The 65,763-nt window shown below is 30.7% G+C and overlaps 5 protein-coding genes across 8 annotated transcripts; 2 read left to right on the forward strand and 3 right to left on the reverse strand.

Annotated features, from left to right (window-relative positions):
• The first annotated feature begins 8,703 nt into the window (after positions 1-8,703).
• On the forward strand, positions 8,704-22,142 carry LOC129947996 (myb-like protein AA). The gene is made up of 4 exons (XM_056058794.1): positions 8,704-8,852; positions 9,059-11,333; positions 18,205-18,412; positions 21,959-22,142. Exons 2-4 carry the CDS (start codon positions 9,798-9,800, stop codon positions 22,000-22,002), a joined length of 1,788 nt encoding a protein of 595 aa, XP_055914769.1. The 5' UTR covers positions 8,704-8,852; positions 9,059-9,797; the 3' UTR covers positions 22,003-22,142.
• Positions 22,143-23,040: 898 nt separating this feature from the next.
• Positions 23,041-25,190, reverse strand: LOC129947998 (esterase 6-like). The gene is made up of 3 exons (XM_056058795.1): positions 23,818-25,190; positions 23,626-23,758; positions 23,041-23,570 (listed from the first exon to the last, which is right to left on the reverse strand). Exons 1-3 carry the CDS (start codon positions 25,172-25,174, stop codon positions 23,411-23,413), a joined length of 1,650 nt encoding a protein of 549 aa, XP_055914770.1. The 5' UTR covers positions 25,175-25,190; the 3' UTR covers positions 23,041-23,410.
• A 4,804-nt stretch (positions 25,191-29,994) lies between these two features.
• On the reverse strand, positions 29,995-31,945 carry LOC129945534 (partner of Y14 and mago). The gene is made up of 2 exons (XM_056055340.1): positions 31,704-31,945; positions 29,995-31,536 (listed from the first exon to the last, which is right to left on the reverse strand). Exons 1-2 carry the CDS (start codon positions 31,729-31,731, stop codon positions 30,932-30,934), a joined length of 633 nt encoding a protein of 210 aa, XP_055911315.1. The 5' UTR covers positions 31,732-31,945; the 3' UTR covers positions 29,995-30,931.
• A 2,086-nt stretch (positions 31,946-34,031) lies between these two features.
• Positions 34,032-46,383, reverse strand: LOC129947825 (uncharacterized). 3 transcript variants are annotated; one of them, XM_056058544.1, is made up of 6 exons: positions 45,865-46,376; positions 36,388-36,613; positions 36,117-36,321; positions 35,607-35,621; positions 35,193-35,207; positions 34,032-34,648 (listed from the first exon to the last, which is right to left on the reverse strand). In XM_056058544.1, exons 2-6 carry the CDS (start codon positions 36,559-36,561, stop codon positions 34,578-34,580), a joined length of 480 nt encoding a protein of 159 aa, XP_055914519.1. In that variant the 5' UTR covers positions 36,562-36,613; positions 45,865-46,376; the 3' UTR covers positions 34,032-34,577. The 3 variants fall into 3 exon arrangements, with proteins under 3 accessions (XP_055914519.1, XP_055914518.1, XP_055914520.1); XM_056058543.1 differs by having other exon boundaries at positions 36,388-36,619; XM_056058545.1 differs by lacking the exon at positions 35,193-35,207 and having other exon boundaries at positions 36,388-36,619; positions 45,865-46,383.
• An 11,404-nt stretch (positions 46,384-57,787) lies between these two features.
• Positions 57,788-59,989, forward strand: LOC129946709 (CUE domain-containing protein 1). Of its 2 annotated transcripts, none has more exons than XM_056056992.1 (2): positions 57,788-58,378; positions 58,437-59,989. In XM_056056992.1, exons 1-2 carry the CDS (start codon positions 58,208-58,210, stop codon positions 59,094-59,096), a joined length of 831 nt encoding a protein of 276 aa, XP_055912967.1. In that variant the 5' UTR covers positions 57,788-58,207; the 3' UTR covers positions 59,097-59,989. The 2 variants fall into 2 exon arrangements, with proteins under 2 accessions (XP_055912967.1, XP_055912968.1); XM_056056993.1 differs by having other exon boundaries at positions 57,788-58,369.
• Positions 59,990-65,763: the final 5,774 nt, after the last annotated feature.

Here is a 65,763-nt window from a genome sequence, read left to right on the forward strand (position 1 = left end):
ACTTAGCCTTACTGGCATTAATCCTTAAGCCAGCCACCTCCCCATTTTGTTGAAGAGAGTGGCACATTTGGCTGAGGTCTCCATTTTTGTTTGCCACTAAGCATATGTCGTCAGCATAGTAAAAATGGCTTAATGTTTCCTTCCGTAACATCATCAATAGAAAGCACAAGCAGAATAGGTGACAATACATCACCCTGTCTCAAAACTTGTCGCAGTTGTTGCTGTTGTTGTTGTTGTTGTAAGACTCTTTTATTACAGCAACAATTTTTTCAGGAATGCCCCTAGCAACAAGCGATCTTCAGATAACATCACGACTAACGCGATCGAAGGCCTTTTCAAAATCGACGAACATGAGGTAAAACAGCGATTGGTACTATAACGATTTTTCAAGAATAATTCGAAATGTGGTAGACACATGATCGACCACTGTGAAATCCCGCTTGATGCCTTTTGAGAGTAGACTCGAACTTAGATCTTATCCTCTCGAGAATGACGGTTGTCATTAACTTTGGAAATATGGACAGAATGGTGATTCCACGCCAGTTATTGCAGTTTCTTAAGATCACCTTTTTGTTGGAAGCTTGACGATTACCCCGTCCTTCTATTCCCTGGTAAAGGTTTCGTTTTCCTAAACAGACTTAACAAGTGGCAACAAAATACCGGCAGCCAAGTCGGTGCCTGCTTTGAGGAATTCGGCAGGTATACCATCCAGCCCAGCTGCTTTATTGTTCTTTAAAAGATGTGACGTATGTCCAGCAGTTGATGATTTACACTAGCTTTTGCATTTGCATTCTGGTCATCGTTCAGCAATGTACAAAAGATGTAAAAGACTACCGTCCGTATCACGAACAGGATGGTTGACAATATTTTGTTGGCCTACAAGATCTTTAGTGATTTTGTATAGCATCCTCGCGTTAATATTTGATGATCAAAAATGTCATTGTTTTTATTTTTTATTTTCCTTGAAATTGGGTCATAAATGGTTTTGAAATAAAAATTTTAAAAAATAGTTTTTTTGAGAAATTAAATGACAATGTTGACAAACATTTTTTTCAGGTTCATTTTTTATTTCTTAAAGCACAGGAAAATTTTTAAGAACTCTCGATAGATGTGTGTTGTTTTTCGACTAAAATTGTCCGAAAAAGTCAGATATTGAAATCAAACTAATTTTATCATATGCAAAACATTGTGGCTCATTTTTATTACATTAAAAAAAAAACAATTTAACTCACAACTTTTTTAACAAAACATCAAAAACTGATAAAAAAAATGGTTTTCGAACGCAGTATTATGAGAATAACAAATTGTTGAATTCATCCCTGCGTGTGCTATTTAAAGTTTTTTACGGATACCGCCTTTTGAGAGGAATCGGCCAAACCTCCCAAGAGTTATTCTTGTCATGAAAAGTACTTTCTCAAATTAGGCGTTCGGATTCGGATCTGTAGGTCCCCTTCATCCCTGTTAACATTACTCGCACACAGGAATGGTTGAGAGCTGTACGTCACTAGACCCTAGTTTTCAACAGACTGTTGCGTCACCTAATTCTGTTTTTTACTTTATTATAGAAAATCGACGGACTGGCACTGGTGGGAATTAATAAGTGTTTGTCGCATCCCAACCTCTTTTTTGTAGTGAAATTAAATGGTTTCAATGCGTTTTCAAAAGGTGTATAGTTTAAATTATAGTAAAAGTGTAGTTATTACCTCTCAAATGGCAAAAGATGAAAGCTGCAAGAGTCACAGCTGCTCATATAGCGGAATGATCAAAATAAAACCTCTTATTGCAAAATCCTTTAGCTTGACTTACTAGTCCTTGATCCGGAATTTTTGTTTTTGACTGTTGTTTGAATTATCCGAAAGCAGTCTATAGCTAATTTTAAGAGTCTAGGTTTCCAAAGATCATTCTTACTTCGAAACGAAATTCAATAAATTGAAAAGTTTCATGAAAATTAAATCGATTTAAAAACAATTTTCTTAATGTAAATTAGTAGTCTATAGTGGCAGGCCTTAAATCCATATTTGTTCTGGTTTTCACCTTTGTAGCTGCTTTTAGGAATTCTTGACAATCAATTCTAGTTTTCTTGTCACTGCAGTCTTCAACTTGGGTCTACAAAACTTTTAACCTAAATATAAAAGAAAGTGAAATTTAAAAAAAAAGCAAAAGAATTATTTATTCGATTAGATTTGGATAGATTCATTGATATGATCTTTATATACCACACCTGACTTACAGCTCAGTTCCAGCTCCGAGTCTTGTTGCACTAGATTATATTCTAGTTTTGTTTTCTTCGTGCACTATAGCAATTCGGTTCGGTCATAGTTATAAAAAAGAAATAATAATTATTTTTAATTGAACTTCATTCAAAGAAAATAATTTATAGTATTTTTAATTTACTGATGTAAATTTTAATTTTGTATAATAACACATCTCTATGTTTCTATAAGAACTTTCACTATAATTTTTAAAAAGATGAATCTATGCAACTGTTGAAGCTAAGTTTATTGTAAAGATCAACGTGTGCTATAGATACTGTTTATTAAGCTCATTATCTCTTGATCATGTATATAAAACTGTATATCCGCACAATAAAATAAATATTATTTTCAATTTTCAAACAAAAGCTTAAAGACCTATTTCATGCTTCTTATACGCTACTGTTAGAAGATTCAAATCATTAAATTCTATTTGAATAAGTAACGAATGGTGGTGATGCTGATGATGATGATGAAAACTTTAAGAACAGGTTCCAATAAATCCTACCATAATATTGACCTTCTGTGGAATTTTTCAGTTCACCTTGGAAAAGAATCTTTCTTTTTTCTTTGTATCTATATTCTGGTATCATTAAGGGAAAGAGGAAAAAATTAATCCATAAAGAATGCACTTTACCAGATTTTAAATTGTTATTTTTAAGGTTATGGTGTAACAAAGTTATGTGAATAAAAAAGCTGAACTTTTTGACCGCACAGTTAGTTAACGAGTTTTTATTTTTTAACTTTTTATATTTTATGTCTTTCAAAGTGTGACTCTTTGTATACTTTTGCTTTCTTTAATGCTTAAATTTGAGAATCTTTGTAGAGGTATGGTTCCTAATTAAATTAATGAAAGTGAATTAAAGAAAAACAACTTTATGGAACTCGTCAAATATTTTATTTACATTACATGAGCTTATTTTTATTTTCCTTTATATTCTTTTTGTATTTTTTGTTGTATTTTTTTTATTAAAAAAATGCAGGAATTTTTGTGAGAAAAGTATTAAATTTCACTTTTAATGAACGTGTGTTATATTGTTGTTTTTGTATTGATATAGATAGGCTTCTTTTCTTATTTAATGTTTGAATAATTAACAAAAAGAACAAAATATTTTTTTAATGAAGCTGAAAGTTTTGCGGTTTGCTTCAACGTATACTGTTTGCCGGTGGCTTAATGAATGCTTTATGGATGATGAGTGATGGATGATGGTAACATATCACACGCGAGAGAGATTAACACCCTGTCCAAGCATACATATATGCGTACCATAATTCTGGACAACACTTCATAATGATTCAACTAATTAAATTGTTAATATCAGCTTTAAAAAAAAGTAGGAAAATCGGAAATGCTTCTGTTGGAAGGTATATGTAATGTATGTTATAGGCAAGCTTTTAGGAAGGAATTGAATTCTTAGCAGCATTCTTCGAAGCTGAATTCAAGAGATTAGGGTCTTGTAAAAGCGGAAAGTAGTTTTGGAACCTAGCAAATCAGCTGAACGGAAAAAAGTTTTTAATTCATTTTAGTAAAGGTTCTGATCAGCTGGCAGATCACTTTCAGAGTTTGCTGAATACAACAGAAGAGAAACTTGTTTTTAAATACGCTAATTCGGGTTTAAAAAATGAAACTCTTGATGCTGCTCTAAGACACCAAGAAGTGATTTCAGCTGTAATAGAACTTAAAGATGGTAAAGCATGCGGACTGAATGGCATACCAGCAGAATTTTATAAGTATGGCACAGCGAAGCTAATCAACAGACGGACAACTATATATAAAAATGTCATGGAAACAGGAATGATACCACTAGAATTTAAGGAGTATATCATTTTCCCGATTCATAAGAAAGGGAGCCTGGCCGAGGTGTCTTAGTATAGAGGAATATCCTTTCTAAATGCTTCATATAAAATATTCACGCTGATTATGCAAAAACGTTTTAATAAATGGATAGAAGACAACAAGCTCTAAAGGAGTTTTAAGCAGGCTTTGGACGGTTGACCACATTTTACCCTTTAAAGTATCGCAGAAACATTCTTGAATAAGGACAAGAAGCTATATACGTTTTTCGTTGACTTTAAATCTGCATTTGATATGATCGATAGACATGCGCTTATCTACAAGCTGTATATTAACAGAACGTCATGCAAGTTCGGAAGAGTTATACAGAATCTATATGCAGATACAATTACAATACAATTACATACAATAAAGTATGGAATGGAGAAGAGTTGTCGAGAGGCTTTAAAATCAAATCGTTAGTCAGACAAGGTTCAACATTGATTCCGAGTCTGTTCGCCTTGTTTATTGAAGATTCTACAGACCTCTTACCAGGTGGCATAGACTTCGCCGGACAAATAATAAAAACATTGCTTTTTGCGGACGACATTGTTCTTTTGGCAGCATCAGCTAAATCATTGCAATTAATGATAAACCAACTGTATCAATATTGTCAGCTTTGGAGTTTGATGGTGAATCCTAATAAGTCAAGAATTTTAATTTTTAAACGAGGAGGAGGCCGCAATTCAGCGAAAGAAAAAAAATAGTTCTATAATGGAGAGGTCATTGAAGTTGACAAGGAATTTAACTAATACCTTGGAGTTCCCTTAACGAAAAATTTGAGCATGGAAATTTATTTAAGAGAGAAACTAGTTAGGGTTGCAATTATTGCAAGTTGAAAAAAATGTTTTTCCAGGAAGTTTAAGATATTTGAAATAGCATCTGAATCTATCATATTTTACGTGGCACAAACTTGGGGAAAGAAACAATACAAAACAGTTGAGAAACTTCTCCGATACTTAATTAAGCGAATTTTTAGACTGCCATCAAATACACCGAACTATGTTATTATGTTGGAATCAGGATTATCACCTATGTTCATACGAACCCTAAAAATGCAAGTCGATTACATCGTGAGATGTATGAAGATGAGCAATAATAGGCTTCAGAACGAACTTCCTACGAACTTAAACAAGTTGGTGTGATGTTTGGATAAATTTGGCAAGCGAATGTGGAATTTAACTTAACCTTTTGTGTAATAATCAGGATGATTTAAAAGCTTCTTTATACCTGCTCATTTTCGCAGTGGACATAAAACAACGATAGAAATACTTGAATGACGCCACAGGATCTATATACAGACAGTACTTCTGTCAACTAAATCACAACTTGGAAGAAAGAAATTATTTTAGAGACTATGATAGCATTGTCGAAATTTCAATTGTGGTTAAATTGAGAGGAAAAGTTATGCAGCTGAATTTTATACCTCATAGAGATGAATTACCAATTATATGCTCATGCAGTTTAAAGGAAAGGAGGATGTTTTACACATTTTTGGAAGATGTCCAGTTCTTAAAGAAATAAGAATAAAAAACATTACTTAATTTATTTTCGACTCAAATATCTTTTCAAGAAATTGATATATTGAAAACACTGTGTTCGAGATTCAATAAAATTTCAGTTTTTTCATAAAACATACATATCTACAAAAAATATTAAGCCAAATTGGTAAGTAATGTTTGCTCGGTTCTCGATACCTCGTGCGTAATAGAAGAGATTGACTTCAGATTAATATCATTAATCCAATTTGTATTTGTTTGTATAAGAAATAAAAACTTTTAAGAAAAATCTCATCAATGGATTTTGAAATCAAACTATATCATGATATGCAAATGATTGTTGGTAATTTTCAAACTTTTTGGAATAATTCAACTTACAACTTTTTTAACAAAATACGTAAACCTACAAAACCTTTTAAGCAAGACAAATCGACAAACGGGATTAGAAGTTATCATTGTGGGTCGCATCCCAAACTCTTTTTAGCTTCCCATAGGAAGTTATTGTAAAATTGGTTCGAATTGTCAAATTCGTCCGTACGTTCACGACGTTTTTTTCGTTATCCATAGCTCAAGAACTAGAATAGATATCGATTTCAAATAAATGTTGTTATACAGATAATAAGGCAGAAAGATGCAGAAAGGGCTCTCAAGAAAGTTGCGTGGGTGGTTTTTTTACCATAGCAGTTTGAAAAAAGGTGAAAATTTTGGTTAACCCTTAATATCTTACGCAGTGGCGAGGCGTGACTTATTTCTAAAGGTAAGTCGGAGAAAAATGAGGGACTAGAAAAAATATCAGAAATGTACTTACTGAAATGTACTTGCTGAAAAAGATGTTATTGTAATGGGTCCAATTTGTCAAATTGAAAATGTTGACATTTCTCGACTTTTCAAGGTCCCTAGAGTCGAAATAAAAGATTTTTAAAAAGATGTCTGTGCCTTCGTGTGATCGTACGGTCGTTCGTCCGTACGTCCGCGACGTTTTTTTTTTCGTCGTCAATAGGTCATGAACCAGAAGTGATATCAACTTCAACTGAATTTTGTAATGCAGATAATAATGCAGAAAGGACTCTCAAGAAAATTGTGTGGTTGGTTTTTTTACCATAGCAGTTTGAAAAAAAGGTGAACATTTTGGTTAACCCTAAATATCTTACGAACCAAAAACGCTAGAGACTTGAATTAAATTTTATATAATAGATTGTAACGTAATACCAAACAGGAATATTTTTTGAAAAAAATCAATGTAACAGTTTTTTTTAAAAATCAATAAAACTGAAAAAAAAATGTGTCACCTCCAAAAGTTTACGACTGAAATATGATTTCATCTCTAAAACAATTGTGTGCAACGAAGAATAATGTTTTTGACATCTGATAAAATTTTGAGAAAAATTGAATTGACAGTTTTTATTACAAAAAATAAAAACCTAAACAAAAATTTATAAAAGTTATTAAAAATTGATTTTCGACTCAAAATAGTACGCAAATTTGGTAAAAACTAATACGAGTACATATAGACAAACTTTTAAGTAAGACAAATCGACAGACGGGATGGGAAGTTATCAGTGTGGGTCGCATCCCACCCTCTTTTTTATTTTATATATGGCTTCCAATTAATTTCAACTTATAGGAAATATTGTTTTCAACATTCAGAACAATTTGAAAAGAATCGAATTGACAGATTTTTATAAAAAATAAAAACCTGAACAAACAAATTAATATAAGTTTTAAAAAAATTATTTTCGACTCGTCTTAAAACTTTGGGATATTAGTTTTTAACTAATTTTATCTTTTAAAAAATATTGTTTTCAACATTCAGTAAAATTTTGAGAAAAATCAAATTGACAATTTTCTTAGAAAAAAATAAAAACTTAAAACAAAATTTAACATAAGTTAGAAAAAATTATTTTCGATTCAAATATCTTTTCAAAAATTTGAGATTATGGCTTTAAATTATAAAAAAAATGTTTTTTTTTTCAACATTCAAAACAATTTTTAGAGAAATCGAAAAATTTTACCAAATGTTAAAAACGTTATTTTTCGTTTTGGATATGAAATCATTTTTTATTCGCAAAATTTTCGAGATGTAACATTTTTTTTTCATTTTTTTTATTTATAAAAAAACCGTTAATTGTACTTTTTTTTAAAAATATACTGGTTCAGTATCACGTTACAATATAAAATTTAATTCAAGCCTCTAGCGTCATTGGTTCGTGAGATATTTAGGGTTAACCAAAATTGTCATCTTTTTTAAACTGCTATGGTAAAAAAAAACACCCACGCAGTTTTCTTGAGAGCCCTTTATTATCTGTGTAACAACATTTACTTCAAGTCTATATCTCTTCTGAATCTTGAGCTATGGAATACAAAAAAACGTCGCGAACGTACGGACGCGACGTACAAACGTATATGTACGGACATCTTTCTAAAAATGTAAATGTAAAAATCTTTTATTCCGAATCCAGGTACCTTGAAACGTCGAGAAATGTCAACATTTTCAATTTGACAAATCGGACCCATAACAATAACTTCCTATGGGAAGTTAATAAAACAAAAATATTATTTAATTTATGTTAATAATAAATAATTTCGTCAAAATCTTAAACTTTAACGTTGTTTTCGTCTTCGAGATGTTATAAAAATATGGTGAATAAATGTAGCAACAAATATTCTGGGAAATATTAAGACCTCTCAATACTTGTCAAACGAGTTTCGAACAATAATCTCAAAATGCCGAACCAGACATTTAACATTTAACTCTTTTCATTCGAGACGACTTATTTTGACGTTTCATCATTAGATCTCGATCCAGATCAGTTTTAAAATTTTAACCTTACCTGTCAATTTTCCTTTTTTTGTATTTATCAATGTGTCAGGTTAAAAAATAGGACATCAAACTAGTCCCCTAAAAAGCCTTCAAAGTAGACATCATCATAAATACTAAACATATCAAACTGTAAGCTTATTCTATATATTAATAAGGATCTACAAAACTAATTTGAGATCCTTAAAAAAAATTATTTGTTTGTGCTGTCAACTAAAAGGCAAACATTTTCTTCAAATGAATATTTGAATCAAAAAAGTTGACTAAAAAAGTTTACTAAATTTTGTTCTTAGAATTTTCTATTTCTATTTTGCTTACAAATGTGAAAATCACAAAAATTGAGTGATATGAAACAAAACCAACTTCAATTTTCAATCAAAATAAACTTGTCAAATTTCTTCTTAAAAAAAAGAATATCTTTCAATCGAGGACACAGCCATTGAAAAAAAGTAAATATATACAAAACATAAATTAACTCCGCCAAAAATAACAAAACGAAAAAGAAAACCACCATATAAATTAAATTCACCCAAAAAATACAGTTATCGATCATCTTCATAACCATTTTATATATTCTTTTGATATATGTTTGCATAAAATTTTCTTGTTTTGCAAAATTTAAGTAAATTTAAAATAAAAAATCTTCTTCCATCAGCAGCCCAGAGCCGGTCCACAACATCTCAGCTAAAAGAATCTCCAAGAAGAAAAAAAAAAGTGGTCATCATCAACAAAAAATCGAAACCAAACTCACTTCTTTTTTAAACGAACTCACTGAAGCCTCTTTTGCCTCTTACAACCTAACCAAAATAAATACATCCATGAAAATGTAACCACAGATATATGAATGTATCTTTTTTTCAACAGAGGAGCGTTCAAAAAATTCTATACCGTTACTGTTTGTCGATTGATCTAACCGAATAAAATGTCTTGGTTGGGTTTTCGTTAGTTTATCTTTTTTCCCAATTCTTGTAAGCTGTCCACTGCATGCATCTGTTGTATGCTTCGCGATGGCTATCCCAACCAAAGAATCCAAGAAGAAAATGAAAAGAAAGTTGTGTTGATGTTGATGCTGACTCCGTCCGACCAGAAGCATATACAGCACTCTTCCACGCTTCCACCACTACTTGGTTTCGTTCTATGAAAAAAGGCTTAAACAGAGTATCTTTCAGATGGAAGTTAAACTAACTAAAGACACTTGGCCATCAGTTTAAGCCGAACAGTCGTCGAAGAAGATTCACTCTTTCATGCCATCGATAGGCAAAAAAAGAAAAACTATACAAAAAACGGTCCTCACTATTTTAAGTCCTCGAAGAAAGTGCATATTTTTATAAATAAATTCGTTAGTTAGTTAATTTTTTTAACCAAACAAAATAAATAAATTTAATCGCTTTGCAATGTCAAGAACATTTAGTGTTCTACTTTTTCTCACATTCACGACCTATTCGTGTGTCGTAGCTGAAAGTGAACAGAACTTAAATTTGAATTCCACTCGAGTTGCTCGACAATGGGACATGCCGCGAGACTTACGATTCATGAGTAGGTTATTCCACGATCAACAACAACAGCACCAACAACAACAGCATACGCGAAGGCCGCAACCAGCACAAATTTTGGCCAGAAGTGACAATTTCCCCCAAAGAACTGGTCCAGCTGGTGCAGTTCCGGGTCCATTCGGACGGCCTCCTTTTGGCAGGCCACCACCACCTCACATGAGACGTAGGGTTTACTCAGGACCTCCTGGTGCACCACCTCCGGGTGTGTTCCTTCGTCCAAACGGTGGCCCTCCATATCAATCGTTCAAAAACACACGGTACTCGCTTGCAAAAGACCCCTACGTTCTTAAGGGCTCTCCGGTCAATTTTCGCACAGGCCCGGGCCAGAATCCAAATTCGATACAGGAAATGCACAGTTTCAAGCCGTCCCCAGCCTACAATGGTGAAGTGATTGTCCGTCGTCCATCAGCTGCACCGCTGTCAGGAACTCAAAAGTCCGAAGACAGAGTTGAAGCCCTTCGACGCTTCAAACAACATCCCATACCTCAAGATCCCAATCGCAGTATGTATTCCGTGCATGAGGATACCGATAGTGAAGCTGATAGCTCATATGGTTACCAGAACATCGGAGAGAACGCCATGAAGCAGGCCAAACAGTATTTGAATTTTATGAGCTCAAGTGAATATTTTCTACCGAAAGTCGAACCGGATTACCGGAAATTAGATCAATCCAAACACCACCAGCAACAGAATCAACAGCAGCCTCAGCAAAAGAAGAAATCTGCGGATAATGCTTCTCTTCAACATTATCAACAACAGCAACAACAACGTAAAGCTGATTCCTCAAGTAGCCTCAATACAGCATTCACAGTGAATGCACCACTTCGTGTGTCCTCTTCCTATTCACAAAGTCAACTACAGCTTCAGGCACAAGCACAGGCTCAGACTAGCTCCTCGGGCAGTAGCTATTCCAGTTCATATCCAGCACAGGCTATTGTGGGCAGCTTCAAAAATGAAAACAAAAACTTCGTAGTCAATTCGGATGGCAAGAAGACCGTGCATAGCATTGCATCGACCTCTTTTAGCTCAGCAGATGCTGCTAACCATCAACATCAGCATCAGAATCAACATCAACATCAACACCAACAGCGTCAAAGCAATCCCAGCGTTTTTTCGAGCGTCCTTCGACCGAAGCTAACCGATCGTGCCTCAGACCCGGAGAGGGTTGAATTCACCGAACGTGATGCCATTCACGTTTCCTACACATCAAATCCAATGGATTCATTGTCTCGAAATGGTGAGAATCAAATTCAGCACCAGGCGGACCGTCGATATGTTAAACCGCCACCAGTTTCCGCCATAATGCAGCACCAACAGCAGCAGGATGATGATATTGATGACGAAGACAACGATGAGGAATTAATGCAAGCGGCATCGGTAAGTGTACATATATTTTTTTAAGTGTGATCTTGAAACTATCTATGAAAAGTGGTAGAAGATGTTGTTAGAGTATAGCAAAGTGCGCTGTCGTCGTTTTGGCCCACTTATTCAGTCAGAAAACAGAAAACCGCAATTAAAAGTGCAATTCAATGAAAGAACTTCTTTTTTTTTGTACGTTTTGTTTTCTTTGAATGGATCTTTATTTTATTTATGAAGTCGAGAACTTTCGATTGTTAATGGTTGATGCACCGTTTTGTTGTAGATGCGATAGAAATGGTGTATAAAATGTGTATAAAGAGAGAAAAAAGACATAGCTTTATGAGTTTCCAGGTAATTTAATCCAGCACGGTTAGTATTTCAATCAAGACTAATTACAGTTTGTCTTGATTGTTATTAGGTATGACGAATACTATATGATTCATACAAAATGTTATGTTTTTGTTGTTTTATTTATGTGACCGTTATGGTTAAATGAGAGTAGAAAAGATGAGTTTTCATGGTTTGTTGTGCATACAATTATTGAACTTGTAACTTAAAATTTGTAAATTTTCTACAAGTTTCAAGTAAATCTTCGTTTCTTAACTGAACAAATATATTTAAGAGCATTTTCAGTTCCAATAAGAGGTTTTTAGTATTTTGTCTGATTTTACGAGTCAAAAATGTTGATGTTTGTCGACTTTTTGTCGAAATTATGTAAATGTTCCTATAATAACATAAATGAAAGGGTATTCAAAAAATTCAAAATTGGCCCTCAATGAATTTATAATCTTGAATTAAACTTTATTTTACACATAAGACAACATAAATAAATCGAATCTACTTAAGAAAAATCAACTACTCGTGAAAAAACTGGAAAAAAAACAATATTTGTCAGCTCGAATGTTTCACGAATAAAAAATGGATATTACAATGATATCGTATACAAAATGTTCATAATTGGTAAAAATTTTAGAACCGTGGAACTTAAAGTCCCAAAATGAATTAAAAGCATTTAACTTCATTTTTTGGTTAAAATGCAATTGAATGATAAGTTCTTAACAAAATAGTAAAAGTCTAATCCTTTTTCAAAAATAAATTCTTCAATTTTTGCAATTGTACAAATTTATTGTTATTAAAAAGTCAGAAATTTAGAGCCTTTATATCTTAAGTCTCAATATCGATGGTTTTCTGTTTCGAAATTCATAAAGAAAAGTGATATTGACATAACTTCGTTTTCGGACGTACACTTCTTAGATCTCAGAGATTCACAAAAATAGTTGTTCTAATTTCTAATTTTTCCCTCTTGTCCATGATTGTGTCAATAATTTCAAAGTTCTCAGTGCCATTTGCCACCATTTACCCCCATAACATTTCCTTTCCCATTGTTAACAGTAGCAAGTATATTCTCTGTCTTGAACTTGAACTGAGTATTAGGATTTCTCCAAACAGACCCAAATAAGTTAATTTTTGTCTCGTCCGAGAATAAAATATCGTTCCAGAAACTTCGGGATTTGTTGAGATGCTTTTGAGTGAACTCAAGACGTTTTCGCTTATAAATTTTGGAAATAAGAGGTTTCTTCCGAGCAACTCTGCCGCTAAAATTATTCTTCCGAAGAACGCGACGAACAGTTTTGGTTGAAACTGGTCTTTCAATAAGTGTCTCCTTGGTACACTCGTTTTGAGGTTTACCTCGAATTTTCTAAAAATTATTCGTTCGTCTCGCTAAGAAAAGATTTTTTTCGTCCTCTTCCAGGTTTGATTAGGGTCGTACCTTCACACCGATATTTGTTAAGTATTTTTGGACCGTTAAATGTGTTCGGTTGTTTAAATAACAAAAAAATATAGCAGTGCATTTTTTGAAAACTTGATTTAAGAAGCCATAAATACAAAGTGTACGCTTAATTTTGTACGATGAAATGTTGAGATAATGAAGTTTTTAACTTCTCATAGGATGTTATTGTAATGGGTCCGATTTGTCAATCGAAAATTTTGACATTTCTCCAAAAAAAAAGTTTTTTAGAAAGATGTACATACATATGTGCGTGTGTTTTTTTATTAATTGAAAAAATTTTGCGAATTCAAAATGATTTTATCTCCAAACCAACTTTGTGCCACGAAAAAAAAAGTTTTTAACATCTGTCCAAATTTTGAGAAAAATCTAATTGACAGTTTTTCTTTACAAAAAATAGAAATCTAAAAAAAATTATAAAAGTTGGTAAAAATTGATTTTCAACTTAAATATCTTTTCAAGACTTTGAGATATTGGCTTTAAGCTACTTTTATCTATAAAAAAAAAAATATTAAAGGCAACATTCAGTTAAAATTTGAGAAAAATTGAAATGACAATTTTTTTACAAAAAATAAAAACTTAAAATCAAATTTAACAAAAGTTGTTAAAGATTGATTTTTGACTCAAATATTTTTTCCAAAATGTGAGATAATGGGTTCCAGCTAATTTTAACTTATGAGAAATATTGTTTTTAACATTCAGAATAATTTTTAGAAAAATCTAAGTGACAATTTTTTTACAAAAAATAAAAACCTAAAAAAAAGAATACTAAAACATGGTACAAATTTGCTTTCGGCTCAAATAGCTAAAAATATTGTCTTCAAAATTTTTTTTATTTCACAGAAAATATTGTTTTCGATATTCAGTAGTAAAATATTAAAAGATAGTAAATAAATAGTAAAAATACAACAGTGCAAAAAATAGTACGCAAATTTGGTAAAAATTGATGTTCGGTTCTTAATATCATTTAATTAATTAATTTCATCCATCCAATTTATTAAAATTTGAGAAATGCTACTTAAATTGGTAAACATTTGTTTTCGACTAAAAATCTATTTAAAAAAACTAGATTTTCAAACTAAACTATTTCTTTATATGAAAATATTGTTGGTAATTTTAATTTTTTAAGAATAATTCAACTGAAAACTCTTTTAACCGAATACTAAAACCTACTAACGTTTAAGCAGCCTGTTTTTTATATCATTTTTGCTAACATTGGACTTAAGGTGTTAGCAAAGAACGACAATTATCTTTTCTTTTTCTAATTGAGGAAATTCTTAAAATTCTTAGAACAGTTAATTTATTGAACTTAAAATAAGCTTTTAAAACAAATATGCTGACGTCAATCAAACAAATTTTACGCAAATACTACAATTGGATGAAATATTTGATTATTAAAGGTATGATCATTTCATTCATATATTTATTTATTTATAAAGAATAACTTAAAACCATAATTTCATAAAATTATTCACATTTAAAGAATTAGGGCAAAAGATGCCGTTTTAAAGAAATATGCTAATGTTGATCTGCCAATAAGTTAACAGAATTGAAGCTATTATTTAAATACATTTTCAATAAATCACAAATTTATATTGAAATATGATTTTCTAATTAAAAACTACAAAGCTTTCTTTAAATATCTTTAAATTTGTTATACAAGGTTGTGTATTTTTTATTCTGCTGGAAGGTTTGAACATCGCATTGGTGTAGTACTATAAATATTATTTCTGCTTATCTTTCGTTAAGTCTGTATTTTTTATTTGACGATAAATTGGGCAATCTACCAATGCCCCTAGTAAAAAGAGTTTTTCCTGCACGGATCCAAAAAAGTGGTATACATTTCTCTCTGGTTAAGTTTTTGCTGTATGGGATTCAATCTATGACCATTTAAAATTAAAAAAAATCATTTGAGTTTTCCGAAAGCACCTGATTTAATATTTTCGCAATTTATTTTCTTTTGACAATTAAATTAAATTATCATGATTACCGATTCTGACAATAACATTTCTGTGAAGTAAACAAATATTTCTTTCATTTTATATTCATTTTAAGTTTGTTCTTTGTTTTTGGCAGAAAAGGAAGTTTCAAACACTTTTTTCAAGATAAAATCTAAGTTCCGAATCGCATATATTTCAATGGCTTATTTGATTCACATGTGGCATGTTGGATTGTAAGACAATAAATGAAGTTATCTCAGTGTAAATTTGAATATTTAACTTAATATGATTTAAGCATAGTTAAATGCTCCTGAAAAAGCCTGGGGTGGTCATTCCGTAAAACGATAGTCGTTTGACGATAGCGTTTTAACGATAGTCTCCCTTCACGTAAGACGATAATCGTCAAAGTGATATCGTCAAAACGATAGCGTTTGCACGATAGCTAAGTAGGTATCGTCTGCATTGACAACTAAGTTATGTTTTGTTACAAAATGAAACTAAAAACTCTAAAATATACAATGAATTCGGTTATGAAGAAAATTAAGAGATGAATGGGACATTTTATCTATTCAAGTATCGCTCTTGCACAAAGCACTAATCCAAATTAGTTTTGGAAACAAAAAATATTTTTGAAGCTAAGTTATGTTCCCTGTGGATAAAATGAAGTCTTCACTTCCTTCCCTTGGACTAAAAACAAAATTGGGTTTATTACTGCAGCTGATTTACAAAAATATCAGACATTGGGCAAACATTTTGATATTATAGTTTTATCTTCGGCGGCAAGAAATGAAAACACAAATAATGACAGTAACAATAAACATCACAAAATAGGGGGCATGTTTATTTACAATACATTTTTTGCAAATTTTCAAAATTTCTCATAGAGAAAAACCAAGTTTAATAACATTTTCAAGCTATTGAACAAGCATTATCTTTCGTTGAGTTCATTTTGACATTTCAGTCATAGTATAATATACTCAACGAACTTATACTGAAAACGATTGAACGAGACGATAGTGATAAAGTTACGTGAAGCAAATTATTGACGATATCGTTAATGATAATCGTTATGACGATTATCGTTTTGGAAATTACGGAATGATTACCCTGGAGACTTGGTAGCCAATGGATTGAATGTGTACATGAATTTAAGTATCTAGGAGTTATGATTACATATAACTTATACTTTTCCAAGCACGCCAAAGAAAAAAGCAGTGAAGCTGCCAAATTTTTTTGCAAATTCCGGTATTTCGTCAAAATTCAAGATTTTTGATGCTACAGTCAACACATATGTTTGAGTTGGTCCAAAGATATTTTGTTAAACGCATTTTTCTTTTGCCAAACTCCACGCTGACCTACGCGTTTCATGTCGAAACAGGACTACCACCAATCTATATAAGAAACCTTAAGGTTACTTCAGACTATTATATGAGAGTGATGAAAAGAAGTAGTACCAGTCTTCATAAATAGATATTGGTTACACTATTGCAAACAAATGCATCACCTTTCAGGGAATGGAATCAGCTGGCCCTATCTCATGACATCGCGTTTTCAATAACTGAACGAAATTTGTATAAGTGACATGATTTTTCTGCGACAGCATCATCGTCTTCTTCTAGAAATTGTATTTCCAAGAAAGTTTTTTGTCTATCAATAGTTTTAACGGAATATTAAATGCTGCTCGGGGCTGGTATAAATTGTGCACATTTTTTGTAAACATGCTCAAATGGACCATACAAATTTCTAAAATTACACGTATCCTCTACAATGCTGTTTTGTTTTAAATCATTAAAATTATTACTTTTTTGTTTCAAATAACCATTAAAATTGACTTTTTTATTTATGTTTCAAATCATTAAAGTTGTAAAAAAAATCAAAACTCTCGCTTCTCATCCAAAATTTTAATAATTAAATATAACTTAACTACAATAAAAGTCTTTTTTTTGTAAATTTCTGTTTAAATCTAGTAATTTCAATTATATTTCCTCCTCTTTCTTATTTTGTGTTAGTTTATTTTGTAATGTAAACTCCGCAAACGGCAGAATAGCCATGGCCGTATTCTGTAATAAACTTTATACAAAATTTATATTTATAATAATAATAATAGCTCTATGTTAAAAAACAATATTCTATGTTAGTGCTATGAATCTCCGCATTGTCAAAATGTGACTTTAAAGTTTTGAAATGTTTCTTTTAATCTAATTTGAATTTTGTAAGACAATGACTTTTACCATTGTTAATTCACATCATATCCACACAATTTAAAAATGTGAAAAGTTATTTCGCACTTTTAGCAAAAATTATTATAGTCTTGCAGATTTTATTTGCAGAGATTTCTGTTGAATTTTCACAGAAATCTCACAGCTGTAACCCACACAAATAATATTCTAGTACTACCAAATTTCATGTGCAGGTGCAATTAACCGAATTCCGAAGGTTTAAATAATTAATTTTGCTAAATAACTTTTTATCCATCCTCAAAATATACATATGTACATACGTTAGTAATTTTAGCCCATCTGATGAGTGTCTTTACATGCCAACTTTTTGTGGAATTGCAAAATTTCATGTTAACAACGATTTTTCGCGAAGCCTTGAAGTAATGAGAACCATGCCCATGCGTCTAGCCCTTTTATATCTCCCCTTATTATGTATACATTAAAGCATATGCCGTAATTGAATTAAATTAGAGATTAAATTTTAAATCTGAACACTTCAACTTAAATTTACTCATTAGTATTAAAAATTAAATTTGGGATAAAATTAATTGTGTTTCTGATTTAATTTACACACAGCCTCATTTCTCATGTATGTATATTTTGAAAACGCAAAAGAAATTGAATGAAATATTTTACTTTTGAAAAATATTTAATTCCCTTTAGAATAATTTTTGATCTACTGAACTGAAAACCAAACCAACAAAAAGCTACAAAAATTACACAAACCTTAAACCAAATGTCATTAGCATTCAAATTTGGTTTCCGCGGATGCACAACACAAAATATAAATTCCTTCAAAACAAGTAACTCCTTAGTTAATCCCACAACATACTTGTACTAACCCTCGCACCACATAAATATACCATCTTCAAAACCTTGATGTTTATTATAAATTTTCCTGTATCTTATGTTATGTATTTATATGTGTGTATCTTTTACAGGATGTTTATGGTCGTGCAAAGGCAAACCCCAATGAGACTCCTTCAAATTCAAGTCCTGGTACATCAGAACAAAAAGACACCGAAGAATATTGCGAACGAATATGCTCGAACGTGCAAGATGAAGACGAAGAAGTCGTTTGTGGTTCAGATGGATTTATGTACACTAGTGAGGCTCAGATGGAATGTTACGCATCTTGTTTACATATCGGTGAGTATCCTATAGATACACGTTCTGTTTTCGTGCATTTTCTTACTTTAAGATGATAGTTCCATCTTATATGGTTCTATCACTCCTCCGGGTTCGGGTTTCTTGTCTACGTTCTCGTCCGCACTTTGTGCATTCATATGTATTTATATACCTTTGAACTTGAACATGGTGCAACGTGGTGTAAATTATAAGTTTGTTAAGCTTCGACTACATGGAATGTAAATGTAAATTACAAGAGCAAAGTACTAATGCTTCAATGATGCTGGTTTTGTTGTTGCACTAGTTACGGTTAGATGAAGTCTAGAAATATACGTTTGAACGTATTTAAATGGTTGCCAAGTCAGATAATTTCGAGTTCTTCTAAAATATCTTTGTTTGATTATTCCTATTGCAAATTTAATATTGCAAATTTAACAGGGATTGGATTGCAAATTTAACAGGGATTGGATTTGTACCATTTGTTTTGACCTATCTTTATGAGATTTTGTTGCTCTAAATGGGGTATCGACCAGAACTCCCCGGGATTTTTTTTTTAATTTAATCCAAGCTAGCTTGGAGCTTGCTCCATAAGCTATAAATAAAATGACATCGTTCACACCGAACATTTACACGTTTTCATTTGACATTAAAAATTATTTAACATCGGCTGTCAAAAGTTTTGTTCTTGTCAAATTATTTGTGAAAATAAAATGAATTCTAAACAATTCAAATTGATTTTAACGTAACACTAGCTCTTCTCGAAGAAGAGTTTCAACTGAAGCTCTTTGTACGGGTAGAATGGGCTCACGACATGAACCAACAAGAACTACAAGCACGCTTAGCTGCAGCTATCCTCTTTGTTTACGTTAACCGGTCCCTAATGAGAAGCTAATTGTCTAGAAAATATATCATAGAATCAACAACTAACAAAACTGTTACAATAAAAATTGATTTTATTTAAAACATTTTCTTCTTCTTCCACAACAAATTCAATCCAAAATAATGAGATTATGACTATTGCTTCTGCTGGCCAAAGTAACCGAAAGCTTCGAACATATTTGTGGCTGCTAATTCGAAGACGCATTACGAACGGAAACAGCATTACGAACTATGAGCAAGTCTTCCTCGTCCTTGGGGTCGTCACGCCAGTAGCCATAGTGAATTCCGGTTCCTCGCTCAACAAAGAACGTTTGAAACGTTAGAGGATCCTAAAAGAACCGCCAGTGCCGCAAATAGTCACCGGGCTTTTATTCTCGACGTTTTTTTGTTGCCACGTAGCTCCCCCAAAGTTTCCTTTTTTTCTCTTCCATATTATGTTAATAAAAAAAGCAATAATTCTTATTGGGGGGACTTTCCATTACCGCAGCACGAATTTTCTTCTGATTTTTTTTTACAGTTAGGTAGGGGGAAACACCTTTAAGTCAAAGAAAAAAATATTTTCTTTTTTGGACTTAACCCTACTTCTTTTGTACTTCATTTTTCGAGCTTAAAACAAGTTTTCTTGAATTGGTATGTAAGGGGGGTAGGGGGTATGCTGCCTCCTGTAGCCCCCCCTCTTTGGGATCACTATAGAATTTGGTGTGGGTGCGAATTTGCATTTGAGCACTAAAATCAAAGAAATCCCCAAAAACAGCAAGTGTGGCAACACTGAAAAAAAAACATGGAAGAAATGTCAAAATCAATTATTTTGACGTGTTTTGTATGTAAAAAAGTGAACTTTAAAATTAATTCAAAATAAAAATAAATGTTTCCTCGTTCTTAAATTGCTATAGTAATTATTTATTTGAACATATCTGTCAAATAAAAAAACCCACGAGTCGATATTCGTGCTGCGGTAATGGAAAGTTAAGCCTTCTTATTTTCTGAAGAAATTGTATAAATAATATTATTTACCAGGCTCAAATTTATTTCAAAATGAAATATTTGTTTTGACAGCAGCTATCAGCTGTTTTGTTTACATTAATTTGAGTGCTGAATGTTTCGAAAGGTTAGTTAGTTTAACTTTGAATTGCTACTAGTTTTTGAGAGGTTTTATATAAAACTTGTGGTCTACGGAAACTTATGGTTTACCAAAAATGTATGGGAATACTTGAGTTTTCGATGTAGGTTTTCGGCCAAAATTGATAATTTCGAGAAAACCGGGGTTTGGGCTTACGCTCATAGAGCGCGCCCTGAACGTTTAGAGGTAAAAAAGACAACAATTTTTTGTTTGACAGTTCTGCTCTAAGCTTAAAAAGAAAAACACCTGAAGTAAAAATCTAAGTGCTGCCAACTTCACTTTTTTTTGTATAAGCAAAACAACTAAAATTGAATATTAATACTGGTGATTTAAGATAATAGGTTTGTTTCTTTTTTAGAGTTTTTTCATAAACTATTTCTATCCTAACAACTTGTCAAAATAACACTGACACTTGTGATTCGCTATTATCGCTCCTGCTAAATTAAGTTTAAGGAAACTGAACGAATGACACTGAATTGCTTAATAGTTCGTGAATTTGGTTTGTGCATATTCGATCTTTCAGTAATGGCTATTAAATGAAGGGGGCAAGGTAAACAATGCGAATTAAAAATTATAGTCACCTAAAAAATAGTCAGATTTAACGTGTAGGCTTTAATAGAAACACAAAATATTTGTGTTTCAAAATTCTTTAATCTAATGGAATGAAAAAATGATTATCTGATCCTGAAATATTTACCTATACTTTTTACATTCGTTCATAGTTGAGTTTCTGATTCCGTTATATTCTATTTTCTTAAACCGAAAAAACTTTAAACCTTTAAAGATCTTTACAACACCTGGCAACCAACTGTCAAAGTTCTTTTAATATAGTTTATCTTTAATCTACATAAGTAAGTTAAGCATACAACTTTTAAACAAGAAAGTGACTTATTAACTTACCCTCAAATCACTTAACTTCACTTTAAATATTATTACACTGAGGTACCTGCCATGAACAGTGAATAAAATTAAAATTATAGTGTCTTATAACAATTGAGAGAAAGCGTAATTGGCATTCCAATGCAAAATGCACTTTCAACAGCTCTCCTCTAGCTATAATATATAGTATGTAACTTGTAACAACAAAAGGATCTATCTATATCTAAACAGATTTTATTTGTGTTGCCGTCCACAGAAGATAATTTCTTTTATTTTGATACACCAAGAATGTAGGCAGCAAGCCGGGAGTGCCATTTTATTCACGGCTTCTTAGTCACAACAGATTAATAGCGCGCCAATTTGTAACTGTTATGCGTTTAATTTTATTATTATGTTGTCAATCAAAAGGCGCCATCTAGAGGTTGAGCATGGCGATATTGTATAGGACCGTTATCCGTTCATTGTGCGAAATAAGCAGCGTATCAGTTGAATTGAAAATTTTAAATTAAATTTAATTTCGTTGACGACAAGGTTATTAAAAAGCCGACAAAGTTTTTCCTCCACTCTCCCGGTCTCTGCATTTTGCTCTAATTCCAAAAGTTTTCTATTTTATATTTTCGACAGGGTTTGATGGTTTATTTCTTTCCAGACATCGAGACTCATACTTTCTTTTTAACATTTCTTTTCAGATGTGACAATACAAAGTAAGGGCACCTGTAATCAACCGCTTTAGAAACTGACGATGTTTTTTATATGTATCTGCAAAGGAGGACATCACTAATTGAATTTAAGGCAACATTTAATTTCCAAGAGATGTTTAAGTATTGTAAAAAGTTACATGAAATATAAGAAAAAACAAACAATGAATTTGAATTACACGTGGTTAAATTATTTAAAAAAAATGTTTGTGTTTTTTTTTACTGAAGGTTAAATTTATTTTGAAGAAGATTTAATTGATTTTGAGGTAAGCATTATTAATTTATTTATTACAATATTTTTCTCTTTAAAATTTGAATTCTCATAGTAATTAGAAAATAGAAAAATTAAAGTATTTGTGGATTTAAATGTTTTAAAATAGGCCCCGAAACTTAGCCCCTTCTGTCATTACCAAAATAAATTAGTTTCTTAAAAGTACAAAAGTACAGAAGTTTGCGTACATTTATTCTAAAGCTAAGTACAGACAATTGTCAGATCTTACAATACTGTCACATAAGTCAGTGACCTGTCAATGAACTGTCAGTCAATTAAAAAAAGCCTATTTACATGGTGAAGAAATATTGTCCCACCATTTAAAAATTTAATTTTTATGTCGTTATTTGATTCTAATTTTTTCGCGACGAATATTTATTTTAAATGTCAAAGAAGAAATTGACTAATGTCTCTCACGATGACAACTGACATTTTCAAACGTCATCTGACAATGTCTAAAAATGACGTTTCTAATAACAATGGCTGCGTTCAATCTCAGACAGATAGGGTATTCGGATACCTTTTTGTAAGTGTTAAACGTGTAAAATAACAGCTGATAAAAAACAGCTGAGGTGTCAGAAAAGGAATCCATAGTATCCAAGAATTTCTGGGGTATATAGGTATCTGACAGATCAGCTGATTCAACACATGGTTGAATTTCAAGAAACATGAAAATTAATTTCAGCTTTTTGTATTTTTTGGTAAGGAAAAAGATACAAAATGTTAGTTTAAGTTGTATTTGTGGATGTTCTGTAGATAAAAGACGATGAATAATCTATTAAGAAGATCTATTTTTTTAAACTTCAAGTGAACAGCTAAAAGTTGTTTTTATTTTTTGACAGCTATCTCGATACAGCTAACCAACTCGTTCAACAAGGTATCTAAAAATCCTCCTATCCAAGATACCCTATCCAACACGACATTGAACGCAGCCATTGGGCAGGTTGAGACAACATAAAGGACTTCATTTGCAGGCAACTGTGATGAACTGATATTTTGATACAAGAACATTTGACTTGAAAGTTAGGTAGATTTTTCTTGACTAACTTTTCATTTTTTTGGCAGCTAGCAAATCAGTCCTCTATGTCGTGTGAACCCTACTCATTGTGAATTTACACGACTGTTTTTACTGATAGGTCTGACAATCGTCTGTTCTTAATGGAAGTAGTTTTTTAATAGTCAAAACATTGATTGCTTAGTTTCTGACATTCCTGATTGTTCGAACTCTCCCAGGGACCAAAGCAATAATTTTTCTCAAAAATTTGCAGGAATTGCATTGGTTGCAGATTATTTTTATTCCCAGGTAAAAGAGTATCTTTAAAGCTAGGAATTCTGTAAGAAATGAAAGGTTCGGAAAAAAAGAATAATTCACATTAATAAAACGTACCCTTTTAGCGCAAACGACTTAAACATTTTTACAAAGTATTTTGAAATTTTCAAGTCGTTCGTCTTGCTCGATGTGGAATTTGTACTTATTGTTAATGGTAGAAACAGTGCTTCATCATCACCATGAGTTGCTCCTAAAATATTAAATGATTATTTACTTTTAAAACAATTCAGTTTAAATTCGAATAATTACCAAATTCAACATCATCATTACTGGCTAAGAAGTTACCCACACCATTTTTATGTGAATTTGAATAAACATATCCATAAACAGGGCCTGCTCCAAACATTCTGTGAAGCTTAATTGCTTCGAGAATGCCATTGGCAAAAACGACATCAGTAAACATTTTTTGCAACCGGAGATAAGACTTCGTAGAGAAACGGTCTGTACCCATATACATTTCTCTGAGACTTTCGGACAACTTCTGTTTACACTGACAGCAAGGTTCATTGTAATAGAAGAGCAAGTATGGTGCCAGTTCCAACCAGCGTTCGTTGAGCTCCTCAATGTGTTCCACACCGTTGTCATCTTTTTTCAATAACGATCCAGCGTTATAAGCTCCTTCTTCAGTGGTCATCGTTACCATCCAGGGAACATTGGCAATCTCACCTCTTTCGATGAGCTTCTTGGGCTCTGCAGTCAAGAATGCTCCAGGTGTGTCTTCCCTCTCAACAACTGCTCCAAACAAATTAAAGGGACTGTCTAGAAACATAAGCATTTTCATCACTGCTGTGTGCAGCTTTTCCAATGGTTGGTCTTGAAGGCATGATTTTATATCCTTTCCATGACTCACTGATGAGCAATTCAAGTGCTTTACTAAACTATCAGTTTTTTCTTTAGGATTTATTTGCATCACCCAGGGATTTAAAGCTGTTCCACTTATGGCAATAGCTGCTGATACAAGACTCTCAGTTTCTTTTCTCAACATTTGCAAATGAACCGATGCAGCTCCTGCAGATTGACCAGCTAAGAGAATCTTATCTGGATCTCCTCCGAAATGGTGTATATTTGTCTTAATCCATCTCAAAGCCAAGAGTTGATCTTTCAATCCTAAATTTCCAGGAATCACTCCATCTTCAGTTGTCAGAAATCCAAGTGGTCCCAATCGATAGTTCAATGAAACCACAATCATTCCTCCTTCAGACATAAAGATTTTTGGTGAATAGAATCCTGCACCACCAAACATAAAAGCACCGCCATGAATAAAGACAAAAACAGGTAATAGTTTTTTGTCTTCCGTGTTTTTTGGAGTAAAAACATTCAAAAACAAGCAATCCTCTTGTCCCCTCAGAGTTTTGAAAAATCCATCAAACTGCGCACAATACAACATTTCACCAGTTGCATTTTGAATTCCATTCCAACGAGTATCGTGAGGTTTGGAAGGTTCAAAGCGTACAGGAGGTTCTGCGTAACGTATATTTGTATAGGAATTGTAGTTATCTACGATTGAACCTTGAAGTTGGCCATATGGAAGCTTAATAATAGGAGCACTGTTACTATATGCAAATCCGAATATTGTAACGAACAAAACAACCCGAAAGGAACACATTACGAGACTGACAAAATATTTCACTCCAGTCCAAACTATAACTTGGTTATAACATTTTATACAGAAAAATCTGTTTTAAGAATAAACGTAATTTCTTTTTGTGATTCATAAGCTTCAGACACGAGTCTGAAATCACAATCAATGATTGATACAACTTGTTTCAATTTGTTACGAAAAAAATGCAATTGGAAAAAAATTTAAAAATAGAATTTTAACTTTTGAGAAGGTAAATGACTTCAAATCCAGTTTGAAGCAATATTCAAAATTTTAACCAGAAAATGACCAAAGGTAAGACAATAAGTTATAAAACAATCAAAATGTGTACTTTCCTTATAGGGATGCATCATTGGTTCAAAAAAGATTGATGATGCAGTCTTGCAATCAGCTTCCGTTGAGTAATTCTAATTTATTGTCTGATTATATAAATAGGGGACTTCTTGAGAGATCCAGAGTGTAAAGCTAAGTACAGACGATTGTCAGATTTTACAATATTTTTCAATAAGTGACAGGACATGTTCAGACGACATCAGGGATCTCAAGGTGAGGCAAATTTTTAGTATTTGACTGGCTGGCTGCCAAAAAATTGTCTTCTAAACAAGACAACTTTCTTGGGAACTTGACTGGAAAAATAGCCAAGAAAAATCTTAGATCCTTTTAAGTCAACTGTAATTGTGTCAAGATGTCAGCTGATCATGTATTTTTAATTGAAATGAAAGCTGAGCTTTTTAACTCTGTGATTTATTTATTTAGTGCACAATTATTGTGTTTAAAGTTTTATGTTAAAAAATTGTAAGTTCGCACGATTGCAAGACTTTCTTGACAATTTTGTTTTTACTGATAGATCTGACAATCGTCTGTAGTAATAGGAAGAGGTGGGTACTAAATGGGCAGATTCATACAACATAAGGAACTTCATTTGCAGTCAACTGCGTTCTTTGAATGTAAATTTAGATAAAATAAGATACTAGTCAGTTCAGTAAAATACAAACTCAGTACTTTACTTCACCAACCTCTACCTTCAGTTGACCGTGCAAAAACTACCTCTCAGGCAAGCTACAATTTTATCTCTACATAAATTTTGTATTTTAAGGAAATATTACTTATTCCTTTTCCCATTTGACGAAGAACCCTTTTACATGTAATATCAATTAGAATTGTGCAGAAAATAAATTAATCACAGAGTACTAAAGTTCAGCTCTCTGTTGAATTAAAAACTATGATTAGCTGTCATTTTGACATAAGTGGAATTGACTTGATGGCTAGGGAGATTTTTTTTGACTAACTTTCCAATAAAGTTGCCTTAATTGAAAGACAATGGGCAGGTTCAGACAACATAAGGGACTTTATTTGCAGTCAACTTCATTCTTTGAACGTACATTTTGACCAAGCCAACTAGTTAGTTTTTCAAGTGTCATGAACTCAGAACTTTACTTCACAAACCTCTACTTCAAGTTCATAGTACAAACAATTCAAAAATTATTATTTTCTACAACACAATCCTCAGACAAGCTAAAAGTGCATCACGATTTGTATTTTTTATTTTAAAAAAATATTATTAATTTCTTTTCCAAATTTACAAGAACCCTTTTTACAGAAAGCATGAAATGAAATTGTGCATAAAATTAATAAATCATTGAGTAATAAAGTTCAGCTTTTAGTTGAATTAAAAAACATTGGAAAGTCGACTGGAAAGTTAGTCAAGAATGATCTCAATAACTGTTAAGTCAAGTCTACTTCTATCAAAATGACAGTTGATCATGTTTTTTCATTCAACTGGAGCTGAACTTTATTACTCAATGATTTATTTATTTTATGCACAATTTCATTTCATGCTTTCTGTAAAAAGGGTTCTTGTAAATTTGGAAAAGAAATTAATAATATTTTTTTAAAATAAAAAATACAAATCGTGATGCACTTTTAGCTTGTCTGAGGATTGTGTTGTAGAAAATAATAATTTTTGAATTGTTTGTACTATGAACTTGAAGTAGAGGTTTGTGAAGTAAAGTTCTGAGTTCATGACACTTGAAAAACTAACTAGTTGGCTTGGTCAAAATGTATGTTCAAAGAATGGAGTTGACTGCAAATGAAGTCCCTTATGCTGCCTTAACCTGCCCATTGTTTCAATTCAATTTATTGACATTTTAATTATATGATTGTGTAAGTTATCATCTTGCTGATTCTTAATTCAAATTCAGAAAAATTGGTTGTACTTTTTTGGCAAAGATCTGTAATTTTTGGAATTAAAAAGACTTTTGACGACCAGTTGGAAACGCTATTGGACCCTCTAATTGTTCAGATTTAATAAAATAGAAAGATTTGTGTATATTAGGCTACGTTCTTTCTCGACGAAAAATTTAAATGAAAATTTGATTTGTTTCATCGTTAGAATAATTGTTTTTTTTTTATGACACATTTGGGACAGTTACCGAGAATCTGAAAAGAAGGGACCTTTTTTTCCGTGATCTTAAATCAAAGCGAAGTTGAAGAACTCAAACATTTGGCTAGTTTATATATTAAGATCTCAGAGATTTCTGTATTTTGAGCAAAAAATGTAAGCTGAATTCCTCACTTTTGTTGTCAAAACGATTAAAAAAGGAAGAAAAGAAAAAATGCCAAACTAAAACTAATTTCATTGCTCTGTGAGAATGAATCCTAAATTCTGTTTATATTGCATTATCCTGCTCATTGAACTTAAGAAAATTCTCAGAAATCTTGAAAATATACACTGGCCATTGCTTTTTTACCTCTGACACATTTGGAATAAAATGACAGTTGGGATTCCGAAAGAAGGAACATTTGTTCGTGATTTTAAATCAGAAACGAAGTTAAAGAACTCATACATTAATGTTATACCTAAGCGTCAAAACATTGCGAGAAAAATTTGTCTTTAAGCAAACATTATATTCAGCCTTATAGGGAATTCCTTGGGAAATATTTTCCGGGAGCAAGCTCCTACTATCGCAAATTCCCTACGGAATTCTTTTACCTTGGGAACAAATGTTTCCAACATGAAAATTATAAATTTATTTTCGAACATAGTTTTGGAATGATTTGACAGTTCTTAGTGAAAAAAAAATTGTTTGTATTCGTCCTTAATTAAAAATGCAAAGAATATAATTTGTATTATTAATCGATGAAATACAACGAGAACAACGAAGTTTTTGTTGTGTAAACGTTTTTTGAACTCGAGCTTTGCTTTAACTTCCTTCATTCTCATCACTTCCATTTCGAGGTTGTGCCTTGAGGTTTCATCCAACATCTTCTTCTGAAACTCAATAACAATAACAATGGTATTCCATTTCTTTTTGGTGTCGCATCATAGCTTCAACTTTTTGTGGCTTTTTTGTATGACGATGGATTGAAGTTCTGTTTTCAATGTTCAGCTGGGGGACTATAAGTTTAAGCATCGATGCGATAGTTACAGAACATTGGTACTGGGCATTCTTTCACCAATTCTTCTAAGGCAAAAATTCGTATTATCGTTTCCTATACCGCAATAAATCTATACTCCTTGTTTGCGCCCACCGGTTGCTTTTTTTGTCTTTTGTTTTCAGGCATTTTCTTCCTTACGCACTTTTTTTATCAAGCCATATCTTAAGGCGCCAGATATAGCTATCATTGTTTTTCATCATTGAAACCAAACATTGGAATTTTTTTGACAGGTTGTTTATAGCTCTCAGTAAACATTTAAAAATATCAGTAAACATTTATGTCATTGAAAAAAACTTCCTGATTGAAATCCACCGACAAATTTATACTGACAGTAATCTGTCATTGGAAATTGTGAAATTGGAACACTAATCAGTGGAACGATTTGTTTCATTTTTGAACATAAATGTATCAGCTTAAAAAAATTCTTTGTCTGATTTCCGATCAACCAGCATAAAATTTTCATTTCTAATCAAAGGGAAACAATATCAAATATCGATTCAAAAAATTCCGGATCGATTTCAATGATAGCTATAACTGGCCCCTAAATATTATTTTTTTTAAGCAAAAAAATCATGGTTATTAACTTATCACCTACTTTTTTCCATTTAGAAATAGATTTTGTTGGTGGGCCAAACTGTTAAGTTCCTTTTCTACTTTTTTCCAAAATCTTGATACATCTTCCTTAGAACGATTTGTTGTGAAACCTTTACCAATATTTCGTTTTTTTTTTTCCATAAAACTAATTAAAACTTGAACTTGGTGAGTATTTGTTGAATTCGACCTTAAAAAGAAAAGTTTTTATTAATATTTTCATTATTATTTTGTTTTGAATTACTTACATTGTTTAATCCGCTTTTAATTCCGACATCTTAATAACGGGGAAATATTCAAAAAGAAAAACACAAGATTTTCCCATAAAAAAAGTCGCCGATAGGTATTTTTCCACAGGAATTTTTTCCCAATTTCGAAAAATTCACGATACCAATTTTTCGAATATGGGAACAAATCCCTGGGAAAAGAAGTTCCCGATAACCCCAATTTTAAGCCATAATAATAACCAAACAAAGACGTAATAAAACGGCTTTACATTACAGTACGTTATGTTCTTTCTGAATTTTTGGATTCAAAATTTTGATTTCCTTTTAACGTCCTTTGCGTCTCTAACTACAGTAACGAATTGTGTTTTTATTTTTGTTGATTTAGGTCGAAGTACAACCCTACAAGTGCAAGTTTTGAGGAATAGTTTAATTTTTTTAACCTTAATGTGCGTCCAGACACCTAAAAAAATTTGGAACACTTAAAAATACGTTTCAGAAACAAAGAAACTTTTTAAAATTTTACTTCAACGTTTTTTAAACAATGCTCTTTTGGTGTGGACAAACTTTTACAATTTCCTTGTAAGCATACCTTAAATGTGCCTCATTGATTTGAAAATAAATCCATCAACACAAGCAAATCATAATTATAAAAAAATCCATAAATTACGAACAGTATTACACACAATTTAATATTTTTATTACTAACATTAATTTCTTTTGTTTTGTTTTTTAATGTTTCTTTTTTCTTTGTTTTTACTTAAAATTCTACAAAATTTCTCCCTACATAAAAATATCGCTTCTGTTGTTTTTTCTTATTTTCTGTTTATTTTTGTTTGTTTTTATGTTTTTTACTTAAAATATTTTATCTTTTTTAATCTTTGATTGAATCACTACCATTGATCGTATATTTATAATTATTCTTAAGGTTTAATTATTCTTTTATTTAAAAAAAATATGTATATATTTGTAAAATAAAACAATAATCTTGGAATAGTAAAAAATGGTTCAACTATTAAACTTATGCAACTAATTTAAAAAAAAATAAAAAGTTTTAAAATTTACAACGCGTTGTTTTCGGTAACCCACAAATGTGAAATGCACATTTTTTTCGTTGTCACGTCGTCGTCGCGTCGTTGGTCGTCTTGCTCTTAGAAACTACAACCAATCACAGCTAGTGACCAACTCTCTGGGAAGACTTGACAAACTTGGCAAGAAATGAAAACAACAAATTTTTAAAATTGACTGGTTTACAGCTATGTTTGTATAGCTGCGATTCAAGAGGAGAGATCAATCAATCCTTGTGTTTAGAAAAAAAATAATGGAACTAATTTACATGTACAACAAATATAAAAAGATGCAGAATTCGAAGAAAAAACAGGCTCAACTGTAAGGTGGTATGAAGATCCAACCTTGGTATGGCATGGACAATTGTTGGTTAGAGACGCAGAACCGTGCATTGAGTGAATGATTGCTGGTGAGCAGGGATTTTCGGCAACAGATTGACAGTTTACTCTGTCGCACCGGGTTGCTCACCCAACTCCTCCAGCTCCTTGAGGTACTGTTTTTTTCTTTTGACCTTGTCCATTTGGTCCTTTTCGGGCTTTTTAAGTTCGCCTGCCTTCAATTTGGCTTCGATGGCTTCGATTTCACGGATTTTTTTCTTTAGTTTCTTGATTTTTTTGCTGAGTTCCAGCTGCAGGTCGTCCAGTTCAACGTTGTTGAGATCTTTGGTGATGGACTCGACTGTCGCAGAGGCGGGTGTGTCAACTGAAGGAACTGTTCCCACCGCTGTTGGTGCTGAATTTGTACTTACAGATGCGGATGATTTCTTATTTTCCTTGGGATTTGGTGCCGAATTGGCATTGGCAGAGTTCTTTGGCAAAACAATCACGCCCGGAGGAAGCCCGGCTTTCTTCTTCTTCGCTTTTTCCTTCTTACTGGGCACTGGAGCTGGAGCGGGCATTCCAACAGGACGGTCAGACTTTCGATTGGCAAACTGCTTGCCTTTGCTCTCATAGAGCGGCACCTCTTCTTGGGGAACGTAACCTTCTTTGACGCGCCTCGCTTTGCGCCATGTGCCATCTGGCCTCTGAGTAGCAGGAATAAATTTTCCTACAAACAAAAAGAAAACACTAAATTAGTTCACTTTATTTTAACAAAACTTGTGGTTTGCCTTGAACTTTTTATTTTTGCATGAATTCATGAGTTGACCTTTTAAGCGCGCATAATTTTTTTTGCGGCAAAAATAAAATGTGTGCACAAAATTTTGGTTATTTTACCTTCCCCATCTGTCACATAGGTTGTCATGTTCCAGCGAGATAAATGTTTAAATTCAGCTTTTTATTTAGATCAATGGCAGGGAACTTGAATGGAGTTTTAATTGATTCTTTAGATTGAGTTCAATCTGAATTTATTTATAGTTTAAAATGGAATTAAAAACAATTGATGTATGTATTCTAGTGTTGATGGTTTAAAAAAAAAAAAACAAGGTTGTCTGGAGGAGGCAAGAGCTAAATGTCAAACAATGCAAGAGTGACAGGTAGTACAGGGATGTGCAATTTATTTGTTGCTATTGTGAATGGGTATTATTTCACTTGTTGTGAGAAATGGTACCAAGTTACTCCATAAATTAAATTAGACATGTTTAATGGAATACATTTTCAAGGTTCACTTTAAACAAAATTTCAAAAAGTACGAAAGCTTTTTTCATAAATAAAATGACATTTCAATCACTTTAATGGTGCCACGTTACTTAATAAATAAAATTAGACGTGATAATTGGAATAAATTTTAAAGATTCACTTTAAACAAAATGTAAAAAAGTACGAAAGCTTTCTTATAAATTAAATGACATTTCAAGCATTTAAACGGTTCCAAGTTACTCAACAAATTAAATTAGACATGTTTATTGAAATACATTTTCAAGATTCACTTTAAACAAAATGTCAAAAAGTACCAAAGCTTTTTTATACATCAAATTGCATTTCAATGACGTAATTATTCAAAATTTAATTTGAAACTGGGCTCTAAGTGTTTGGCCGTACTAAAACCATTTTTATTGTCAGGTTAAAAGCTAACGTACAGTTGAATTTGATTCTTGGGAAACTTAACTATAAATGATAAAGATTTAAGTTTTGTTTATTTTTACACATGATTATAATGTCACTTCAATGCTGTTTTTTGACAGCGAATATACTGGATAATGTAATAGAAGGATTATAAGTATAAGACGTGCTTATTTAAGTTATTAGTATACACCAAAAATAACTAGAAGTTAAAAGCCGATGATGTCCTTACGTGTGTTTAGCGATTTGTCATGTGTGCTAATATTGGCTGCCATGGCAATTATATTTAGGACAATAGCTTTATTCAATCTCGTGATGGATAGGCTATAAGTGATAAATGAATTCTTAGAAAATTTGTTGGTCAAGTTGGATAGCTTGATTAATTCCCTCTAAGGTCTATTGGAAGTTTATAAGTTTAGTTATTTAAATGCGAGATCTGGGGTTTTAAACGTTTTCTATTTTTTACCAAAATTATAAAAAAAAAAATTTCTTCGTCTTGACTTGTTCAGCTCATTCTACAGCTTCTCTCAAATATTAATATGGTCTTAAAAAGCTTTGGTTATGAGCTTATCGCTAGGAGCTTTTTAAAACGTTATTTCAACCCTTTGAAACCTTTTACCTAAAACTAGCGCAAAAAAGCTTTTGTATGATAAAGTTTAAAAGCTTAATCTTACAGTACTAACAGATTATGTTCCCTATTTTTTTGTATCGGAATTTGAGATTCAAATAGGAACAAATCAATAATCAGTATTGAAAACTTTTTCGCTACAAAAGCATGAATTCCTTTAGTTGCTGAAGTCTGTGGTTTGAAAAATAAATTGTTGTATCCTAGAACCATTTAAAACAGTAAGGTACGGCTTTAACAAGCCCTACAAAAAACTTTAGGCTCATAAAAGCATTATAAAGGTGTTATGAATTTGTATTTGTTTTATACCCTACTTACATTTGGTTCCTAAAATGGATATTCCCTATTTGAAATAGGTTCATATCAAAATGTCAAACAATGGAATTCTATACCTACATTTCACTTGAAAATAATTCACAACATTATTTTCATCATCTATGCAACATAAAAGAATTTTTCATTTTAAACTACTTCGGGTGGTCCATTATCTCACATCGTGCAGGTTGGTCACATCCCTTAATTGTGACATACCAAAAGACAGACGGCTAATAAAACGCTGAACTAAAAAGCAAACAAACCCAAAAAACATTCTCATACTCTCTCTCTTCAAAAAGGGAAGTTTGAGTGAGCTACAAAAACTCTCGTGTACAACAAAAACACTTTGAATAAGACCGAAATTTGAATTAATTATCGCACTAATAATATTGATTGTAGACGATATTAATAAATTTGTATCTTCAAAACAATATGGTGCTTTGAGATAAAGTGTGATCACCTTTTTTGATTTTTTAATTTTTGGAAAAAACAGCATATTTTATTTTCCATGAAGTGATCTGATAGGCTAATAGCATTTTAGATCTGTTCGATCACTTTTTAAATCATCATTGGTTAGGGATTTCATAATAGAAACATGTGAGTGAATTTTACAGTAACTTTACAATTTTATTTTATTATTTTTCATTAACATAAATTTACGGTAAACTACACATAATAAATACAAAATAAATAATAAAATGGCTTAAAATAATAAAAACTACGATATACATATAAATAAGTATGAATAAATACATTTTGTTTGTCAAAATACATGACACTCATATGACATTCGATGGATATTACATTCTACACGACTAGCTACGATGAAGTAAGAAATTAGTTAACTTTAAAATAAAAACAATACTTCTGGTTTGGTTTAAAATAAATTTCAATTATCTTTTTTTGTTTTAATAATTTTGAACTTTAATTTATATTAATATGAATATTAATTTAACTGTCGTACTTATACAAGTGCTTTGGAGAAGTTTTAAATGCATTTTTTTCTAGATTCTATGGAATGTAAAAGTTTTGGAATAGATAGATATATATGTATGAAAAAATGTAGGTAAAAGAAATTGAGAGTGAAATATTTGTTTTTGTTTTAAGATCATAATTGCACATTAACTATTTAAGAAATGTCAAATAAACTAATATTGTAAGTATCTGGCGTTCCTCTTTCGTCCCATTGTACATAATTTAAAGTGACATGGGTGCATATCTGAAAGAAAATAAAGAAGATAAAAATAAATTAGTTAATATTTTGAATAGTGTAGGAATATAGAATTATTTTCTACTTTGAATAATATAAAAATAATTTCCTTGAAAAATAAGATATGAAACATCTCAGTTTTATGAACAAACGTTTATTGTCAAAAGGTTGCTGTCAAAAACTGACGAAAAAATGGATTATTTTACTCACTTCTAAGGCATAGATTTAAAAAAACGAGTATTTTAGTGAAACAAATTAAACTTCCAAATGGCATAGTTTAATTTGACTTCAGTTCTGTTTGTATTCATGAATAAAAAAATGGCGTCAAACTTCAAATTCCAATTTAAGATCATACATTTCGTGTTGTCAACGATTTTATTCTTATGTCGAAATGCATCACACAGAATTTGCATTTAAAATCAGTGCTTTACTGTACTTAAGTTAGAATTAGAAGCATAATTTTACTAGAATTACAATACTTAAAGCCATAAATCTTGATATCCTTAATTATTCAATATTAAAAGTTTAAACTGTGGTTATTTAATATACTTACAGGAATTTCGTACTGCTAATTTAATTGAAATTTAAAGGTCATCAAATTTTGATCCAAATAAATGAAAGAAAAAGAAAATAAAATAGAAAAAATAAGATAAAATTGCAAATAAACAAAAGAATAAAAAAATTAGGGTTAAGGTGAAGTCTTTAATTAGCCTGTGTTCTATTGTCTAAATAATTCAGTCCCGGTTTGATCCTCACAATAATATAAATTCAAATCTTATTATATATGTTTCTAGCAATTCACACTTATCTTGAAGAAACGAACGTGAATGCACTTATATTCATAAATAATTATTTTTTAGATAGTGTAGTGAATAAAACGCAGGCATTTAATTATTTTAAACTAATTAATTATAAAAAGCAAATTATAAAAGTAGAAAAAGAGTTTAGGAGGAAAAAAGATACTTACAAGATTTTTTCTCAGCTGATTTAAAAAAGCCGTCAAAGAAAAGCCAAATAAGGAAAAAAAAAGAAAAGAAAAACAAAATTAGAATCATGAAATAAAAGAAAATAACAATGTAAAATATATTTAATCAATAAAATAACACAAATTAAAACAAAATACTTCGAAAAACTTTAAGAGCCGTTTTGACGTTAAACTAAATTCTCAAGGTCATATTTGAAACCGCATTTCACAAAAAAAGTTGTTGTTCTTTACGCAGATATTAATTTAAACTTATCAAACTTATGCGACATGACAGATAGTAGATCTGTTCTTTTCTAAAACTAACAATTTGTCTATAGTTTCGTTTATGTACTTTGCTATGACAACCAACTGTCAGATATACGTAGCTTTGAAAGTAAACCACAAAGGAACAGATCTTAAATTTAACACATCATTAAAGTTATCGCTTATTTTTTTTGTATTAATTGCATTAAAAACTTATCTTTTTTATAAAGTATTAAATTTAAAACTTACAAATGACATTCTTCTTTTCGGCATGATCTTTCTTATTTTTAAATTTAGGATTTATCTTCAATGGTAATGGGGTTGGTATACGTTGAGGAATTTCATCATCTAAATTCGGCCCAACAATTTCATCGTCACCATAATTTGGTAAAAGAAAATCTCTTAAATTTTGTCTTTTTGCCATAAATGTTGGATTATTCGCTGGATATTTTTTCTAAAAACAAACAAAATCAATACAAATAAGTAACTTTTTCATTTAAAAAAAACATGCTTTACTTACAATATCAGCATACATATCATCGTCCATTGTTTCTGTTTCATCCATTATATATTGTGGTATATCTATTTCTGGATAATATAGTCTGTTTTCAGGTCTTGCTTTAAGTCCACGACATAACATTAATGTCAGAAAAATGCACATTGCAAAATGATTTGCTGATGATGGAAATGCCATTGTTAAAGTCACTGTTTTCCCTTTTTTCCTTTGTGAATGGGTGTTTTGTGTTCTGTAACTAAATAATATTTACATTCATAAGTATGTACAATGAGGATATTTTTATTAAGATTGTTAAATTTAATTGACACTTGTATTTTTTGAAAAATTTCTATCTGATTTTATTTCCTCACAATGCATTTTAGTGTGTGGGAAAAAGGACAATAGATTTTCTTTTACAACGAACGATATTCAATATGAAACTTGAGAGTATTTTGTACCCAGTAAGTGTTTGGGCTTAAAAGAGTTTCTAATACAAAAACACCTACTGTAAAAGTCGTGGCCAAAATAGACGCAGTACGTTGACATTCATTATATTTGTTCTATTTTTTGATTTCGGTAAAATTTTCTCGTCTAAAACTGAGTATTACAAAAAAATACTGAAAATATGATTTTTGTGAATCTGCCACATTAGGCGAGTTCAAATTAAAGTCGATGATGTCTGGTTTAAATCCGCTACTGATGAAGATACCAAATATTATGTTTGACCTTTTCAGTTCGTTAAATGTTCATAACAAATAGAAATTCATAATTTGATTAGAATATTTTCTTATCATCTTCTACGCATTGCATTAAATCATACGATGAGTATTTATAATAATCAAAAAACCTTGAAATCATAATATTGTCAAGTTCCAGTCAAATGCCCCGAAATATTGCGTTAATTGCGATATGTCGGTAAGTATGTTATTTTAAACTCGCATACTTAAAAATTTAAAGACATAAAAACGATTATCATTCTAATTAAAAAAAATATATTACACATAGACGTCAAGCAATATCTCTTATTCAACAATAATAATAAGAATTTAAACAATGGATTTAAAAGCATATTTACTATAAATTTCTTATCGCTCGGATTTTTATTAAAATATATATTAAAAAAAGAAACAAAAAAATTGAATCATCAAAGACAAGCCTCCAGAACAAAGATTATGTTTTATAATCCGTCCATCATCATGACATACAAATTATAATGAAGAATCAAATATAAAATTGAAGCCATCAATCCAATTCTTCACATAATGCCACACTTATCGCGCTATTTAAATAAAACTAAAAAAAGTTCGATAAGTTATCGCATTAATATAATCCCTCCATAAAAATATGTTATTAGTTCTTGTACTCATTGTGAACTACTCAAACTAATAATAATAATTACTTTGTCAAATGTTAATCACTGTCAATTGATGGTTGGTTTTGATGAATGATTGGTTATTTGTACGAGATTGTCCTTAAAAGCTTATTGCTCTTTTCCACCCACTCAATCAGTTATTTTACCTCCTATTCTTTTGTAATCCAATAGGAAAAAGAGATGAATGAATGAAATATGTAGCAGGATAACTTATTTGAGGTTAGTTACTTGAAAGTTTAGGTTTTGGAATCCTTATAAGGATTTGACAATTGAAAAAAAAAATAAGTTTAAAAGTTTTATGCACGTTGAAAACATTTTTGCTTTTTATTCTATTCCATGAAATTAAAAGAATTACCCCTCAAAAAGAGGCTATACGTAATATCGAGTACATAACGTGACTATTATTATTTTCAATTATAGTGCAGTAACGTAATAAAGTATAACTTTTTACTACTTCTTTTATTATGGCGTGCTTTTTATTTAAACGGAAGAGCAGTATTGTTTTGCTTATGCATTTTGTCAAAGCATAAATTAGTCCTTATAAAAAAACATAGAAAGTTAAAATTCCTTAGAGCGTATAGATTTGGTACTTACAAAAATAAACACCACCTGGTTGCACAAATTTGCTCTCATTTTTAACTTCCCATAGGAAGTTATTGTTTTGTGTCCGATTTGTCAAATTAAAAATTTTGACATTTCTCGAAGTTTCAAGGTCCCTAGAGTCGAAATTAATGATTTTTAGAGAGGTGTCTGTGCGTGCGTCCGTACGTTTGCGACGTTTTTTTCGCTGTCCATAGCTCAAGAAATAGAAGAGAAATCGACATCAAATAAATTTAGTTATACAGATAAAAAGGTTTTGTGGTTTTTTTACCATAGCAGTTTGAAAAAAAGGTGAAAATTTTGGTTAACCCTTAATATCTTACGAACCAAAAACGCCAGAGACTTGAATTAAATTTTATATAATATATTGTAACATGATACCAAACAAGTATATTTTTTGAAAAAAATCAAAATAACTATTTTTTTTTAAATCAATAAAACTGAAAAAAAAAATTTGTCACCTCCAAAACTTAACGACTGAAATATGATTTCATCTCTAAAACAATTTTGTGCAACGAAGAAAAATGTTTTTGAAATCTGATAAAATTTTGAGAAAAATCTAATTGACAGTTTTTTTTATAAAAAATAAAAATCTAAAAAAAAACATTACTCATAGTTCGTAAAAATTAAATATCGATTCAAATATCTTTTCAAAAACTTAAAATTTAGGCTTCAAGCCTATTTTATCTTATAAGAAATATTGTTTTCAACATTTTGAAAAATGTTGAGAAAAATCGAATTGACAGTTTTTTTACAAAAAATAAAAACCTAAAAAAAAATTTATAAAAGTTGGTAAAAATTTTCGACTCGAATATCTTTTCAAAACTTTGAGATATTGGCTTTAATTTACTTTTATCTTTCAAAAAATCTTGTTGTCAACATACAATTCAAGTTTGAAAAAAATCGAATTTACAGTTTTTTTACAAAAAATAAAAACCTAAAAAAAAAATTTTTAAAGATGGTAAAAATTGATTTTCGACTCAAATATCTTTTCAAAACTTTGAGATATTGGCTTTAATTTACTTTTATGTATCAAAAAATCTTGTTGTCAACATTCAGTTAAAGTTTGAAAAAAATCGAATTGACAGTTTTTTTACAAAAAATAAAAACCTAAAAAAAAAATGTATAAAAGTTGGTAAAAATTGATTTTCGACTCAAATATCTCTTTAAAAATTTTAAATATTGGCTTCAAAGTAATTTTATCTCATAAGAAATATTGTTTTCAACATTTGGTAAAATTTTTAAAAAATCGAATTGACAGTTTTTTTTACAAAAATTAAAACTCTAAAAAAAAACAATACTAAAACTTCGTAAAAATTTACTTTCGACTCAAATAGCTTTTCAAAACTTAAATATATTGGCCACAAACTTATTTTATTTCACAGAAAATATTGTTTTCGATATTCAGTAATTTTTATATAAAAATCCAACAGTCCGTTTTTTCATAAAAAATAAAATCTACAAAAAATAGTACGCAAATTTGGTAAAAATTGATACGAGTACATATAGACAAACTTTTAAGCAAGACATATCGACAGACGGGATGGGAAGTTATTAGTGTGGGTCGCATCCCAGCCTCTTTTTTCAAATGATGTAGATGAGAACAAAGATCTTCAAAATTCTGTCGGTATATACGGACATTTTCTTTAAAGAATTTATCGTCGTTCTAAACAATATCAATACAAATTTCATATTTTTTTCTTATCGAAAGGAGAATTATTTGACGTTTGGTTGTTATGACATTAGCCAAACGTCAAATTAATCTCCTTTTCTTTGGTGGAAACACCTCATGATTTATTTTAAATCACTTGCCTTAAATCTCGGATTATTTGTTGATGGAAACGTGCTATATGAAAACACGATTGGAAAATCTTCCAAATCTTGGCCGTACTGCGAAAAGTATTCCAATAGCAAAAAATTAGGTGACAATTTTCAAATTTGTATCATTCATACATAATACAAATATGAGACAATTTTTTGGTACAAAATCGGTTGACTTCCAATTAAAAATGATCTGTTTACACGGTTGAGAGACTTTAGAAAACCTAATTTGGTGGACTCATTGGAAAACAGATGACAGAGAATATGAAAATTTATTTTAGAAGTGAAAACAACAGGTCGTCCAAAAAAATTTAAAACAGACAAAAATCTAAAAACACCATGTCCTTGAAGAACTTTTTAGGACATCAAGACGTTGTTGGTCGTGTCTTGGCTGCCAACATCTTGCCAAATAGTTTCCTTAGGCAGTTTATACTTCGCAAACCTGCATATCACAAACATCGCATGGGCATGGTTTGGTTATGGGTCCAATTCTTTTCAACTTATTTTTTTTGTATGGCTTCTTTTTCGTTATTTTTCCAGACGGTGGGACTTTTATGTCTTTTCATTTTCGTAGTTTTTAAATTCTTTTAAAATCCTTCAAGCTGTTTTTTTTTTGGTTCCTGCTCAAAAACAGTATGTTAATTAAAAACTGGAAATTAAAACATTTCAGCTAGAAGCCCTGCTAGCTATTAGCTTTTAAGTATTGTTTTGTACATTTATGTATAGTTCAATAAATAATAATAATAATAATAATAATAATAATAATAATAATAATAATAATAATAATAATAATAATAATAAAAATGTTGCTGGCAAGAACAGCATTGAACGAGTTCAAGCCATTGGCTACTGATTTTTTTTCTGTCACCTATGACAGATTAACATGATTGTGAAAAATCTGTTAATATTATCAGAACTGTCAATCATGTATACCTAGCTTAAGGGTATTTTTTTGACAACGTAACAACAAAGTAAACTGACATTGACAAATAGAATACAATGGTGTTAAACAAGGTCCGTTCGCTTACTTTCTGCCTGAAATTCTTAATAAAATATATTTTAAAGAGTGGGGGTAAAATTCTCTCACAAAAAGACAAAACTACGAAAAATTAAGAAAACAACAATTTTTTCACACAACTTGACTGTCAAAAAAAAATATAAAAAATAAGAATTTATTTATTTTTTTGTTAATGCTTTTGCTTTTTTTGTTATGAAAAAACTTGACTTAAATGAAACTTGAAAATTGCAATTGGGAAAAGAATTTTTAATTTTATAAGTGACAGCAAAAGCGAGCAATTTATTTATTTTTTGAAGTTCTATCAAATTTGACACTTTTCACAGATCAGAAATTTCTTGGGCTAAAATGCGTAGGTTGGGGAAATCTTTTACTCTCTCGTGAGTGTTTTATTTATACGAAAAACTACGAAATTTTTGAGTACGCGAACAGAATTTAGTTAAATTTTGTAATTTTTAGTAAAATTAGACTATTTTAGTAAGGTACGCGAACATACCTACAGTTTGGTAGCTGTCACCGTCTGTGTCTGTCTTTTTGTGTCTTCCCTTTTATTTTTAGTTTTATACTCCATATATAGAAAAGGTGTGTACATGGTTTTAAAAAACAATATTTCGCAATGTTATACCTTTTTCCGTAAGATTTTTTATTAGGTTAATGTTAAAAATCCAACTCCTGGACTTATAGATACAACAGCCACGAGGCCTTGTGTCAACTTAATATTAATAAAAACTTCCTTTTTACCAGAATAATTTAAAAAGGTGAGTAAAATATATAAGGACCCATTTTGTCTAAGTCTTGCTTCAGATAATAATAAACTTTTTCATGAAACTACATACAATTTGTATAAACTACAAATGTTATTTATAAATATTATGAGAATTGAAACAAGTATTTGTTTACAGTGGAAAAATTTAAATTTTGTTTCTAAAAACACATTTTGTGTGTGTATTTCTATGACATCAAAACTACTATTGTATTTTTAAATGATTCAATCACTAACGTAAGTATTAAATCAATCATAAAAAATATTTACAATCATTTTGTCGAAGTGCATCGATAATTATCAAAGGTCGATTGTCTAGAGTAAAGATCACAATTATTATTATACCAAACAAAACTAATCGTGACGCAATGTAAACAGAGAGTCAAGGATCAATTTTGTTAAAGGTTAAAGTTTAACCGGAGTTTAAACAACAAGATTGGTGGGATTTGCATGTTTTGTTCTCTAAATATTTTAGATTATTTTTTATGAATAATTGAATGGAAGAAAATGTTTTAGAATTAACGGTAAATTGATTTATTTCAAAGTTAATTACACTCGGTTTTCACTTAATACTAAAAAATTGGACCTGAAAAACCTTTTTATTGAAAGTTTTGTTCTTACGTATTAAATTACAAAATTGAAGACACATTCATTTTCAATACCAGCTGTCAAAAAAAAAGAAACAAATCGTATTAATCTCACACAATTTTAATGACAGCTGATTACTGTGACAAAAATTGTTTGTTGGATTTAAGTAAGGAAATGTTTTTCAATAATAGACATTTCCCATAATCACTACAAGCGACCTATCAAGAAAATCTAATGATTGGTTTTTATGGTTAAAACAATGATAGGTATTTCTGCCCTATAATTTATTGGCTTTTTCTATTCAACTTATTCCTAAATAGATGCCACCATTTTGATATTTAAAAAAAAAAATATTTTTTTATTTTCGTAAAGACGTCATTAAAAATGTACATACCTACATTACCCGTGTTTTGTTGGAAAATCTATCCATAGTATAGTAGGATTTTACAAGAATAACAAAAAAAAATACCCATAGTATAAATAACACCGATAGAAGTTAGAGTAGAATCTTACTATGGATGGGTTTTTTACATTTATTAAAATGTTGGTACGATTGATATTGAATTTGTGTCTCGATGGCTGTGTTCGTTGAGTAGTTGTGCATTTTGAATTATGTATGTGTTTTCCATTGGGGAAAAAAGTCTATCTATTACTGTTGATATTATTTAGTTTTGTTAATAAAAAAGGAATAACTGGGCTTATTTTGTAAAAGAAAACAATCGAAAAGATAATTAAGTTTTGCTATGCTTCCACCAAAGGTTTATCTCAGTTTAGATTAAATATTAGATTTTGAGGTTTCCACAAGAAGATTTAAAAATGATTAAGTATGACAACACTTTCGCAAATAGTGTTTCGATGTGTCAAGTGCAAGTAGTTTGATTCGTGTTAAACAATGAAGAACTGATTAGTTCAGCACCATATACTAATATGCTAACTACTCCATGTCCATTTTTTAGTTTGTAATTTGATTAAAATAAAACTATATTTTTTGAACACAAACATGCAAATAAACAGAACATAATGCATTATCTGTTAAACCAACTCCTCCACAGGTTTTTCTTCTCAAATTTTGAATCGACTCCGATCTCCGACGGGAATCGAGTCAAATCAAGCTCGATTCAGGTTTATAAAGAATTGAAGCGATCTTAAAGCTAGCTTCAACACCACATGTTTATGTAGTAGTCTACGAACAAACCCCTCCTTGAAGCAATTGTTAAATGAAATTTTTTTTATAGAATTTCAATTTCCAGATGTTTTCTCACCATTTCTTTTTGAAAATTTTCCATTTTATTAGTTTTCGTTAGTTTTGCTTGCTAAGTTAATTTTAACATTTGATTTTCACAAAACTTTCTTCTATTTGTGTTTTTTTTTTCAATTATTATTCTGACAGATCATCTTTCAGTTGTACCAATTTTTAAATACAAAAATTTGGCCACTGCGGGTCATTTTTAGTAACGATAAAGTTTCTAACTGTCAAATATTAAAAGAAAACTGGTGACGGCTGCCTAAATATTGGGATATTGAAAACGAAACCTCTTATTGAAAAACCATATGTTAGGGCTCATCCTTTTAACTGAATGATTGTGATTTTGCATGCATTTTTTAGAGCCCAATCAAACTCATATACAAATTAAAACTAAGGAATAAAATAAACACAAGAAAAACAGAAGTACAACTTTTTGGTGGTATTCATATTGGAATCTTTTGAACCTTCCTACTTTGACATTTAGTAGCTATTTTAATACATTTTTTAAAATGTTTGCTTTCGTTCCCTGTCTCATTTTTTCCAACCAGGTGAAAAGAAGTTATTTACATTTTTAAAATGTCAAAAGATTCCGATATGAACATCTTCATAATGTTATTTTTATACTCAAATGTTATTAATAATATTTATTAATTATTTTTTTTACAGGTGTTCATGTAAAATTCTGGCCAAAATCATTTTTAAAGCGCAAATTTGTATCAAGACCCAAAAGAAGGTATAGGCAAGGTTGTAGAGATGAGTACCTTGATCCGGAATACCAAAGAATTTCTGGTTTTTCATAGCAGTTTAGTGGTGGTGTAGTATTGAAAATATGAAATTTTTTTTCAATCTTGGTTTACTGGTATAGCCCAAAGTGTGGTATGGTAACAAATGTGGAAAAATCCCCCGTTCCAACACTTCCAACATTCTTCCACTCAGACACCCTTAAAGAGGTGAAAACCACCTTCTTTAAAATCAAAAGTAAGAACTAGAAAAAATCTTCTGACTGCAAATAAATAAGACCCAGGCACTTTATTCTCAACTCCCTCATCCCCAGACGTTTGACTCCTAAAAAAGACAAAACCACCTGCGGAAATGTCTACTTTCAAATGTTATTTCGAACCGTTAAGAAGTATGAGTCTTACATCCAATAAGGAGTTTCATTTCAAAACCTCACAAATCTCTTTTACATTCTTTTAATCCCATTCAAAAAGTAAAAATTCAAAAATAGCTTTGGCCTAATTTAGACGAAAAAAATCCATAAATGTTTTTGATTTCTTTTTCATCTAAAAATCGTTTAGATTCAATTAAAAGAAAATGTGCAAGATTTCTTTGTTCTCTTCATTTATACCTTTAGGCTATAAAATTAAAATATCTTATCCATCCAAAGCAAGTACCTATACAATATATCCTACCTATACCTCTTACAACAAGTCGCTGATGATACATTTACTAGGCGTGGGTTAACCTTTCGTCTGGCAGTTGTTTTAGTCAGATTATTTAATTTATTTTAAAAAATGCCTCACGGAGGATTTTTTTTGTAAGGTTCATAATTTTTGTAGGTTCACAAGCCTACCTAAACTTAATGGATCCACAAAACTGACCATCTCAATCCTTAAAGTTCATAATTTTAAATCTATGTATATACAGCTAGAGTGTGAAGTTTGCAGCTACATTAAATTAAATTGAGGTAATTTAGCTGTTTGTTAGTAAACAAACAACCTCATCATCAGAATCCTTTAAAAATGATTATTAAATTATCCACAATAGGTTTGTTCTTTTTTTTTTATTAATTAATTAATTAATGTTGTACACAATTTTTTTTTAAAGGAAACCCCAAACATTAAAGGTTACTAGAAGTTATCAAAATTGCAATAAATTAACTGAAGTAAAAAAATGTAAATAGACAACGAAGGGCAGTGTTCCAATTCAGATTCACGAGACCAAAAATGAGATTACAATTTTATTGTTAATCCAAGCAGCTTGATTATTTGCCATTGGCACTAATCATTTTTTAAAAAAAATATTTATGACCGATTTTTAATTTGTTTGTTTTAATAATTTATCACTATAACGGAAAATTTTACAAAATTACCCACCTAAAGATGCTGAATTGATGGATGAATGCCGACGGCAATTTCAACTGTTTTATTTATAAAATCACACTTGATCACTTCACTATAATAAAATAATGTTTGGCGGTCCTTTATATTATGTTTACCGTTAAGAGTCACAAATTTGAATGAAATACCCGGTCCTTTGACACAAGGCTTTTATATGCAACAAGTTAGGTTGGAAAGCTACTACGCCACCGAATTGGTAAATGAATTAAATTGTATTTTGATTTCCAATTCATGTGTAGGATTAATTTCTTAATATGAAAAATGTTTTTGGTGCACAGGCGCGCGAAATCCGTTGCTGATAAAAGATTCAAAAGTTAACTATAATTTGAATTTTAGTTTTTTTTTAACGGAAATGTCTTGGGGATAAACTATTTATAACGTACACGTCTCGCGTTTTGGTTTATTGATGTAATTTTTGTATCCTTTACTAAAAATTAGGAAGAATTATTTTAAATGAGGACGCTGCGACTGATTCACAATAACTGTACCGGTTTTCAGAGGCTACAGGCTACTTTATAGTAAACGCCGCTGGAGCTGGACCAAAATGCTCATAGTACTGTGAGTAGTGTTATGAGATTCTGAGCAATAGTGTGTGGCTCTTTGTTATAGGGTCTAGTAGCAGCGGCATCAGTACTTAGCATTCCTAAATTGATAAGGAATATAAGATTCTCAATAACGATGCTGATTCAATTTATTCGTACTTTTTCGTTGTTGTTGTTGTATTTTTGGCAAGATAGAATGTGGCGTTGAGAGTTGAAGCACATTTGAATTATTTAGGTGAAATTCCCACTTGGACTGATTATTGAGAATGAAAAATGCGTGTGTGTGGTAGGTACATGTTTAACTTTAAAGTTTTGGAATTAATATGTCATTAGAGAGTAGTTAATTATGAATCCTTTCCTAAAAGAGATCACAAGGCATTTGTTGAGAATTTCAATTATATTAAATAGTTATTCAGAAAAGGTTAAACAAGTTCAGAAAAATTACATTTAATGTGCATGTATATTTTGGTTTATTTATTCATTCATTATATTTATATCAAATATTGATAATAACCTAGTTTTGTTCATTTAAATCTTATGAACCAGAGACTTTGCTACTTCAAGAAGTGAACAATCTTATATTTTTAGCTTAACAAAAACGGATAGAATTAACTAAGAAATCCTGTTTCCGAGAGTCATTTGATTGAACCTAAAAGATTGATGTTTGAACAAAAAGTTTTAATAAAAGAGGTTGGGATGCGACCCGCATTGATAACTTCCCATCCCGTCTGTCGATTTGACTTGCATACAGGTTTGTAGGTTTTCGTGTTAGGTTAAAAAAGTTGTTAGTTGAATTATTCTTAAAAATTGTTAAATTACCAATAATATTTTTCACATAAAGAAAAAAATTAGTTTGAAAATCTAGTTTTGTAGATAGATTTTTAGTCGAAGAAAGTTATTGTATTGGGTCCGATTTGTCAAATTGAAAATTTTGACATTTCTCGTCGTTTCAAGGTCCAAAAAGTCGAAATAAAAGATTTTTAGAAAGATGTCTGTGCGTGCGTGTGTACGTACGTCCGTACGTTCGCGACGTATTTTCGTCGTCCATAGCTCAAAAACCAGAAGATAATAAAGCAGAAAGATGCAGAAAAGGCTCTCAAGAAAATTGCGTGGGTGTTTTTTTTTTACCATAGCAGTTTGAAAAAAAGGGGGAGCATTTTGGTTAACCCTAAATATCTTACAAAACAATGACGCTAGAAGTATATTTTTTGAAAAAAAATCCATTTAAAAAAAAACTGAAAAAATTTGTCACCTCTAAAATTTTACGACTAAAATATGATTTCATCTCCAAAACAATTTTGTGCAATGAAGAATAATGTTTTTGACATCCGATAAAGTTTTTTTTATAAAAAATAATAATATAAAAAAACATTACTCAAAGTTAGTAAAAATTGAATATTGATTTAAATATCTTTTCAAAAACATGAAATTTAGGCTTCAAACTTATTTTATCTTATAAGAAATATTGTTTTCAACATTATGAAAAATGTTGAGAAAAATCGAATTGACAGTTTTTTTACAAAAAATAAAAACCTAAAAAAATTAATAAAAGATGGTAGATAGATTTTCGACTCAAATATCTTTTCAAAATATGATATATTGGCTTTAATTTACTTTTATCTTTCAAAAAATATTGTTGTCAACATTCAATAAAATTTTTAAAGAAAAACGAATTGACAGTTTTTTTACAAAAAATTAAAAACCGAACAAAAATTGGTAAAAAATAATTTTCGACTCAAATGTCTTTTCAAAAATTTGAGATAATAGCTTCTAATTCTAGAAAATTTGGTAAAAAGTGATACGAGTACATAATACATATAGACAAACTTTTAAGCAAGACAAATCGACAGACGGGATATGAAGTTATTAGTGTGGGTCGCATCCCAGCCTCTTTTTCATTATTATATCACATCGAAATAAGAGATTGTTGATGCTTCAAGAAGTGAAAAATCTTATTTCCTCAGTTGAGAAAAACTGGTGGGTCATTCCGTAAAGTTATGTTCATTGTGAATAAAGTGGAGTCTTAACTTCTTTCTCTTGGACAGTATTGGGTTTATTATTGCCGCTGATTTACAAAAATATTAGACATGAAACAAACATTTTGATATTATAGTTTTATCGTCGGCGGCAACAAATAAAACACACAAAAATTAACAATAACAATAAACATTACAAAATAGATGGCATGTTTTATTAACAATACATTTTTTACAAATTTCCCAAAGACAAAAACGAAGTATAATAACATTTTCAAGTTATTAAACAAACATTATATTTCGTTGAGTTTATTTTGACATTTCAGTCATAGCATAAAGCATCTTGCACATGAGCTACGAACTGCGAACTGTGGATATTCGTATATTTAGACTTTTATTTCACATGAGCTTTATTTCTATTCGCAGACAGCGACGATTTGTCAATTTATAATTGCCCTTTTCAACAAACAAAACAAAAGTGCTATTATTTTAAGGTTAGGTTGAGCTCGAAAAATTTATTCGATGCAGTGTGGAGGGTATGTGGAACTCGAATAGGGTTTGACAGTTCGTAGCAACCAAACGGCAATTCGTTACTACCAAATTGTTTTTACATAATTGTCTTGTTTTAGAGAACAAAATGCAAATTTTATTATCCTATCATAAGTATCAATTGGTTTCTTATAATTTAAATGTGTTATTTGAAATATACTGAACGATCTTATATTGAAAACAATTGACGAGACGATAGTGAAAAAGGGTAAGTTCATTAATGTAGAAATGCAGCAGTAATGCAAGATTTGCGTTCATGAATGTAAATACACTGCATTACTGCAGTCGGTAACTCTGTTCGAAAAAACAGTCTGACAGCTGAAATCTGATCAAACCTGCAGTCATTTTATTTCTGTTGCCGCTCTGCAGGAAAATGTCAGAAGAAGATGAGCAGTTGAAATAATTTATTATTTATTAAATTTTTGCAAAAAATAAAATGATTTGGTATTAATAAATTGAAATATAATATTTATACTTGAATGAAGCACAAAAAAACCAAAACCCGAGTAACTCAAAGAAAAAACTTAATTATTTTTGTCATATAGCGCTATTTATAGATATCAACTATCAACTAGATACTTGATACATAACAATATTTTTGATGCATTGGTATTATGGCTATCACCTACCAACTTTGTTGATGAACTGATCAACAACAAATTCTTCCTTGATACGTCTCAAATACTTTTTAATTTAAAAAAAAATAATTACAAAAGGTATATTTTTTTCATTCTCTTCGACAGAATTGTTTTTTACAGGAATATGATCAAGTTAACGCAAGTCAACAACTTAAAATACGCAGAGCACTACGTGATTCTTCTAATTCCTTAATTCTTGCATTGGGTAATGAAACTTCATTTCAGATTAATTCAAAATATCAAACTTTCCAAACAAGCCTTCTTGGAAGTGTTAAACGATATTGATGAAAAACTTAAACCGATCAAAAGTCAGCAATCTATTCCAAATGTACTAAAACTAGCAGCGGTTTTAAAGTTCTTTGCCCAAGGAAGTTACCAATTGAGCGCAGGAAACGTTGCTAACGCTTATGCTCTTAAATACAAAAATACCACATTAAAAAACAAAGTAATTTTTTAAAAGAGTAACTACATTTTCGTACAAAGAATTTTTCCTTTAGTGGCGAAAGAAACAACAAATACTTCACACGTTAAACGTCAAACAAAACAGATGATACCTATACTACCGACTTAACAAATAATTGATAGAATTTATCGACTTTCAAATTGATATTCATAATAAGGCTTATACTTTTTTATAGGCGCCTAATTTGATGACATTTATGAACTGGTTTTTGATATTGTATATCTACCGCATTCTTGCAGTAGTTTTCCTGTTCATAAATGTATTGCATGAATTTTGTCGGCATGACTTGTGCAACTAATTGCATTTTTTAACACAGCCAAGGTTACGTGAAGCAAATTATTGACAATATCGTTAATGATAATCGTTTTGACGATTATAGTTTCGGAAATTACGAAATGATTGCCCTTATAAAACTGACTGGAGTGATATGAATTATATTGTAGACAATAATACCAACCATGGTTTTTGTAGAAGGACGAAAAAGAATAAATGAATAGGAAATATTTATATTCAAATAAATGTCTCTAAAAATATATTTATGGTTTTGGTCTTTTATAAAAGACAGTGAATTTTCTTGGCAAAGAGATAAATTTACAAACAGGCAGAAAATTACAGACTTTTTAAGTAAATTAACTTAACTAACAATAATTTTCTTAGCGTAAGACGTGTTCACATTATCAACTCTATTTGAGGTGACTCGTTTTGACGTCTCATCATGATCAAGAAGCTACAGAATAAGTGAGTGAAGGCTATTCAAATTGATAAAATTTTAAAATGAGTCTTTTCAAAAGAGCCCAAGCTGAAAACCGTCTAATTTATAAAGTCACGCTTTTTTAAAAGTGACATTTTATAACAATGAGTTTGTTAATCTGAAAGAACTCATTAATTGGACTACCAAAGAAAATAATTTCTCGTTGCTTTAATCATATTCTCAATTTCCACTTGAGTTTCATTAATTTCAAGTTCTTAATTTCAAAAAAATATCAAAAACCTTTTTCTGAAAATAAGTAGGTACGGACCTTAGCAATATTTATAAGAAAATACATTTTTCACTTCAACTGAGGCCGTAGTTTTAAATTGCATTTATTTTATGAAATATGCTGCGATTAACCTTGAATTTTATAAAAATCTTGAACTTTTAATGTGGGTGCGATAGCTGATCCATAGCTAATAAAAAAAACTGGAAATGACTGAAAATGAAAAATGATAGCGTAAAATAATCGCAATGATCGTAATATTTTAGAGTAGACATTATATTTTTCATAAAGTCAAATGGTTATCGGAATATGAGAGATTGTTATAAGCATAAAAAAGGAAATACTCGTAGAAATTCTATGAAAACGGAACCACTATGTTTTTTTTTCTTTTTTCGAAATTAAAAATGAAATCATTATTTCTTCCTAAAACATTCTCTTTTAACAATTTAAAACAAAAGAGAAGCACTGCCTTAACTATTGTTGAATTGTCAAACGAGGTAGAACACTATCTTTTTGGAGCAAATCTGAAACTGCAAAAGCTAACTGTTATTTGTTGACATCGTTTTTTGCCTTGAGATTCAAAATCAGGAATATGTAGGAACGTTTTAGTTAATAAAGTTCATTCGACGTTGTCGAAAAAAGATTTGCCCAGTTTATATTTCTATTATTTCCGAAATTTTCTTATCCTCAGAAAAAAAAAATTATCTTACAAATTTAACACTTTTGCTGTCAAAAATCTGAAAACAGAACTTTTATGGTTCGATTTTTCAACAAGTCTCTGTCGAAAATTTAAAAATAATGAACAAAAAATGCACAGCTTAACGAGAATGAACAGTGAATTGCTTTTAAATTTTATTCTCCTACTCTGTAAATCCCTCTTAGAAAATTCTTAGAAATCTTAGAATTATAAACTGGTCAATTTAAAAGCTTTTGCAAATGGTGGAAAATGTCAAAATTCAACTTTGACATTTGTAAACCAAACAAGAAAAAACCTACCAAAATACACAAAGACTCCTTAAAATGTCATTGTTTTCAGAACATTTCAATATTATAGTGAAAACCTTCAAGAAATGTAAGTTTCGTCTCAAAACGATATTGGACCACAAACGGACAACATTAACAGTCAAACATTGTGTAATTCATGTCAGTACACTTAATTTAAACGACTAAAATTCTGTGTGGTCTAGGATTAGCTTCCGTAAATAGTTTTTTAGCCATGACATCGTTTTCATTTCCATATTCCCATCGCACCCGCTCCAAGTCATGTCATATCAATATTATAGCACACGTGACACATTTTGCTAAAAATCAGAAACAAATTAAATTCTAGAAAGAAATCAGTGTCTGATCTCGTGCTTTTATATTGATTTTGGTTTTTCATAGACATTACTCTAGGTTCGTTTACCTATCTATCATTCATTGTTAAAAAAACTCATGGTATAGAATTTGTTTTACTTTGTCATAAAATACTTTCATGTTTATTTATAACTTTTATTATAATTGGGCTATGATCTTAAAATTATTTCCACCCAATAATACTACATAACTATAAAAAAAAGTCAGACGTTGACCCAATGACAGACAGTGATTTCATCATAAATTCCAGTGTATACCAATTACACATATACGTTATCAAACAACATGCCAAATTTTGACAGCTTATAGCACAGATAAAATATTATTATAATATTTAAGTAAAGAATATGTACAATGGTTATCATCGAATTAATTTTCTAATTTATACAATTATTATTGAGAGGTATTAAAATAAATTTTCTGATTAGAGTTTAATAAGTGCGGGCGATGGAAATAAATTTACACTTGTAGATTTAGGAATACTATAAATGTTATTCAAAAAATCATTGCATCATCTAATTTGCAGCTTAAGTTTGGTTTCATAAAAAAAAAAACATTCTTCACTTATTTCCAGCCAAGAACAGAAAACATTTGTTTGTTTACATGACACATCAATAGATATTTATTTAGCAGTAATTTATCACTTATTAGTTATGGTCTTATGAATTGTTGTCAGAATGATAGTTCTGGTAACACGCGATAGATTTTTGACCACCAATTGAACAAGAGTCACGTTACATTAAAATATGATCGTTTAATGAAACAAAAACTTACAATTATCACTTAACTAGTTGGACATAAAAATGACACTTTATGACACTTTCAAAGTTGCAAAATACAAAAATGATATAAATCAACCCAATAGGAATTTGTGGCATCAAAAATCAAAGCTGCGTTGATCATTATTTGTTGTTTTCTAAATAAATGCATATGTGCATCACTTGAGTCAATATTATTTGAAGTCAAGTAATTGGGTCCGTTTAATATGTCGTACCTGAATGTAATTGATCTTTTTTTATATAGTAATATTAATAGTAACAGAGGGGATCAAAAGTCAATTTTGACATTTCTTAGATTGTCAAAAAATCACTGCATAAATGTCATTTTTAAAAATTTTATATTGTCAACTGTTTTATAAAATAAAGTTCAGTTAATATTTATTGATCACTGTCATGTTTTAAGAACATGATCAATGAAATACATTATGTTTGATAACATGGTACATGTAGGTTCATATTATATTTGTTATATGTCAGGTAAGGTTATATTGATATGCGACTGCCAGCCGCCAAAAAGACCGCCACACTTGCAATTGGTGTCTATGTTTGTATTTCTGTCTGTCGAGAAATCTGCAAATCTGTCAAGCAAAACAAGTGACATCTAGAACTTTAGTTAACACAAGAGAGAATTCACTGCATAAGGATATTGACATTTCTTCAACAAGTCAAGCAAAACAAGTGACATCTAGAACTTTAGTTAACACAAGAGAGAATTCACTGCATAAGAATATTGACATTTCTTCAAAGTGACGGGTTTGACGTTTATAAACGAATAATTTTGTTTTAGTTAAAGGTTAAACAGAAGCTAGAGATAGCTTTCATAGGACTATACAAAAATTTCGTTTATGTTCACTTCTGTAGCTTCAATTTTGTCTTTTTTTCACAAAATTTCGCATGGAATTAAGTATTCAAAATTGAATGAGATTTTGAGTGGTAATAGTGCTAGCAGATTTTATTGATTACATATTCCCCTTCTAATTTGCATCATCCTCTATTTGGAAGAAAACGAGATCTGTTCAGTGTTTATGACATCTTAGTAAACTAAATGAAGTGTGTTCATTATCAATATCCAATAAGTTTATTATTTTCTAGTTTATTTTATTTTCCGCTTTTGAATTTTTTATAATGAACTGATAAGCATGCCATGCCTCCAAAACGTAGGTAATGAAATAGAAATAAAAGTACAATTTAAATTAAATGCGTAGTTTACGTTATCTACTAAATAAAATATTTCTTCATGCTTAATTGATTTTTGCCTGTTCTGAAATTATTGACTTATTCGCATTCCCAGTTAATCAAGAACACCAGAAATTGAGGCCTACGTAGACTGCCTACCAGTTCTTGAAGACACGGTCTTCGAGTTCCATTCAATTAAAATGTTATACCCTTATATATTGCACTGGATACGTTGTAAAATTTTATAGGTCAAGTGTTTCGATCATCAATTTGCAATACAACATTTATATATCAATAAAAAGTCGATCTTCAATATAATACCAATAAAATTCTTTTATTAAATCTATGTAGATCGATGATGAAAGACCAACACTGAACACATTTAAACTGCAAAAAAACTTATTAAGTGATGCATATTTTGATTAAAAATCAATGCGCAAATCTTATATTCCACCAAGTAAAAACTTTTGTCTTGTTGGGTGGCTTGCATGTGTGCATATATTCAATTGACTGGCATATCCTTCATAATAAAAGACAATTTGAAATATTGTTAAATGAGTGCCAATACAATTTGTAAAATGTCTTTATGACTTATTATGACAGCCGCGTGCGATGTGTGTTAATAAACGTCAAGGAAACTACTTGTGTGGTGCTCGAGACCCAATCAACATTAATTTTTTCAATGATGTAATTTCAATTAATAATTTTTGCAATAGATGCATATTTTTGAGAGATAATATTTCCACACGAGGCAGCCTTAATTATTTTTGCTTGCGGATGTAGTTAAATCAGAGTAGTCACGAATTGCGTTCTTTTTTTGATCTAAAGTACTAATGGCTTGGTATAAGTTTTGAACAAAAAAAATCAACTTCTTGAGGGTTTTTTAGTTCATAATTAGTTTATACCTAATCTATCGGTTGTCAAAATTGTATTAAGATATAAATAAACTGAGAACAGACTTACGATCCTTAAACGCAAAGAAAAGGTCCAAGAGTTGACGTGTAACAAGTACCTAATACAATAATATGAATATGCCCTAATTTTTGCAAACGGAGTTATTGAATCAACTAGATATATATTTTTTAACCTAATCGTATTTGCTTTGACAGCAAAAAAGAGAAATATCGGTTTTAATTTTGATAACGAAAATATTTCTCCGAGATTTTCAATAGAATAAACTAGCCCAGCCAAATGCTATCAACTTTTTCATTACAAATAAAAGATCTGTTTCCTTGAATTTTATATGAAACTGACACGATCACAGATTACGCGCAAACGTTTACATTTCACTCATTTGAGGTGACTCATTTAGAGATATCATCATTTTATCACACCGATATCATTATTTTATTAAAGTCTTCAATCTCAGACAGATAGGGTATCCGGTTACCTTTTTGTTAGTTTTTACGTGTAAAATAACAGCTGATCAAAAACAGCTCAGATGTCAAAAAAGGAAACCAAAGGTATCCAAGAATTTCTGGGGCATGCACATAGGTATCTGACAGAACAGCTGATTCAACATATTGTTGAATTTCAAGAAACTTGAAAATTGATTTCAGCTTTGTGTATTTGTTGGTAAACAAAAAGAAACAAAATGTTAGTTGAAGTTGTATTTGAGGATGTTCTGTACATAATAGACGATGAAGAAGCTATTTGACTCCGAATTTCAGAAGGTAATTATGATTTATTCTTTTAAACTTCAAAATTGACTTATTAACTTCCCATAGGAAGTTATTGTAATGGGTCCGATTTGTCAAATTGAAAATTTTGACATTTCTCGACGTTTCAAGGTCCCTAGAGTCGAAATAAAAGATTTTTAGAAAATTGTCTGTACGTGCGTGTGTACGTACGTTCGCGACGTTTTTTTCGTCGTCCATAGCTCAAGAACCAGAAGAGATATCAACTTCAAATAAATTTTGTTATACAGATAATAAGGCAGAAAGATGCAGAAAGGGCTCTCAAGAAAATTGCGTGGGTGGTTTTTTTACCATAGCAGTTTGAAAAAAAGGTAAACATTTTGGTTAACCCTAAATATCTTACGAACCAAAAACGCTAGTGACTTGAATTAAATTGTATATAATATATTGTAACGTGATATCATAGAAATATATTTTTTTTTTTTTAAAATCCATTTAACGGTTTTTTTTTATAATCAAAAAAACTGAAAAAAAATTTGTCATCTCCAAAATTTTAAGACTAATATATCATCTCCAAAACAATTTTGCGCAAAGAAGAATAATGTTTTTGACATCTGATAAAATTTTGAGAAAAATCTAATAGACAGTTTTTTTATAAAAAATAAAAATCTAAAAAAAAACATTAATCAAAGTTCGTAAAAATTGAATATCGATTCAAATATCTTTTCAAAGACTTGAAATTTAGGCTTCAAGCTTATTTTATCTTATAAGAAATATTGTTTTCAACATTTTGAAAAATGTTGAGAAAAATCGAATTGACAGTTTTTTTACAAAAAATAAAAACCTAAAAAAAAAATTTATAAAAGTTGGTAAAAATTGATTTTCGACTCAAATATCTTTTCAAAAATTTTAAATATTGGCTTCAAAGTAATTTTATCGCATAAGAAATATTGTTTTCAACATTTGGTAAAAATTTTTTAAAAAATCGAATCGACAGTTTTTTAAAAAAAAAAACTTTAAAAAAAAAAAACAATACTAAAACTTCGTAAAATTTACTTTCGACTCAAATAGCTTTTCGAAACTTAAAAATATTGGCTTCAAACTTATTTTATTTCACAAAAAATATTGTTTTCGATATTCAGTAATTTTTATATAAAAATCCAACAGTCCGTTTTTTCATAAAAAATAAAATCTACAAAAAATAGTACGCAAATTTGGTAAAAATTGATACGAGTACATGTAAACAAACTTTTAAGCAAGACAAATCGACAGGCGGGATCTGAAGTTATCAGTGTGGGTCGCATCCCAGCCTCTTTTTAAAATTTAGAACGAGTGTGAAGTGTCAAAAATGAGTCTCATTTAAAGAATCAAATAGTTGTCAAATTTTTCGTTAAGATAGATCTCAAAACAAATTCATATATCCCAATTCATATTTATAATTACTGCAAAGGTTCATCTGACAAATATTAAACACAAACTTCTAGGCTGTCAGAAAACTAATCACTTGAAATTTTACTTATTATCAATAGACTCGTAAGATAAATAAAAACGGCAAGTTTTCAAATGTGTTCAACGGTCATAAAACAGTTCCATCTATTTACCTAGCCAAGAAACTCCAACAAATTATCAACTCATCTGTCATGTCATAGAAACATCGCTACTCTGCCAAGTCATTCTATGAATTGACATTTGTAAAAACCAACAAACAATATTTATCTCTTTCATTTCACTGTCTCGCTCCTCTCCCAACCGGCAAGCAATTATAAATCCATTTCACTCTCTCCACAGTGAACTAATTTTACTGATTTAATCTCGATGGTGCTCCTTGCTCCTTCATGTGATACTACAAAAAGTGCAGTAAATAAAATTTCCGATAAGAAAACGAAAAGAAAAGACGAGCAGAAACGACACGGCTAGATAAATAAATCAAACTCAACAAACAAGAAAAACAAAAAAAGCAAAAGTTATTTACATTTCTACGATTAACAACAAAAACTCGCTAATAAAACAAACAAAATGATTCCAGCGCTAATCTATCCCTGGCGATGTTGTTAATTTTTTCGTTTCGTCGAAATCAAACTCAAGTAATCTCTCACCAATAAAACCAAGAAATCTCTCCTCAGAAACTCAACTCGACAAAAGTCGAAATAAAACGACCTGGATAACCATTTTATTAGTTAAAAATAAAAGTAACCAACAGTGTAAGCTTCCAAGTTCCCATTCATAATGGCTTCTACAATGCAACTGGAATTCGCCCAAGCCATGTCCGACTTTAAGACCATGTTCCCAGACATGGACCGTGATGTTATCGAGGCTGTGCTGAGGGCCAATCAAGGCGCTGTCGATGCAACCATTGACCAGCTCCTGGCCATGAGTACGGATAACCAGGTAGGAGTGGTAAATATGCGATAGAAACCTTAAAAATGTTTGTGATCTCTGCAATGTCCCTTCTTAGAATGAAAAACTGCGCAATGAGATGGACAAACCACCAATGATGGGGGGAACACCTTCAGCTCGCAGTCCACCGAAACCAGTGGTTGACAGTGTACAGCTGATCGACACGTCGGATGGCAGTGAACCACCTCTGCTGAACCTGCTGCCGCCGTCGCAAACGATATTGGCAGCTAATACTGGTGCTTCGCCCAAGCAGAAATCCACAGTCTTACGACAACAACCACCCACTACTCAACTAGGCACACCGTCAAAACGCGAAGGGCAGCGAAGATGGAACCCACCTCTGCTAGGACCCCTTCCACCAGGCTTCCTGCGAATTCAATCAGCGGATCGCCCGGCCGGCGAATTCGACCTTCCCGACGAGCAGTTCGCAATGATGTTACAAAATGAAGAGTTCATGAACGAACTGCGCTGGAACCAAGAGTTCATGACGGCTCTCGAGAAGGAACAGCAGGATAAAGCTCGCGGTGAAGACGATGCGGCGTTCAAGGAGCGCCTCAAACACATGGGCAAAGTGTCACGCAAGAAATTCCTTCAAATGGCTCGTGTATTTACGTGGCAGAGAAATAAAAAAGTCACCTCGGCTAAACAAATCGATTCACTTCCTCTCAAAGAGGAGCCCAGTGACGATGAGGACCATCATTTACAGGTGAGAAAATAGGCTGCTCTCGTTGTCTTTGTTGTTGTCGTTATCGTTATCGGTCACAGACACATTTTGCTAATCACAAAGCAATTTGTTAAAACGAACATATTTTTGCGCAGCGCTATTGTTAGAAAAAAAAAAAAAAACAAAACAAAAGAAAAATTAATAAAAGAAAAACGGTGTGATAAGAGATTCCATTCGATATCAAAAATCATTAAATTTAAATTTTTATTGCTTAATTAGAGTGAATAGAGGGAGGAAGTATGTTTTTTTTCCTTTTCTGTTATTAATTTTAAATATCATTATAAAATTGGTTGTGTGTTAAAAACCAAAATGAGATACATATATTTTTTTTACATTGACCTTTTAACATTGTCATCATAATTCGTTTGTTCATTTATTAATTTTTAAGATGCGCATTTCGATTGCGTTTTTGAAAGACTTACCATTTTTGATTTAGTAATTATATCGGGGCTTTATGTATTATTTTGGGAAAAGAATAACATAGCAATTTTAAGAATCACGTGAGTGGTTCTTTTTTTTTTCTTATTAATGAGAATCTAAATCTGTGTGCAATAATTTTTAAGATTTATATCATCTTCATTATTTTATAGCTGTATATTTGTTTACAAAATAAATAAACTTTGCGTTTAGTAAAAGACTTAAAGGAGGCAAAATATGGCATAGTATCTATTTATACTCTATTGAAAATAGATTGGTTTAAAAGAAAACTTTTCTCCAAAACTTGAAATAGTATATCTTTTAAATGAATTGAGTTGCAAAGTTGAAAAATTCGATATAATTTTGAATGCAGTACAAGAAACTGAGTTGATCTTTTTAAAGCATCCAAAACCCCAACATAGACCTCCCCCAATCCAACAATCTGAAAATACGCCCGTACAAAAAGCCAATAGATTAACCCTCTGCGTTAGTTCCAATCATACAATTAATTATATGAAGATTTCATTTCTTTATTTTGAATAAAATATATACTTTTCGCCTGGAGCTTGATCTAAACCTGATTTGAAAGACAAGCAGTTCCTCTTTTTTCCTCAAACTAAATTTAAGTCCCATTCCTGTCAAACTTTTTAAGGGCTCCAATATCATTTGTATGCAATGTTATTGTTATGAGGATATTTTGAATTTCTTTTCCTTAATTCTTGATTTCGTTATCACGGTTTTTGGTTCGAAATAAGAAGCATTGAATTTTCTAGAAACTGGTTAAGAATAACATACCATATACAGAGCTGGTCAAAAAAATAGGTGTGATAATTCATTTGTATTCCTTTTTTATGTTAAATATTAATTTTCCGTTGATATTTTTAAAGCTCTTATATTAATTAAATAAAAAACACTTTAAGGCTTTGAAATACATTACAATTCTAGAAAATTTAGCCCCAAAACTACGGATAGAGGTTTTTTTCACTTGGACAAAAAAAAATAGGTGCGTCTTCCTAAATTAGTAAAATTATCGTTTTTAACAATAATTTCAGTATCTTATAACAACTTTTGCTTTACTTACTTTGATAACCTGAGTGTCCTCCATTATTATCCAAAACTTTTTAAAGCCGTCATGACTTTGACTCTATTAACTTTCGGCATGTTTGCTGGGGTATGGAATACCATTCTCTTTGAACCGCTTGAAATATTAACCCCCTAACTAACGCTTTAGCTCATTCCACAAGTTCTCAATAGGATTGAGATCAGGCGATTGACTTGGCCATGGGACAACGGATTTTTGTTTCTCTCGAAACCAATCTTTCACAAGAAATGCGGAATGTTTAGGATTGTTGTCTTGGTGAAAGTGCTATCGCAGGTGCAATTTTTCCTCAGAAAACGGTAACATGACATCTTCCAAAATATCACCATATCCGTTTTTTGTTAAAATGTTATTCTAACGGAATATAGGACCTACACCACCGTACCAGTGAAAACAGCCCACATCATTATATTCATTCCTGAGTGTTTAATAGTTTTCGGTGTATAGCGGGGGTGGTAGTCCCTACCTTTTGGTCGCCTTAAATTGAGCCCAAAATTCGATAAAAACAAATTTACTTTTGTTTCATAACTCCACAAGATATTTTGCCATTTTTATACGCCCGGCCCTCTGGTTCGTTCCAATTAGCATGGTTTAAGGCAAATCATTTTCTGGACCTTATATTGCTAGCCCTAAGGAATGGAACCTTCCCGGCAATTCTTCGTAAGATATTCGAGCGTGCACTGACTGCATTATCAATTTGACCACCTATAGAAAAAAAAGATTAGATTTAGCTAGGAATTGAATGAGGTGGCCAGTGGTAGCTGATGATTTTTTCGGCCGGCCTCCATTTTCGCGTATTCTTCTGGACTTGAGAGCATTTGTTATTCAATTTTGAGACCTGCTTAGGACATCCGCAATAAATTTGTAGGTCTTGCCCTCGTCTCTAAGTCGACGAACTAATTTCCTTTCCTCTGGCAAGCAGTGGACTTTACGACCCATATTCAAACAGTAATGAATGAAAAACGTTCTTTTTAAACTCATTGATCAAATAAGTTTTCATATCTTGCCAACATTTTGTGATGATTGTTCTGATGTATAATTTGGCTGTACTTGTCAAAAGTCTTTTCCCGTAAAGAAATTTACTTCTTTCATCCTGGCCTAAGATTTGGGAATAGTCTTCGAATTGTTGCATCCAACGTTGCACAGGTAAATTGTCGTCGCCACGAAAAGGGGGTATAGAGTCTTCAATATCCCTAAAACAAACTGTTGTCGATTTGGTACTGGTTGCATACTCCTCGAGTTGGAATTCTTGAAGCTGTTTTTGCAGTTTATAAATCTCCTCTCCTTATAATTTTAAACAACGATTTTTATATACATTGACATAAGTAAATAACGAGTGCTTACAGTTAGCCATAGTGCGATACAAAAGTTTACTGACTGCTTTGAAATAGTATGCTACATTAACTAGAGCTGTTTTTCTCCTTAACTGAGAAAGTGGACCACACTATTCTTTTGACCATTTCAACAACTCTTTTAGTTTTATCAAATCAAGAATTAAAATACTAATTTAAAACTTACTCTTACCAAATTGTTTCTAAATAAAAATCACCATTATGAGAGCTCCTTTATCTCTCTGATTGTAGATACATTTTTTGTCTCTATGCCCTCAAGCATGGAAATTGCCATAATTTTGCTACGACTATCTTTTTTCGAAGTTGATTGAGTCTAAAGTTGAGATTGGATTTTGTGTCTCATGCATCATAACTTCATTTCAAAGAAAAAAAATTCTGACCAACAACGCTGTGTAGCTGAATAACTAATAATTTTGTAAACAAAGTATTGTTATAGTTCATAATTTAATTATAATTTTTTTTTAATAAATCATTAAACATTCCTTCCTTTCATAAAAAAATGTGGTACTTGAAATATTTAAACTAAATCATCATCATATAAAAACCAAAACAATTGTAATAGCAAAAGAAAATATCCTAGAAATCTGTTAAATCAGATTAAAAAAAAAAAAGTAAGCAAAAACAAGCAAACCTAGTCACTTTGTGAATTAATAGTAAACTAATTCAAATCAACTTATTTATATAACAAACAAAAAACAGTTAAACTATCTTTAAAAAAAAAACAATATAGACTAAGACTTAAAAAAAAAGAAGAAAACCAAACATAATCTCAACATTTAAAAATTAAAACAAACAAATAAATTAAATATATATATGAACTAAAATATACAAGATATGATATGGAGTAGGATAGGTTAGATGAGTAATTATATTATTAATAATAAATCAAAAATACAGATATAAAAATATATATTAGCATTATACTCAATGAATTATTTAAAATTATATATTAATTAAATTGCAATTTATATACATAAATGTCAAACAGAAAAGTCTGTGAGTTTGTTGTAATATTAGTTTTTATTCTTTTAGCTGCAAATAAAAATTTATTAAAAATATTTTTTTTTGTCTGATCTTAACAATATAATATTATGTAATCGAAATTTTTTTCCATTTTTTTTTTTTGAAAATGTTTTTTTTTTTTAATTTATTTAATAGATTGAGTGTATTATTAAATATATTAATCCTATGAAACTACACATAAAAAAATAAATAAAATGAAACTAATGAATATAATTAAAGAATTTATTAAAACAACAATTCAAATCAAATAAATGTTATCCAAATATAAAATAAAAAATATTTTAATTCATTAAAGTTTTTTTTGTAGAGTGATCCTGAATTTGATCAATATGAATAAAAGTGATAAATATTTAAATAAGACTTAACACGCTTAGTCTTGCGGCGGCGGGGACGTATAAATCTTATCTTTTCTTTTGAACGAACAATAAAGAAATAAGATAGATATATGACCTTAGTAGAGATAATTGTTAAGATATAATAAATCAATATTTTAGTTGCTAAAATAAGAGAAATTCAAAAGTTCCAGAAATGTACGGTTTCAATTTAAAGTTAATATTGATGGTTTTACCTTGGGAGTCATTCCGTTAGTTCCGAAACGATAATCGTCAAAACGATTATCATTAACGATATCGTCAATAATTTGCTTTACGTAACTTTATCACTATCGTCTCGTTCAATCGTTTTCAGTATAAGGGCCCAACTATAATAGACTTAACCGAGCTTAAGCCAGCTTAAGGGAACGAACCAATACGCAGCCTTATATGTCACTAACCATAATAGACGTTCTGCTCAGTTTCGTTCAATTTCGCTAACTTTCGCGCAATTACGCAAGAGCCATTTAAATGGCTCGAGCTTAAGCAAATGTCAAATTTGCTTAAGTTACTTGAATCCATTACTTTTTGTTTTGACGATAACTTCTGATAACTTTTCGTTCGGTTTTGACATTTGCTTACTTTCGGTTAAGTCTATTATAGTTGGGCCATAAGTTCGTTGAGTATATTCCAAATATCAAAATGAACTCAACGAACGATAATGCTTGTTCAATAACTTGAAAATGTTATTAAACTTGTTTATTCTCTATGGGAAATTTTGAAAATTTGCAAAAAATGTATTATTAATAAACATGACAACTATTTTGTGATGTTTATTGTTATTGTCACTTTTTGTGTTTTCATTTGTTGCTGCCGAAAGTAAAACTATTATATCAAAATGTTTGTTCAATGTCCAAGGGAAGGGAGTGAAGGCTCCATTTATCCACAAAGAACATACTCGTAACTTGGCATCAAAAATATTTTTTGTTTTCAAAACTACTTTGGATTAGTGCTTTGTGCAAGAGCAATACTTAAATCGTTGCCTGTCGAATATACCAATGTTCCTCCGCCCCAAAGTTTCAATAGTTACAACAAATTTTAATATTGAAGATATATACTTTATGTATGTAGAACGACAACCGTCTGTTGATTGTTTATAATATCATTATAAAGTCCTCTTTTGCAATTCCAAAACTACAATTGTTGTATTCATTTGACAACAATTAAGAGATATTACTAATGTTTTGTACGTACAAAAATGCTAACATATGGTTTAGAATATATATAAGGTCCCATTCATCATCATTTGCTTAGTTATCAATGGAAATTAATAGCAGACGATAACTACTTAGCTATCGTGCAAACGCTATCGTTTTGACGATATCACTTAGACGATTATCGTCTTACGTGAAGTGAGAATATCGTCGAAACGCTTCAAAATGTTTTGAAAATATACGACATGACACAATCTGCATTCCATAAGTCGTTTTCAACTTTTGTCGCTCGTTTTGTTGTCGTGTGTAAACGTCAAGTGTGTTAAACGCTTTAATTTAGCATTCTTCCAGGGGAAAGGAAACGACGACAATGAAAAACGACGGTTTCTGTCGTATGAAAATTTGCTCACGACGAAGTTTGCAAAACTGTTAGTTTAATATAAATAATAATTTATTTTATGGAATTTTTTTAGTACTTTATTTGCGATAAAAATAAAAACAAAATATTTGTTCACATTTGCAGTTAAAATTAATAAATCAGAATCAGTTCCAGGCCCTCGCCGACCTGATGGAGAGCAACGAGCAGTTGGCTATTGGATTCGTATGTGTGTGCCATCTACACAGCCAATAACGCCAGGAAATCCTGTCTTATTAAAGAATCAAATCTTAGCTAATTTAAAATCGAACCATTTGGGGCAAATATGGACTTCCATGACGTTTATGATTTCTTTACAAAAAATTCTAACTATTGGTTGAGCTATTCAAAACGAAATATAAATGAGTTATACTAAGTAGATGTGCGTGAGTTAGTAGCCAGGTACAGTTTTTTTTTTCTTAGCCTCTAAATTACTTGCCAAGACTTAAAAATTAATACAAAACAATTATTTGGTTTTCTTCAAATTGGACTGTGAAAATAAATCTAAAAAAAGAGGCTGGGATGCGACCCACACTGATAACTTCCCATCCCGTCTGTCGATTTGTCTTGGTTAAAAGTTTGTCTATATGTCATTTTTACCAAAAAAACGTAGGTACTATTTTTTGCAGATTTTATTTTCTATGAAAAAACGGACTGTTGGATTTTAATATAAAAATTACTGAATATCGAAACCAATATTTTCTGTGAAATAAAATAAATTTGAAGTCAATATTTTTAAAATTTGAGTCGAAATTAAATTTTTACCAAGTTTTTCGGTTTTTAATTTTTTGTACAAAAACTGTCAATTCGATATTTTTCAAAATTTTACT

This window comes from Eupeodes corollae, chromosome 2 (assembly GCF_945859685.1).
Source record: "Eupeodes corollae chromosome 2, idEupCoro1.1, whole genome shotgun sequence".
NCBI classification, from domain to species: domain Eukaryota; kingdom Metazoa; phylum Arthropoda; class Insecta; order Diptera; family Syrphidae; genus Eupeodes; species Eupeodes corollae.

Coding starts and splice junctions, on each gene's coding strand:
- LOC129947996 (XM_056058794.1), top strand. CDS start 9,798: ATGTCAAGAACATTTAGTGTTCTACTTTTTCTCACATTCACGACCTAT. Junction 11,334..18,204: donor AATTAATGCAAGCGGCATCG/GTAAGTGTACAT, acceptor TATCTTTTACAG/GATGTTTATGGTCGTGCAAA. Junction 18,413..21,958: donor CGCATCTTGTTTACATATCG/GTGAGTATCCTA, acceptor ATTTCTTTTCAG/ATGTGACAATACAAAGTAAG.
- LOC129947998 (XM_056058795.1), bottom strand. CDS start 25,174: ATGTGTTCCTTTCGGGTTGTTTTGTTCGTTACAATATTCGGATTTGCA. Junction 23,759..23,817: donor TAATGATGATGTTGAATTTG/GTAATTATTCGA, acceptor TTAATATTTTAG/GAGCAACTCATGGTGATGAT. Junction 23,571..23,625: donor AAGTCGTTTGCGCTAAAAGG/GTACGTTTTATT, acceptor CATTTCTTACAG/AATTCCTAGCTTTAAAGATA.
- LOC129945534 (XM_056055340.1), bottom strand. CDS start 31,731: ATGACAACCTATGTGACAGATGGGGAAG. Junction 31,537..31,703: donor CTATGTGACAGATGGGGAAG/GTAAAATAACCA, acceptor TTTTGTTTGTAG/GAAAATTTATTCCTGCTACT.
- LOC129947825 (XM_056058544.1), bottom strand. CDS start 36,561: ATGGCATTTCCATCATCAGCAAATCATTTTGCAATGTGCATTTTTCTG. Junction 36,322..36,387: donor ATGATATGTATGCTGATATT/GTAAGTAAAGCA, acceptor GTTTGTTTTTAG/AAAAAATATCCAGCGAATAA.
- LOC129946709 (XM_056056992.1), top strand. CDS start 58,208: ATGGCTTCTACAATGCAACTGGAATTCGCCCAAGCCATGTCCGACTTT. Junction 58,379..58,436: donor CGGATAACCAGGTAGGAGTG/GTAAATATGCGA, acceptor GTCCCTTCTTAG/AATGAAAAACTGCGCAATGA.